The sequence below is a fragment of the Delphinapterus leucas genome, chromosome 1, assembly GCF_059928025.1.
Source record: "Delphinapterus leucas isolate spDelLeu-1000000601 "Yukka" chromosome 1, BTC_Dleu_Yukka2, whole genome shotgun sequence".
Lineage (NCBI taxonomy): Eukaryota > Metazoa > Chordata > Mammalia > Artiodactyla > Monodontidae > Delphinapterus > Delphinapterus leucas.
In genome coordinates this window covers 105,666,513-105,738,601 of record NC_143129.1, presented here as the reverse complement: position 1 = coordinate 105,738,601, position 72,089 = coordinate 105,666,513, and the positions used below count along the sequence as shown (strand labels likewise).

Sequence of the window (72,089 nt, the reverse complement as noted above, 5' to 3'; positions counted from 1 at the left end):
TTAAAATTCTTTATGCTCTAAGGAAATTTTTTTATTGTTTAAGTATATAATCCAAAAAGAGGTTCTTGAGACAATTACAAACAGATCCTTTGAAAGAAACATACTTTTGACTACATTAGGCAAAGAAACGAGGTCACATATTCAAGACTTAAAAAGATTAGCAACCTTCCCAATAGTGCCTAGTCCATACCCAGGAAGCAATTTTCTCATCTGGCAGAAGCTGACCTAACTATTTTGGACAGGTATAGCAGCTGGTCAAAATGCTGAATTGTTGGTGCCCAACAATTCTTTGGCTTCATTCTCTGCAAAAGGCTCTAGAATTGTGAAGGGAACAAGCTGAATGATATAAGACATTCTTATAAATAGATCCATAACTCTAAAATATATCCAAGGCTGAATATCTCAAATGGTCTATCTCCCATTAGTCAATTGCCTCAGCACCTCAGGTGTATGGCAGCCTCACATGTCTTTCAGCATCATCTATTATTTCATTTCTCACTGATGTTAAATTACCTTTTCAGAATTCAACTCATGAACATTCTAGTTTATTTTCAAGTGGAATGTGTTTTCTGGATGTCGTATTAAATGCGAATTGTACTTTAAACTTTCATAATTTGTTGTATTCAACAAGTCTAATAAGTGGTGAAATAGTATATGAAGACCTTGACCAATTCTGCTGCTTGGGTGTCCAAAAAAATCAAAATAATACAACCTCAAAGCCTTAGCTGAACTGTTGGCTCCCTCATAGGGAAGGGAGTGGATCCTCTTGCATCCTGCCATGAAACAGGCTGCCACATACACCCCGCTCCCAAGCTAAGGGGAGAATGCAGACATAAGGCTCCTCCAGTTACATTCCTTGTTAGTGTTGTTTTTTGTTAGATTGGTGTTTTTTGACGTTTAATTGACATATAGCATTATTTCGTTTCAGGTGTACAACATAATCATATTTGTGTACACTGCAAAATGACCACCACAGTAAGTCTAGTCACCATCTGTCACCCTACCTAGTTATTAACCCCATTAGTTATTATTGGTCTCTCTTCAGTTATCTGCTGATACATCCAGAGGCGACTAAAAGCAAGGAAACACATTCTCCTTTCTGGACAGGCTGCCTTTCTTATGTTAACAGAGACCTTTAATATTACTATGAACATTATCTCATTTAATCCTTACAGAAATTCAGAGAAGTAAATTCTATTATTGTTGCTATTCCACAGATGAAGAAACTAAAGTATGTAGGGATTAAATAACTTGTCCAAGCTTATGTAGCCCATAAATGGTAGAGCCAGGATTCAAACAAAAGCCCTGAGACTAAAGCTCACCCTTGTAACCCCTCTGCTCAGCTCTGCTGCCGTCTGACATAATTCAAAAAGAGCTGATGCAAGGATCCTACTGCAGGAAGGACTCTTAAGGCACAAGTCAGTAAATATCGAGGGCCACTTACAAACAAGGGCTTCCATTTGGCATGGGTTTGAATCCAACAATCTGTCCCTGGTGTGTGCTCTTACTGTTTCTCTCTCTCATCCATTAGCCCCTCCTAAGACATAGCCTTGGCTTTCCTCTAAGTCTTCCCTGGTATCTCTGCCAGGCACTTGTCAAGGCCCCTTCTCCTGATCCCAAGATCTATGAATACAGACATCTTTTCCTGTCTGGGCCCAGACACTTTTGACTTTGGGAGAGCCTTTGTTAGTGATGGCTGCTTCATGTACTTAACTGGAGACCCTCCTGGTTCAGCCCATTGAGTATTTCTTTTAACTGTGAAGCCTCATCTGAGATTCACTCTCCCTAAACTGAATTCCAATATAATCAGCTCTTCCTGGTTTCTGTTGTCTCTCTCCCCTTCCTGCACCCCACCCTCCTGCCCTCCCTGTCACCACCTAATCTTATTTCCTTTCTATTTTGTCTCTCCTTTCCTTCCTCCTAATCCTTTTCAAACTGCTGTTTTTTTAGGCCCTTAACCCGGGCTCAATTCCTCTCTACTCCTTTAAGCCTCTTTCTCCCTTCTTTCTGTCAACACACAGGTTCACTGAAAGTGCACTTTCCTTTCTGCCTCTGCCTCAGCAACCCCCCGACACCTGACCAGATAGGTATTCCATCTCTCTCCCCTGTCCCCCCATCAGGAGCAACCACATCTCCCTTTCAAGGTTTCCTGTCACTTAAAAAACACCCCTTGGCATGTTGAAAGACAGCCACCATCTGGCTCTGGTAAAGTCCATCAGCACACATCCTTAGAAATATTAAAATCATTTATATTTGATGACATTTGCTTCCCATTTCCAGAACTTTAATCCACACTCACTTTTTGGAAATCAATGCTGATTCATTTATTTGGGGCAATGATCTCTCAAGCTTGAACTTTTTTTTTTTGCGGTACGCGGGGCTCTCACTGTTTTGGCCTCTCCCGTTGCGGAGCACAGGCTCAGGACGCGCAGGCTCAGAGGCCATGGCTCACGGGCCCAGCCGCTCCGCGGCATGTGGGATCTTCCCGGACCGGGGCACGAACCCGTGTCCCCTGCATCTGCAGGCAGACTCTCAACCACTGTGCCACCAGGGAAGCCCAAGCTTGAACTTTTTATACAAATATTTTCGGTGTTACAATGTCTCATAAGCAATATATTCCATAGCGAGGGCTTGCTAGAGAATAGGACAAATTAAACTTCTATCTTGGTTTTTGAAAGTTTTGCATATTCATTGTTATCAAACTATGTTCTAAGCATAGTTACAGACACAGAGGGCAGGACACATCCCCAACGGCAGGATATAGACAAGAGAAAGTCCAGGCAGATGGCAAATGTGCATCAAGGGAGCGTCAGGAGTGAGCAACAGGTGTGCTGGCAAAGAAGGCAAATGCAGCATCAGGAGCCAGGTTGGCAGCAGGCAGAGTTGATGTTGGGGAAATCTGGCAACAGGTAAAAGGAGCCAACCACAAACACTAAAGTACAGGTCCATAAAATGACCCCCGTGGCAGGACAGGATCGTAGCGGTGGAGGATATAGGGTTCTAGGCAGAGGCAGACGGTAAACATAGGGGTACCAAAGATTTATCCCAGTTATTGGAATTGCGATTCAAGGTAGGATTTTATTCACAAGGAAGGTGATAGCTAGGGTGGAAAGTCAACAAGCCTGATGAACAACTGAATCACTGCCTTCCCCTCAATTCCACCTGCCCAAGGGCTGAAAATGGAATCCAACTTCCAGGTGGGAGCCAAGCAGCTCAGCTCTCCAGTTCAAGGCAAATGAGCCCATCAGACGATTACCTGGTAAAGCAGGGGGTGGACGGTTATGAAAGGGGTTATAGTGGCATCTTCTGGGACCACAGGATCACCTGAAAATCCTTAGCACTTAGAAGAGTTTGTCTGGCACAGACTCCAGCCTCCCAGTGGAGACCTGCCTACCTGCCCATGGGATGTGTCCCAGGGCCACCTGCTCTACAAATCCATAAATCCAAGGTATAGGACAACAACTTCTGTATAGGCATTGGAAGCAAACAAAATTTGCCCTGGCAGGATCATCTCACATGCATTTGACAGGTAAGTTAAATTTACGGAACCCTTTAGGCATGCAGGCCAGAGAAAGCAACAGACTTCCAGAATGCCTTGTGGTCAGTGTGGACACTCGATAAATGTTTGGAGACTGATTGATCTTGCCATTATCTTTAGGTTTCCAGAGAAGTAGAAACTTGATTCTAACCAGGTCCCTGGCCACTGTCATTTACCCAGTAGCAAAATATAGTAATCTTGACCTCAGTATATTCTTTGGTAATATTCAAGGGTTGAGTTTTACATAAAGGAATAATTCCCTGAGAGCAGGGAGACTGTCATAGAGTTGTAGACATTGTAATGTCTACAACTCAAAATGCCAAATATCTACTGTCTGGGAAGTTGTCCAGATTTTCAGTGCTGGCAAGTTGCTGAGTTACGCAGGTAAATGCTTTTATTTAAATACAAAGAATGGTGTGTATAAGTGTGTACCAGCTATTTGAATGTGAATTTTTTCAGAATTAAATGCACTTTTAATGACTCTTATTTGTATGTTTCTCTGTAAAGTCATTTCTGCCAAATAAATCATGCCCTAATTGAGCACGGCAGAAACTTGCACTTTCTGCCGTCATGATCAGTTTCGGAGACCCTTGTTTCCACTGCCACAGAGCAAATACTGATACCATACTGCCATTCAAGCGTACACAAGGTGACCAATAAATGCCTGAAATGCCTCTACTTTGTCCAAGCAGGAGACAGAAAGAAGTAATCCATTTCATTTAGATTTGTGAGTATCATTTTGGCATCAAAATGACAAATGATCCTTCTCCATGTGTGAAGCATGCTAGAGTTACTGGGCTATGTACCAGGGCTATAAAAACTTGGAAATGTCAACGGCATTTTCAAGCATCTGCTCTCTCTAGCCCCACATTTTTGGGCAATGGCAAAAATTCTTCAGGATGATGCATTCAAGCCCCAGTCTTCCAACATAAACTGTCAGGAGAAATTTTAAATTTACATCAAAGAAATTAGGCGAATCATCCTACTCTCCCCTGTTACTGCTCCATGGGGGTCTCTAGGATGAAATGAAACTGTGGCTACATTTCCAAATGGGTCATAAACCCAATACAATGCTCCTTGGAGACTCACAACTTATACTTCCCTTTTCCTGATACACTACTGCATCTCTAAAGCTACTCCATATACATGCAGTGTAGCAGTGCATGCCTTGGGGAAAAGGCAAAAATAAGGAAGACAATTCTGTCTATGGGTGGTTGAGAGCTTAGTGGACCTTATTAAACACACGTGCGTACACACACACACACACACACACACACACACACACAGACTCTCCAGCTCTGCATCACTGTTTCCTGAATTACTCTGTCCCATTATATGCTGATATAATGGCATACTAGTAAATAGCTAAATAACAGCTCTCCACCTCTGACAGTGAATTTACACCCTGTGAAGCCTTCTTTATTTTTGTGACTACTGAGCTTTCAGTGGGGCTTCCCTTCACAGCTTTCAAAGATAGTACTTTTTTTTGGTGCTGATACCCTGAATCTAACTAGACTTTTTACCGGAAGTTTTGGATTAAATACTTACGTTATCCAGAGGAGAATTTCCAGTTGGGGACAGAATAATTTTCTTTTGATAAGACCTACCCCTTGCCTCACGCCAGAAACAATGGTTAAGAACCCCAAATGGCACTCTGACAGCCTTTATCATGCTCTGGTTCAGCTTCCAGGGAATTACCAAGATACACATAGCCTTCTCTAGATATTTTTAGAAAACAGACAATAACTACAAAATAAACTACATTGGCTAAGTGTGGCACATCACCGAGATGATTGCTAATTTAGAAATATACTTCTAGAAACTCATTTTCTCCTACTGTTTCCAGGCAGAGGACCAGTAAGAAATTAATTGCCTGGGTTGGAGGAGGGGGAATATAAGTAAAATAAAATCAAACTTCTCTTCAAAAAATCACCACCTATGGATTTTTAAGAACATTTTCAGCTTTCCCAGTTAACTGAGTAGTCAGGCTCCTCTTCAGTCATCTGAGACTGCAGTCAAAGAATCAAAACAGGGCTTCCCTGGTGGCGCAGTGGTTGAGAGTCCGCCTGCTGATGCAGGGGACATGGGTTCGTGCCCCGGTCCGGGAAGATCCCACATGCCACGGAGTGGCTGGGCCTGTGAGCCATGGCCGCTGAGCCTGCGCGTCCGGAGCCTGTGCTCCGCAATGGGAGAGGCCACAACAGTGAGAGGTCCGCGTACCGCAAAAAAAAAAAAAAAAAAAAGACACAAAACACACTTTACCAGTCGTGACAGTGGCACCTCTCTGGCAGTTTCTGTGATGTATGCACACTTCTACTCATCATGAAGGTTTTGATTAATGTGCAGTTAATCTTCCTTCTTGCTAATAGACCAAAATATTTCTCATCAAGGAATAAATGATCAGACTACTGATACAAGTGGCTTTTGAGAAGTCCATTTATAATGCGGCACCTTCAGCAAAAATTCTCGTTTTCAAAAAAAGAAGAAAAACTAAAATTGATATCTTTAGACTTTTTCAACTCTCTTCCACTTCCTCTCTTGAGCAGGGGCTTTTGAGTGGCAAAAATGGAAAGAGGAAGGTGGGAAAGAAAGCAAAGTGGAATTTATGAGGGACTCCAAATGGGCGAGGCTCCATATTAGGTCCTGAATTAACACATATCTCATTTAATTCCCATAGCAACCTTTCAGAGCAGGAATCATAACTGATGAAAAAACTGAGCTTTATTTACTCATGTTGAGTAGCTGGAGGTCATGCAGCTAGCAAGTGGTGAGAGCTGGTTTCGAACTGTTACCCATTTGACCGTAAACTCCATGCTATCACCACTCCATACATGCTATTGTGCATTCACACTTTGATCATAAAGAGAAAGCGTGTAACTCTACCATTAAAAATGTTAATTTGAGACCCACTACTATAAAAATATACAATGTTTCCTGATTAGCCAAATTAAGGGTGCCGAGCATTTACACAGATATTAAAACAGAAAATAATGCCCAGGGCTTATCTTCCCATGAGAGCATTAGAGCTCCAAAGAAATAGAGGTCATCAGCCAGAAGATCAGAAGTGTTTTACTCACAGGACCAGTGCTGACACTAAAATAGATGCCTTGAAAACCTATTGCTTATGTCCACTTCAACCCACAATAAGGAGTAATCACTAATTCTTGGTCAGATAATACAGGCAGCAATAATTCTCGGTGTGAAGGTCAAAATTTGGGGCCAAGTCTATGAGGAGGGCATGAAACCCTGAGAGGTTGACAGATGTACTGCTGAAATGACACAAAACTGAGAATCAGGTGGTATGAATTCTGGTTCTAATCCTTATTTGTGTAAGATTCTAGACAAGTCACTTAACCTCTCTGGGCTTAGTTTCCTCATCTCTTAAATAAGGGTCTTATATCAACTATCTGTAAGGTTTCCTGCAGACTGTTTTATGCTTTGAAGTCTGTGTTCAACAAAGTGGAGCCAGGAAAGGGTTCAGAGTTGCGGCACAGAGAAGGCTGTGCTGAAGTTCAGACTTGCATCACAGCAAAGAGCAAAGAGAAAACATCAAAGCCCCATTGTTCCAGGCCAAGGAATCAAAGAAAATAGGAAGCCAAAACCCAGACAAAATCTAGCATAACAGTGATAAGATACCAGCAGTAAGAAGGATATAAGGAACAATCCGCTAAAGTTTTATCCCCAGCTTTCTTCTCCAAGAAACTTAAAAATTAATCCTTGGGACTTCTCTGGTGGCGCAGTGGTTAAGAATCTGCCTGCCAATGCAGGGGTCACTGGTTAGAGCCCTGGTGCTGGAAGATCCCACATGCCGCGCAGCAACGAATCCCGTGAGCCACAACTACCGAGACTGCGCTCTAGAGCCCGAGAGCCGCAACTACTGAAGCCCGCACGGCTAAAACGCAGGCTCTGCAACAAAGAGAAGCCATTGCAATGAGAAACGTGCGCACCTCAACGAAGAGTAGCCCTGCTCGCGGCAACTAGAGAAAGCTCGCGTGCAGCAACAGAGACTCAATGCAGCCAAAAATAAATATAAATCAATAAATAAATGTATGTAAAAAATTGTATAAAAAATGAATCCTTAATGAGGGCTAACAGGACAACAGATGGAAGTAACGGACATATCTGGTTAGAATGAGAAACATCCTCCAAGAAAGGTTTTTAATTAACTCTTTCATATTGACACACTACTTTTATTGTCTCTAAATACAATTATGATGGGGATTTCCAAGCATTTGGTATCAGTCTCAGCTCTGCAATCACCATATTCTTAAAGGAGCAGACTAAATAAATCAATAAACCACAGAGACATTTTAATAAACATCCTTCTAATAACGGAATTTGTGTCCTTAGGTTTTTCTTTGAGGGAGACTGGTTTAATTGACTTAGAGTAATAGCAGCTTGATTTATGAAGAATTTCTTTTAAATTAAATTAGTTTTAAAATTTAAATTTTAAATTAGTTTTGCTAAGAACCACTACCTCACTTACCCAGCTTTAAATAACATAGCCCAGCCAAGTGATACAGAATGTGGATTTATTTATTTCACAATTGCATAATTTGTTGAGGAAGATGAGTAGATAATTTGGGAATTTCTTTGGGTTTGCTAACTACCTTCAAATTCAAATGGGACAGTTCTTTGACTATGGGAAAAATATATGCATACATACATAGAATATGTATTAATATATTAATAATAAATATAGTAATATATTACTTTAAAATATAAATATATAATTATATTATATTATTACTAAATTATATATACTATAATATATTAACTATGTTAATATAATACATTATGTGTGTGTGTCTATCAGACCATGTGCTTTGACTTTGAGATCTAAAAGCAAAACAGGGAATTCTGGGTTAACGAATACAGTTCACAAATAAATATATACAAAAATGAACTTTGTAGCACTCATTTTGATAGGGAGTAACTGTTAATAACCTAAATATTAATTAAGGATAGATTGGTTAAATAAAATATTGTTCAGCCTTACAGAAAGTACTATATAGCTGTTCAAAAATATAGGCGTGGATTTATATGTTTGGACTTGCACAGACAACGAAAATACAAGATTAAGTGACTGAAATATTGCAGCACATACGTGTGTTCCCATGTCAGTATACATATAAAAAATTTAGAACAGGGCTTCCCTGGTGGCGCAGTGGTTGAGAGTCTGCCTGCCAATGCAGGGGACACGGGTTCGTGCCCCGGTCCGGGAAGATCCCACATGCCGCGGAGCGGCTGGGCCTGTGAGCCATGGCCACTGAGCCTGCACGTCCGGAGCCTGTGCTCCGCAACGGGAGAGACCGCAACAGTGAGAGGCCCGCGTACCGCAAAAAAAAAAAAAAAAAAATTTAGAACAGTATGTATCATGCTGTTAATAGTTCCCTCTGGGGATAGAGCTTTCATTTTCTATACGATATATTTTGTTATGTGCAAATTAGATACAACTTTATATTACTATTCTAATCAGAAAGATATTCAAAGGAAAAATAAGATGCAAGCAGGCTACCCATAGACGTATATGCTTCTTGACATCTAAGTTAAGCACTAGAGCAGAGTTTGGCAGTGTGCCATTTAAGTCTCATTTCAGAGGACTAACTATTTTTAACATTTTTATATAAGGTATCTAACACATGTATCACTCAGTAATCTCTCGATGATGATGATTGATGATGAGCATGATCTTGGCTTTTAAAAACCTATTTGAACACATTCCTTCAGAGGGGAGTTAAGATAGGGAACGGTGATTGATAAAATCTTATATGTGATTAAACTTCAGCAGTACCAAAAATATTTCAGGACCCATAACTCAAACCAACCGCAAATTTTTCAATCCGTTAACGAACACAAACAGATAAAGGGATAGAAGAGCTGTTAGAAATATATATGGCCATTCAAAATGAGACTGGACTTAATCAAACAACTACTTGACATAGTGTTTCAAGGTCAGTTGATACAGTTACCTAGTGGCATGTGAGCCAGTTCAACACATAAGCTATTGCTGGGTTTTTTGCATTTAACATATTCCACAAATGACCAAGAGGAGCAGTGCATTAAGAAGAGTCTGGCCTGGAAGTCGGAAGACCTGAACTCTAGACCCAGCTCCAGCTGTGTGATGCTGACCAATCAGCTTTCCCTCTCTGGTCTCAGTTTCCTTATCAGCATTACACTGCCTTTTGTGTACATTTTCTTCACTGAGTCCATTTCACATCACAATGAGTCTGAACTGCCTGCACTGCTGATTGCTGTATCTCCAGCATCTAGAATGGTGTTTGCTACATAGAAGATGCTTAACAAATATATGTTGAAAGGGCAAATTCTTTAGTGGTGCACTCTAAGGCTTTTTATGTGTGTTTTTTCGTTGAGCGTAACTCAGAGTAAAAGTGACGAGCAGTGAATAAAGCCCAGGCTCTGTTTCTTGGACTAGAGAAGTCCTTTGCCTAAAAACCAAAACCAAACAAACTAAACCAAAAACCATCATGGAGTCTTATGGAGTCTCATTCTGCATCAGAAAACTCACTGCAAGCCCTGCAAAGTGCCTGCTGAGAAGGTTATACAAACAAAGCAGAGCCCACCCAGAGCTCCAATAATTGGGCCCCCTCCTCTTTGCATTTCTTTTCTCCTTCTTTCACTGTCGCTGAAACCTGCCCTATAAATCAGACTTAATTATCTATAAAATTTGGTGTAGAAAAGGATTTACTCATTAAAAATGTTCATCAACTTGCTACCCACGTTCCAGACTAATAGAAGCGGAAAAGGAACACCATGGAAACACCAGACGGGCTGGGGAGATAAGCGAGCTTTGAAATACCTGAACCTCAATTAAATAGCAAGTGCCAGTCTCTGTATCTGCCTTTTCAAATATCATGTCGGGAATAAGTAAATGTCACCAAACCATCAGTCTATTTTCCCCTCTTTTCTTTTTAGGTTACTTGCTTCAACAGGTTTTTAAAAATGGGTTTTCTGAGTTAACTTCCTTTGCCCGTGTGTTACTCAAGATATTTTCCCTAGTGGTGCGTGTGTGTTTGCAAAATGTCATAATCCTCGCTACAGCCAAACACAAGGGCCCACGTTTAGTCACAGGGAGGAGCGGTTAATTAATGAGAGCCGAGGGAGGCAGTGAGGAAACATTGGAGAGAAACGTTGCCAGTGGAAGATCAGAGGGGAAATGTCTCAAGTCAGTCCAAGATAAATCAACAGTCCTTAGAGGTAGCCCTGGGATAGATGATGCTGGCTGCCAACTAAGTTAGATTTCGTGTGTGTGTGTGTGTGTGTGTGTGTGTGTGTGTGTGTGTGTTTGGGGGGGCGGGTATTTTTGTTTGTTAAGGTGGTGGAGGCAGGGTGTGTCGGGACTTGGAGAGAATGTTAAAGTAGCTTTAACAAGACACAGCAGCTCTCAAATTGCACATCGGTTTCCAAGAAACTCTCCATTTGTGAAAAGGCAGAGATCTAAAACTTTTTCTCCTTTTCCAGCACATGACAGGATTTTTGTCGTGACTTTCCTAAATCCTCACAGAGCCAAGAAAGAAAGTGCCCACAGGAGTGGGAGGGAAAAGACACATGGAGGGGCGACGAGGAAGCCTGCTTACAGCAGCCAGCCTTCCCTTCTGGCCTCTCACTTCCTTCCAGAGAGAACGTCTTTCCTTGACAGGGCCTGCCTCCTGTCATTTCTTCCCAATGCTCTGCCCAACCCTGGAAATCTGGATTTTCTTTTTAAAGAAACATGTCTAGAGAGAAAAATAGACCAGGAACAGCCAAAAGAAAATACAGCACAGCTTGTTGATATGGTCCTGTCAGATATGTCAAGTGTTAGCGGTGAGGCTCACTTTTTATGTCTAGGGGTTTGTTTCCTTTCATTTCACTTTATATATTCTTTGTATTTGTCCCTACTGGATGTCTTCTTTTGTTGTTTGTCCCTACGATCTCTTGCTGAGTCTTCCATTCTGTGATTTATCTAATCTCATGAACTTACCCAAACTGACCCAAATTAAGTTTGGGGAAGTTTTCACTCTCGATTTTGGAAAAGCAGATTTGCCCCAATTGCTATCTACTCACTAATAGGACGGGTCCACTTTCTCAATTCACATACAGCCTTCGAAGACTCGTGATCTTGACCATACAACTAGAAGAAGATTCCACAGCCACACCACCCAAAACGATGGTCTGATTGAGTAAGGAGGCTTGGTCTTGGCTCAGTGTTTGCCCCACAAGATTATGAAGTCAAAAAATAAATGATGTTACAGCAACGCCTTTTTCCCCTGGGTCATTGTTTTGTGAATGCACTGCCTATATGGCTCCCCAAGATGATGAGCAGCACGTGGGCGCGAATCTTGTTTTAGTCATTTCATATCATTAATGCCTAAGATGGTGCCTAGCATTTATAAAGATTTTAATACCTTGAAATAAATGAATGAATGAACAAATCACCTTTTTTGATGTAAGAACTGTAGAACCATCTTATTCAGATGCAAACACTAAAACTTTAACACCCATAGCATTTTGACCTTCGGGGTGCACCCCATTACTCAAAGTGCAAGACCCTATAAGTGATGGTCCTGGAATTTTCCATGAGCACTCTGTTCTCTCTTCCTTGTTCCTATTTTGTCGTTATCCTTGCTCCTGTCCCAAGTAGCCATAAGAAGGCACCTACTCAATTCACTGTGCTGTCAGTAAAGAGAATCTTTGGATTTCATTCATTCATGAATATCTGCTAAATCTGAAACTCTGTGCCACGCAAATCCTGCTCGCGCTCAATGTGAATGTACGCACTGGGAGTAGGGGTAGAACAAAAAGTTGCAAATGATAAAAAGGAAGAAGGTGAGATGATGAGAATCAAAGACAGTGAAAAAGTCTTGTTGTTCGTTCAATGACTGTTTATCATTTCCTTACTCTAGACCAAGTACTGTGCTATTCTCTTGCAATGCAATGGTAAGTAGAGCATAGTCCCTGTTCTCCAAGAGTTAAAAATCTAGTGGGTGCTGTTGTATGTGAGCCTGGTAGGCTTACTGATTCCACTGCCCTGAAAATCATACCATACGTGTGGTTATTAGGCCCCAAGCTTTCTCCTCGTGTGGAGGATAACTGATGATGGATGAAATCTCCCAGAACTTGAGCCATGAGCTTGACTGTTAGTTATGCATTGTTGAACTCTATGATAATTCTTCCATGCCAATAGGCTTGCTGTCAGTGCCCAAGTGAATCCTGAATATACTCCTTAGGCAGTGGCAGAATCTGATGAAATCCAACACAGGATCAGTTAAAAGCAGTTGGCAGTCATCATATTCTTTCCAAATTATGCAAATATGGTAGTTGGCCTTCATAGGCAGAGAAGACTGACACCTCCATCGAATGACTGAAGGACCCTCAAAGCCCATCCTGTCCTAAAAATATCGCCTTCAAATTATTAGGTAGAAAATAAGTTACAAGGATATATTGTAAAACATGAAAAATATTGCCAATATTTTATAAGAGCTATAAATGGAGTATAAGCTTTAAAAATTATGAATCATTCTATTGTACACCTGTAACTTATATAATACTGTACAGCAACTATACTTCAATTTAAAAAATTAAAAATACATATCCCCTTCAAACCAGCCACAAAATTCTTTTTTAAATTTTGTTCAAGTATAATTGATTTACAATGTTGTATAATTTCTGCTGTACAGCAAAGTGATCCAGTTATACATATATATGCATTCCTTTTCATATTCTTTTCCATTATGGTTTATCACAGGATATTGAATATATCTTCTTGTGCTATACAGTAGGACCTTGTTGTTTATCCATTCTATATACAATAGCCTGCATCTACTAATCTGAAACTCCCAATCCATCCCCCTCCCACCCATTCTCCCCCTTGCCAGCCACAAAATTCTTAATGCCCCTCTAGGAAAGGCAGTTTCACTGTATTAAGTCATCAGATGCCTGGAAAGAAAGCCCATTATCAGGAATTAGCTTACTTAATTAATCCATTACCGTCTCTCTTCCTAACTTCCTACCCTCATCCCCACCCATTCCCACTTCCATATCTGCCCAAGTAGCTCTAAGTCCAAAACTGGGGATTGGAGTCTGGTGGCCATGATTAATCCTTGGTGGGAGAAGGACAGCGGTTTATTTCAGAGTGCTTATACATGTCTCAGTGGGTCTCTTGCTTTGGTTATGGGTATCTGTAAAGAAAATGCAAAGAAAGGGAAAGAATTGCTGAAAACAAATTTTCCCCACATCACAATTGTATGAGCTTCCTGATCGGCAAGTGATAGCTCTTCTCCTACTCAAATCTCAACGCTGGTTCAGAGCTCTCTAAAATGTCTGCTACAGGCACAAAAGTCCCATTAAGATGCTTGACAATCTAACCCATGCAGTTTCTCTCTCAGTAGCAGCTACACTAAGTGACATCCAAACGCTGGTAATGAGGAGACATCTGCATACACCCTGGTTTTGAAACATAAAGCACTGGAGGAGTTATGAGCTGTCAATCATTTCAGCTGTTCTCAGCCCTGTGTTTATTCAGAAATAATTTTCGAGGCTGCAGGAAGTGTTGTTAATAACTGATGAGCAAGTTTGAACACTAAGAATGAAGAATGATTGATGTTCTTTGAGGTAAGCTGGGAAACTCTCCATCCACTAGAGGCAGCCACAGCTCAGGACGCTGATAAGGTTCTGACACGGAGAGTGCGTGATGAGTGGTGTGTAATGTCTGCTGAAACGAGAAGCCATGACAACGGTGTGAGGAGGGATCCTCTAAACCCAAATCCTAGGGCTCCACACAAGCAGGTTAATAGCTCTGATATCTTGACTTGATCTATGGCAGAAACCCCTGTCAGGATCACTTTTCCCATTCTATAAAAGCAAAGACACATTAATTGGTAATAAAATCCTCCTTGATTTACTGATTGGTTGGGAATTTTCCAAATTTGAAATGCTTAAGTCAGAGTATTTTCCAACTTGTCGTATGTTAACGGTATTAGTAGAGAAAAAGACAAGAACCTGTAGAAACATTAAAATGGTTAGAATCTAGGAAATGAGGATCCTATCTTGGGATTCATGCTGGGAAGAAAACAACCCTGAAATATGGTCCAGCCAGCTTTCTTGAGCCCTGCTCTCAGGATTCAGAATGCTGATTCAATACAAACCCATGCTTTCTGATGACTGCAGAAAATTCTTTTAATCATTGCCCATTGACTGGCTGGCTCACAAGCTATGGCAATGCACAATTATTTCTCTTCCCAAATTCACCACCCTTATGGGCAGCAGCTGCATGGATGTACACATTCAATAACACTTGGTTGGGACATCTGCTGTGCCAGCCATGGTATTGGCTCCAAAGATACAGTGGTGGACAAAACAGAAATGTTCTCTGTCTGCCTGGAGTTAACAGTCCAGCAGAAGTCAGAGACATTGAATGTAAATTACACATTTTGATCTGAAAGATCCATTGCACAGAAGAGAATAATGAAAGGAATCTAAAGGCGTCATGGAAGGTCTCTCTAGGGAAGCTATATTTAAGCTGAAATGTGAAGCTTGAATAGGAGAAGGCCAGGCAAAAGACAGGGCTGGGTGAGTGTTCCGAAAACATTCTAGGCAGAGGGTGCTGCATATGGTAAGACCCTGTGGCAGATTAAAGGGAATAGCACGTTGATGTGACCTGTTTCCTTAGACAACTGCGGTCATTCAAATTCAATGAAGACCATCTGTATTTTAAAATCTAAAGCATCTAATTTATTATAAATAGGGATTTATTATAAATCTTGCCCCTCTCACTTACTTTGGCTTCTCAGTACTTATTAACCAGAATCTTTGGGCTCCTTCCTCTGGCCTCATCCTCATTCCTTCAAAAATGTATATATCATTTTTAGTAACAGTGATAATGAGATGGGACAATCTGTTGGGGTATGAATATGTGACTTGGACTCACTGCTAAAGAAGACTAGAAGGGCTAGAAAGGTGGTAGAGGCAGGGCACGTGGGGACTTGGAGAGAACGTCAGAGCAACTTTAACAGGGCAGAGCTTCTAGCTCCCTCTCTCCCCTTCATGGGAAGGACAGCCAGCCTTCATATTTTAAGGTCTCTCTCTCTTTTTGCTATTAGAGGGGAATTAACAGCTTACTTTTGTATCAGAGGTCCCCTGAAAGTCCACTGTTGTGTAAAATGTCAACCAATCAAAATGCCCATCAAGAGGAAGAAGGTATTGAGATAAGGCTGTAGGTTGAGGAGAAAAGATGATTTGCCTTGTTGGCAACTTATTAAGACATCTTTGCCATTCTCCAACTCAGGAACCTATAACCAGGTTCCATGGTCTATAAAATTCAGTCCAAACCAGCTCAATATATACCTTCTGCTAAACTGAACCTTCAGCCTACTCCCTGACCATTTCCCTCCATGGCCAGATTCACTGCCAACACCAAATCCTACACCACCAATTCTACCTCTCCCATAGTTCAGCTCAAGTCTCTTTTCCCCTACGTTTTCTCCCATATCCACTTTTTCACTTCACCCGTATTTCAATCTCTCATTTTCCTGATGTGGCACAGTACTCACTATTCCTACTATATCTCTTGTGTATAAAACAATTAGAGAACAATGTATGTACTTTTTTCTCCTCAACTAATTTGTAGAATCCTTGATTATAGAGATGAAGTCTTACACTCCCTTGAATCTCTTCCAATGCCTAGTGCAAAGCTGGATCTATGGCAAGCTCTCAAAAATAAAAAAAAACTTAAAGAAAATAAAATCACTTGGCCTCCAGTCTATGTATAATGCCATGCTGGGTGCTATAAGGATTCGTTAAGGACGTATCAGCCTGGCCAACTCCTTCTCATCTTTCCAGCCTCCGTTTACATACACTACCTTTTTCTTGGTAGGTTCCCCAACTCTAAGTACAGATTAGATGCTCCTTCAGCATGTCGCTAAAGTAACCCATGCTCCCCATAGTACACCGCTTAACACGGTGAGCCACTTTATGCAAGAGCTCCTTTGCTAAGCTTCACTCTAGGCTGAATGCGCCATGAGGCTGGGGTTCACAACTGACTTATGCAGCATTTAGCCCCAGTGCTTACTTGTCCCATGGTAGATACTCAGTAAATATTTGTTGAATAAATAAATGCAAAATTTACTGACTTCAAGGCACAAATGATCTAGTTATGGAAACAGAAAATGTGCTTAAATACATATATGATGTGCTGTTTACTAATTATAGGTGTTCACGTACACTAATTCATCAGTTTACTCATTTGCCTCACTGTGGTTTGAATATACTTTTGGGATGGTAAGAGCTCCTCATAATGGCAGTTGATAAACTGTAAGCCTGAAAACAGTAATTCTTAACACAATGCACACATTTGTGGATTTGCCACATGTAATAGCGGATCAGAAAACAGCCAGGTACTCATCTCAGGCTCCCACACAAACACTCATCCTTCATTCTTCTTGTCTTCCTGATTCTTTATTTCTCGTTAAGGCCACCTCCCAAATGAAATATATTTACTCTTAAGTTAAAACACACGTGAGAGGGAATTCCCTGACAGTCCAGTGGTTAGGACTCCGCATTCTCACCGTGGAGGGCCCGTGTTCGATCCCTGGGTGGGGAACTAAAATCCCACAAGCCACACGGTGCACACATGAGAATAATTTTCCTCACTATGTTTCTGCAAGTCCAGAGAGTTTTGTAAAGACTGAATTAAGATTGGAGGAGGCTTTTATGAACTGCCGTAACCTTTCCTCTGCTTCAAAACCAGATTGCATCAGAATCTGCACTCCAAAAGCACAAATACTGAATGTAGTTTATAATTTTTGTAGTAACTTACATTCCTGAATAAACTCTTCCCAAACTCTTAATTTGACATTAAGACACTTCATTCTTTATCATTGGATTATCGTTGCTAGTCGATCATTATTGAATAAGACCTAACACTTCCTAGCTGTCTGTCAAAGCAGGTATTGTTTGAAATTTACTAATTCCCACCTAGGGGTTGCAAGAACAGATAACAGATTTCAGTACCATAGCATTTTATTCATTTATTCTTTCACTGAACAAATATTTAAGGAGCATCTACTGTGTACCAGGCAACGTACTAAGTGCCAGAGATTTAGCAGTGGGCAAAAAAAAGTATATTTTCTTCCTGAGGGCTCTACTCCAAAGTAGAATTCAGTTTCTCTTTGCTTAGAATCTTTGGCAGGCACAGTTGCCTAAGTTCCTCAGTGAACATGAGGCTTCGGGTACCAAGTGAAATGGCATCATCATGCTTAAATTCCTCTAACTTACTTTCTGTATCATTAATTTGGAATATCTTACATGTTACCTGGAGTGTTAGTTGTAATTTATACATCTGTTTTGTCTGCCTAAAGAGATTATAAACACCTGGAGGACAGGCACCTTGAGTAAGAACTCATTGTGTCACAGAGGCAGCGTGCCTTGCACATGAGGAAAATGCTACTTATCTTGCAGATTTTTTATTCTGGACTTCTGTTCAAGAACCACTCTGAAGACACCTGCTCCAGCTGTAGTACATCAGCAGGAGTTCCCACTGACTGAATGGATTATTTTTTAAGAACCATAAAAATAAAAATGGGGGAAACTTATTTCCACTTCATCCTATTAAATCCCACTCCTGGAATTTCAACACATTTCAACATTAAATGGAAACAAAAAAGCTATACATGTCACAGTACCAATGAAGATCACCTAAAAGAAAATAGAAAATGAGGAATATTCATAGTCCAATGGAAAAACTATAGAAACATGATAAAGGAAAGTTATAAGCCAGAGATTAGACCTCAGAAAATTCATTTTTTGGTTCAACAAGGTGCTGCTTGGTACCAGGCTGCAAGGAAGATCAAGATGAGATCTCTGCCCTTTTAGGACTAAGTTTAGTGAGTTGCTCTTAGGGCTATGCTACTCTAATTGGTGCACATGGGCAATGGCAGCAGTGGAACAGAACAAGTGCCCTTGACCCTCAACGCTCAAGACTTTTCTTGGCCAACCTATTGAGGAAAGAGTGTTTTTTACTGTCCATCACATTGTAGAGTATATTCCCACCAATAACTTGATTGGGAAATGAGTGTTCTTGGCTGTAAGGGAAGGATTGAATTAATTATTTATTGTTAACATTAGTATATCCAAGATGTCAGTTTTACTGGTTGTTCTCTCTTTTATTATGGGGAAATTGTTAAAATGTTATTCCAACATATGATTGTTTTAAATGGTAATATTTGAACTCTCCTCCTGGAAGCCCTAAGATTACGTGAATCTGCCCCCAGGGACCCTGTATGGTAGCTGGTGGCCTTAAGGAAATATCTAAGGGATTCTCCTGTTTCTTCATTCCCACTTCTACTTGAGAAGCTCCATTTCATGTTTTCTTTCTTTCTTTTTTTTTTTTTTTTAATTTTAAAGTTCACCAGGATGTGATTTATCGAAGGGAAGAGGGACAGAGGATCCTGTAGCTTTATACAGTATATAAATCAATGACTTAAAAATGAAAAAGCTGGGGCTTCCCTGGTGGTGCAGTGGTTGAGAGTCCGCCTGCCGATGCAGGGGACACGGGTTCGTGCCCCGGTCCGGGAAGATCCCACATGCCGCGGAGCGGCTGGGCCCGTGAGCCATGGCCGCTGAGCCTGCGCGTCCGGAGCCTGTGCTCCGCAACGGGAGAGGCCACAATAGTGAGAGGCCCGCGTACTGCAAAAAAGAAAAAGCTGCAATATACACACATGATTTGTATTTATTTCTGTTCAAGAAGCATGTTGAATTTCAGCAAGGTACAGTACAGGATGCAAGGGAAAGTTCTTTGTGGGGTTTTTTGGGGGGGCCTTTATGCAAGTTAGTATCATGAAGATTAATCCTCTAGTAGGTCAGAGTGCTAAGTGATAGCATGGAATAAACATTCTGGAAATGCAAAGCTACTTGTCAAAACGACTTAATATCGTTAAGTAGTTTTCTCCAAGAAGATCCAACGAAACTGGATATCACTGTCAAATACTGTTTCCTAGCACCGAAACCCAAGTCCACATTGAAATAAAATATATATACCAATTTTGACAGGGAGCCTAAATATATAGGGTGTTTATGTAAGATAAAGATGTGTTCATTTCCAAAGGTAGTTTAAAATTCGACCGAACTAAAATACCAAATTATTCGTTATTTAAATTCTCTCATGCATTTTTACATCCTCCTAGTGTATCCTCCTAGTGTAGCCCACTGTTAACTACTGCTACAGAGAAATTTAGATGCATAATTCCCATTAACAGTATGACAGAAACAGCAACTGTGTAACTAATTCCCCACATTGTGTGTGTCCCCTGCTCACATTACATTGAACATACTCCCTCATGAGTCTAAAAGGAAGTATACAACACACCACCCCTTTGAAAAGTGGAACGAATTCAGAAATTCCTGTGATTGTTTTGGGCACAAGAAACAGAGTCCAGTCTTGGACGTGGAGCCATTATCTCCATTTACGCACAGGACACTAATGCTGACACCTAATTAGCATTACAAAACTGATTAACTCTCATTAAGGTCAGCACAAAGCAGAGAAATACATCTTGATGCCATCTATTAGGTCATTTATTTAATAGATTAAAATACTTAAGGAAGAAAAGTCAGTCTGGCATTTTCTCCAGTCTATTCTCTTTGGCGGATGACTGAATTGCAGAGAAAATTCAAAGAGTGGATGCAACACTACATTAAATCTCCGTAATCAAAACAGAGAGCATAAAAACACTTGAGCATTGTCTAATGGATAATTTATCATCCAAACAGACGCATTCATTAAGGGAAAAATTACTTTCAAATATCAGTAAAATAAATTGGGTCTATTCTGATTTCTTATTTCTATAGCAAGAGTGTTCCAAGTTATGGAAACAAGTATATAAAAATGCTTCAGTGCACAAGCAGGACATTTTAGGCATTTAAGTTTATTGGGCAAAGCTGTCTGAACTGCTTGAAGATGGTAAATCAAGCAAATATGGAACATTCCAGCTGATAATGTCTTTCTAGGCCAATTATTTCCCTCCTATATTTCAGAGACAGAGACTGTTTTGTTACTTTGTGGCTATTATTATTATTAATGAAACAACTACTACTAATAAGAAATCATTTTCTGTTTTGCCTTAGCTATGTGGACTCCAATCGCTCATGACAATTTCCCCTTCTGTGGCAGAAAACACATCTCTCAAGCACAGAGCAGAAGACCAGCGCCCTCACACTCTCTCTCCTTACGTGAATTCTGGGTGCTGAGATCATAGTCAGATGGCAGAAGGAATCACTCTGTACAGCTGGTGGCCTGAGCCGCCTGCTCCATCGGTTTGCTGCATTGCTCTGAAATTAACTCTGAGAAGCAGCACTGTAGTTGCCCTAAGGCCACAATTTAGCCACTAAGTGGGATAAAGAACTTTCATAAATAAACAGGCTAAGCAGTAGCTCACTGAGCTGTGGCCTCAGGCACATGGAAAGCCCCACTTTTCCCTATGAGTGAACTGAGAACAGTTCCAGACTAACTGGCGCTGATGATAGTAATGATGGTGCTGGCTGTCGCTCATACAGCACCTGCTGTGTGCAAGCGTTAGTCCTAATCCTTACAACAATCCTGCCTGGGGTATTGTTACCATCTTACAGATGGGGAAACTGAGATTCAGCATCAGACACCAAAGTCTTTCTAGTACATATACTGCCTCTGTGCTTACTGATCCCTGCCTACAGAAAATGTTTAAATGCTGATAATAGTCTAATAAACGTTTGGGTCATTTTATTTCTGCCTATGAGAAAATAGAGGAAGCAGAAGAGAAAAGGGCACATCATGTGTTTGTGTCTAATCAGGCCCCAGTCGGAACACACCACCTGTTTGGAGCCAGTCTGCCGAGAGAGAGAGAGAGAGAGAGAGAGAGAGAGAGACAGGCATTGTAGTGACAAGGACTTTGGTGTCATTCTGAACTGAGGTTGTCTCTGGCTGTGTGATCTTTGGGAAGAAGGTTAACTTTTCTGATCATCATCTCTTCATTTTTGAAGTAATAGTAATAGCCAAAATTCATCGAGCACTTACTATGAATGAAATAGTTTTCTAAATCCCTTTTAATATATAAATTCATTTAATCCTCAGAACAATTGTATTAATAACTCCAAATGATAAACCTGAGTTTCAGAAAGCTGAAATGATTTGTCTGGGGTGATATGGCTAAGAAATGCCACGACGGATGTTCTAACTCATATATTCTGACCCCAGATCTTGGGGTTACAACTAAATTACAACTAAATCCTTTCCCCCCATGGCTCTTTTAATGATCAGAGATTATATACAGTATATGAACTACATCGTCATATGTAATATGGCTTATTGAGACTGTTTTAAAGAGTATTAAATGCTAATATATCACACATAAATAGTGACTACATTATTATAATTGTTTAGGGCCAACTGACTTTGTAAATGAGGCCAGGTATATTCAATAGAAATTTGCTGTGTTATTAAGAAACAAGTTCCCTAGAAGAAGTCTTCATTTAAAATATGTAAATGAGATAAAATGGTAAGTTTGAGGGAGAAGAGGCAGTGTCTGAGGCACCTCCTTAGCCTAGAAAGTAGTACTTGGCATTTAGAAAAGGCTCAACAAAGTGACTCAAATTGTATTGCAATAGGAAAAATAAATAAACATAACCATTGTGTTTGTATTTTAGTCATTCCTTTCTTCAGCTATACACTGAGCCCTGACCAAGACCCTGGGGCTACAAAGATGCATTTGGCATGGCTTCTGACCCTGGAAGTTACAATCTAGTATCTCTAAAATATATCATAACTTGAATAGCCTCCAACTTACGCTACGGTAATGAGCAATTTCAAAATCTTAGTGGCTTAACAAACACACAAAAAAGTTTCTTTCTCATACTCAGCTACATGTCCCTCATGGGTAGTCTTTGAAGATTCTATTCAACATAGTCTCTGGAACCCAGGCTAACAGAGGCTCCGTGGTTTGTAGCTGTACCATCTGGAATATGTGGCCTTCCATCACCAAAACAGAGCAAGAGGACACAGAAGGGCTTTGCACAGACAATTAATCACCTGAGCTTAGAAGTGGCATCCATCGTTTCCTCTCTCAGTCCCTGCCCCTAATCAGTCACACAGCCCACTTTCTTGCAAGAGGTGGAAAGGTGCAGTGTTTCCCTGTGCCCGAAGGAGAAAAGACCAAGCACTTACAGTCTCCAATATCTGGGGAAAGCAGAAGAAGCTCCATCGCGGTATCTGGAAGAACATTCTGTATCCCTGGCCTTTCTGATGGAGAGATTGCAGAGTGGGTGAACAGTGCTAGCTAGCAAGGCAAAGTGAGGAGAATCTGTTTTTCTTCTCCATCTTGCCACATCTACTTAAGGGAAAAAATCCAGACCATCTGAAATAATCACAGCACTAGTTCTTGGTCCAGATGAGCAGACTACGAGCCCCATATTTGGTTTGTTTTAGAGGGTTCGTTCTTTAAAATGAGTGGGTAATTTCCAGTCAGCAAGGTTTTTTGTTTAGGTTCCTTACACGTAAAGTCCATTTCTAAACTTGAAGATTTTATTCAATGAGAGAGCCAAATCACATTTTAGCAATGGCTACGTTGTATAACACAGAAAGCTTTGATTTCTCCCATCTTCGTTGAAAAAGTTGTCACAAAACACCAACAAATTCAAAACAGCTCTCAAAATTACTTTTGTTAAAGGCAGATTCCTGAACTATTCATCTGTGTTAAAATGCATTTTGCCTTGAATCATATGTCACGTTGCCAGCAAAGAGTCGTTTCCATGCCAACTCGTTTGCAACACAGGGGAAAAAAATCAAAGCTACTAACATCTGGAAGATGTCAGTACCGATGTAAGCCACTTGCAATGAAAACCATGGGATGGCAAGTGTCTGCCAAAGAGACCCTATATATGGCATAATGATTTACAATATAATTACCTAACAATGCTTACCATCCCTTCTTTGGCTGTTTTCTTGATCTAAATTATATTCCAGAAAAGATTTGCAGAAAAAAAAATAATATACTTCGTATGCAGTGTTTTCGTGTTTTCTTATAAAGCTAGCACATTTTCCTGACCTGAACCTTTTAACAAGCCACTTAATTTCAGGCATAGTCTTAAAAGTGGAACCAGAAACAATTGTTTCACTTTCTACACCTTTTCCTTTCCATCTCTGGTCCTGCCAAGTCCCTTTTCAAATAAAGACCATTAGGGAGATAAATGTGAACTGGTGTTTCAAACAATGAATTTCATGACAAGCAGTCCTATATACTTACCTCTCTTTCTACATACTTCTCTGTTTTACTGTATCTGTTTGTATGTGTGTGCCCTTGTGTGCATGCACTCACATGTATCTATCCATGTCTTTAAATAAAATAGATTATTTCTCAGGTAATAAAGACTGTCAGAATCCAGAGTGGCTTCTTGGAAATAGTATTCTACGGTCAAAGAACCTCAGGACACTACATTTTGAGATGATGCCTAACGCTGTCAGAACCGCTGAGGTCTTTTCACAGGTAACAGGATCTACTGACTATGCTTAACTAATAGAGGAAAAGCACAGGCGATTCACGTTCTGACTTAAAAATGGAACACACGTTTGTACTAAGCCTGAGCAAATTGTAAGCACACAGGGAGGGGGTCGTGTTCATAGACATAGTTTATGTTCCTTACTCAAGCAAGACCTCAGATTTTCCTCCAAGTCCTTCTTGCCTCCTGAATATTTCTGGGTGTCTGCTGAGTATGCCTCATCCATGTGCTCAGGAAAACTCCACTCAGCAATACTGCCAATGGTGTCTTTTGGTGCTCTGCCCGCCTTCACCCCAAGACACTGGGTCTGCCACCAGGCACTGCTGCCAACGGGTTAGGGCTTCAATGTGGAAAAGCTTCACCAGTGTCCATTACAAGATGGGAGCTAGTCTCCTTGCTAGCATTTTCCTCCTCTGGGACATTCTCAACAGTGTTATTTGTGGCCAGAATATTTGGTGAAACCATTGTTAAGGGTAGTTTTATTTTTTTTAATACCTTGGCTTTCCATGGGACTCCTACATGATTCCAGTGAGACCCGGGCCAGTACTAATTGATGTGATAAATTCCCAGTGGCGTTAGCTATATTGTATCCTCCTGTCCCTGCTGACATTCAGATTCTTTTACTGAGACAACCTAGGTTTGTCCAGCACCTCTCCATTTGGAATGAGTTCTTTCTCAAAAAGCTCATTGGTCCCTCTTACAAAGAGGTATCTGGCAGGTCCATGCTACCAGTTCACCAGACACACTACATGCTGGTATGATGCTAGGTAGGGGTCGACTACAAAGCGGTTGGAACATCTATTGCTTGTCAAAGGCCCAAGGACTTTTGAGTCATTTTCAGAGAGGACTCTTCCTCAGGAGCAGCCCTGGGATGGTTCCTTCAGGCCCTTCCCCCGGGCTCTCCCCATCACTAAGGTGGATTGTGGACACAGATCTGGATCTTCTCAATGTGAATATATTCATTTCTCTCTGAAAAGATGGACCAGTGGCCTCCTGAGTCATCCTGAATGCTTGACATATTGGCCTTCCTGATCCCTTGTTCACAGCTGAACTCTAGGCAGAGTTAGTTCTAGGGCCTTCCCAAACTTGCAGGTTCATCCCTGTTTTAGGCTTTAGGGCTCAGCCTGCTCTTATTGTTGAGTGAGGAGAGAGCCTTCATTCAGGTACCCAAGAGGCTCTACATCATGCCATATCCATCCTATAACCACATGTATTCCACATGTGAAACAAGTCCCCACCTTGCCGTTCTGGTCCACAAGTGAACTAGCAAGTGTGAACCGGTCTTAGAGACTGATGTCTACTCCCTTCTCCCACTGCAAGGCTCTCTGCGCACTGTCTGCTCCCACATGCCTCCTCTCCCATATGCTAGAAACTCCTGACAGGCCCTGCATGACTCCCTCTGGAACTTTTGCCCCCCCTGCTGCTCAGTTTGCACAGACCCATTGCCACCCCCTCGGGACGGTGCCTAGTTTCTAGTTCTCAGCCCCAATATCTAGTCTGTCCTCTGCCCACTGAGCTTAGAATACAGATTCCAACAGAGTCCCTCAGATTCCAACCTGGGGGCTGGAGAATCAATCTCAGCTGATGAAGTCCTGGGGTATCTCAGAGAAGCCAGACCTAGAGGAGAGATCACACAAACCACTGGGTCACACTCACGTGGCAAACAGATACTTTTTCATCCATCTTAATAATATTTGTGTCAATCTTGAAATTTCGTAAGTCTCACACAAAACCCCAATTTCCAGTTTTTCTGAGAAATGAGAAGCTCTCACAGTATTGGCTCAAATTTCCTCATGGTGACAATCAATAGGGGCTGTGCAGTGGCTGCCCCAAGGACACGCATCCCCCAGTACATGACAGTATTCAGTGTTCCCGGTGACACAAAGATGATTTAATATTACCCTGGCACTGATGATTTTCTAGTAGTAGAGAACAATTTCTCCATGTCCCTGTCACTATCGAAAGTAAGAAAATGAAAAAAAGATAGAGAAGTTCATATATTTGAAGAAATATACAAGACAGACTACTGTGGCTATGTGTGTATATAGGTACATGTGTAAGGGAAGAATAGTCTTACATGTTGAATAAGTAAAATGTATAATTGTCGATATTTCTAATACACTGTCCATGTGACCCATTTACAGTGTTCTTGATTCAGCCCCTCACCTGAAAGATTGATGGGGCACTTGCCACCAAGTCTGGCTCTAGAAATACTTCAAATAAATAGCTACTATACATTATGACTTAAGAACTGATGGAAGTTGGCCTTATTCAGCAAGAATCTCCTGAACAGCTGGGTCATGACTTACCCTCACTTCCTCAGCACCAATGACATAGATGCAATGGCCACTATTAGCATGTTTGAACTTATTCAACCAACATATACTAAGCTACTCTATGTGCTTGGCACAGAACTGTGCACTTTACGTAATTATATTTACTATCATTCACAGAGGACCTACTGTGTACAGCACCAATCCATTTCCAGATATTCTATTATTTTTAATCCTCCAAGGCAGTGATTATCTCCATCTTAGAGTCAGGAAGCTTATAGTTCAGGAAGCTACACAAGTGGCCTATAGACCCACCTTGAAAATGGTGTACCAAAGCTCAAACCCAGGCCGGTCTAAGTTTAAATGTCATTATCTTTCAGGAGAATGGTGTACTATTTGCTTAGATTGCTAAGTCTCTCTACATTGCTCAAAGATGAATATTTTACACCTTGTACAGAACAGATAGCTTAGTATGAATCTGAGCACCATTTCCCCTTACATAACCCAGAAGAGACTCCCCTATAGACAGGAGCAATTGACTCACCCACCAGGACCCAGCCTGGTTGTTAAAAAGACTTTATTCTTAATTTCTAAAATAAACTCAGCATGTGACAATACTGGAAAGAAGCTGGGATTTTTTTTAATAATCTGACATCAAACTGCATTCTCCACTGCAGGGTGGCACTTAGCCTTCCATGACGTTATGATTGGCACTTTAGACAAACTTTAACCTCTGCATGTGAATAAATAGCAGCAGAAACCCATATGTAGTCGCACAATGAAAAAAAGTAATAAAGCTGTTCATTACCCTTGACTCTTCTGCTCCCTTGCCCTTGTTTTCCCTCTGCACATGGTCAGAAATTGAATTGATATTGAATTTGCTTCACTTGTGTAATACTATTCATACATGCTTTTGTAATTCACTCACTTCATTCACATTTCACCTTTTGTCATTTCAATCACTTTAAATCTGCTTTGGCCTCTTTCACATTCCATCTACTAAGTTCCTGGGCATGAGGAGGAGATTTATTAACTTTAATTTCTGGGCTTCTGGTTCCAGTAGGAATAATCCCATCAGGAGATGGGTTTAGATATTGACAACACTAGACCTGAAGTAAGGCCTGGAGAGTAGATGGACGCCAGCATCCACAACAGGCACATGTCAGGAAGGGGAACCTGCAGGCCATAGAGATAGTATCACTAAGTGGCTAAATGTACAGGCAATCAGATGGGCAGAGTTCACATCCTGGAGTGCCATTTTCTGCCCTGGGAACTTTTTGCAGGTTCCTTAGCCTCTGCAAGCCTGTTTCCAGAGGCTGCACAATGCATATAACAATATTATCAACCACATAGGATTATTAGGATTAAATGAGAAAAATCTCCATCAAGCACTCAGCTCACAATACGTATGCAATAAATATGAATCATTATTATTATGGTGAAGCTATGAAGATGCAGAGCTAATAAATTTTCTTTTGGAATGGGCTGATGAAAACATTAAAAGGACCTAAAAAACACACTGCTTCAACAATGTAATGAACATAAAACAACAACAAAAATGTCTCATTTAAAGCAATTGTTTATTCAGCCTAATGTTAACAGTTGCATTTAGTGAACAAGCATGGTTGTCCCTCAGTATCATTTTCTAATGTTATAAACACTACGTATTGATAAATTCCTTTCAGTGAATTAATGGAGCAATCCTTTCTTAACTTTCTTAACTTAAACCTTTCTTAACTCTTTGGGGGGCTCTCCATATTTCTGCTCTATAAACTCTGGGATAATAATATTCCTTGGGCCTGCCACCTGCTATGAAAGGGGCATAATTTTTACTACCCTAGTTCTCAAACTTTAGAAACTTGCTGAATGAATCCCAATTTTATAGACTTATCCATAACGTACTCTCCCTTTCTCGTTGCAAGGAAAAGAGTGCTAATTTCTCTATCTTGAATGTAAAGACAACACTGAGTGACCAAAGACACCGATGGAACAAAGCAGATCAAAGCAAAGCAATGTCCTAGGAAAGACATGGATGACTTCCTGGGATCAAAAATGACATCAACATTGAAATGGGTGTGACGACCCAGGAAGTGCTTACAGTAGGAATAACAGACGAGGAGACATTGAGCCTAGACGCAAGTACATTCAGAATTCAGCCTGGTTTAGCTGGGTAGATTAAAAGAATCTGGACTGAAAACTTTAAAGTCATCTGGTTTCTCTAACAAAGATGGAAAGCAAAATAGACTTGATTATTTGGAGACAATCTAAGTCTTTTCCATCTTATGAAACCAGAGTCTGTTACTGTAAGCCTGAGTCTTTAAAGGCAGAAGTGATCTCCTCATTCGTTCAGGATCACCGATGACAATATCTGTGGATAAAGCTACATGAGCCAACTAGACCCAGGGATCCTTTGCCAGCCAGACCCGAGGATATTTCAGGAATCCAGTTAAATAGAGGCCACCCCCTTGGAGTCCTCATATTCTATTTAACAGAATCTTCTTTCTTTATACCCTGTTATAGATGTTTCTTTGGTAGCAAAGGCTTCTAAGGAGTCATGATACTGATCATTTTTGTTTGTTCTCATTGAAGCTATTCCAGCACGTTTATCAACCATAAACTGCCCCTCTCTGGCCCTTTTCCCGGTCAGTTATAGCTTTGGAAGTGTAGTGACCAGAACATGTTTTTCCTCAAGGGTAACATTATACTTTCTATTTTCATTCTAATACACTTCTTGGTGATGCCAAGAACACTCTGGCCTTTTTTTCTGCAGCTACATACAGAGTCTTCAAGACCTGAGGCTCCATGGTCCCTTAGAAGCAATTCAATCCAGCCACTATTTATTGAACTCTTAGAGAGGACACAAAAGAAGGAAAAGGCTCAGTTTTATCCTCAAGTAGCTACAATCTTCCTGAAGACATAAATTGATGAATACCTTAAATAATAAACAATGCAATATATTGCTAATTATCACAGATTAGATTACAAATATAGAAATTCAAAAAAATCTCAGTACTATTATTTTAAAGCAAATATATTGCTAGGTTATAGGAATGATAATGTATAATTATTCAATAAATGGGATATAATAAAATAAATTAGGTGATTATCTCTTCTAATAGTTGGGGTACAGTGGTAAAATATTTGACCAGGATCTTATCGTTATTACACATTCTGAAGGGACATTCAGACAAAGACAGACTGATTAATATTAGCTAGAACTTTTGCATGCCTAGCCCTGGAGAGTTAAGGCTATCTCACATGTGAGCCAGAAGAATTTCTTTTACATCGTTAGCCTAAGGCCCAAGCCAGAGATGACAAATACTGAGCATGTGTATTCCTCTGCCTCCTAAAATAAATACTAGATCACAGCCTTTTTCGCAGTGAATTTTTCTCAGTTCAGTCCTCCTAGTGGCCATCACCACCAATCAGAAATTAGCATTGAAAACTGATACCGGTTTGTCAGCCTTACCTCAGGTCCCAGCATGTGTTAACTCATATCACAGCCTGGATACAGGGTAAAGCCTCCATCATGTCCTAATAAATTCTTAGGATGCCTTCCATCTTTATGACTCTAACGAGCTCAAATCAGTAATAATTACAGACACTTAATTATGGAAAATCTTCATTTCCAAATAGAAGTGGAAGACATGAGTATAGTCTCAGTCCAATGTGCCAGCTGAGACAAGAAATACATGATGTACTCTGATGATGGGAAAGCTGTTTACTCAAGTAATGATGTATTAAAGGGCACTGTATTAGGGTTCTCTAGAGAAAAGGAAAAAAATAGGATGCATATAGAGCGAGAGAGAGAGATTTATTTTATGAAGTTGACGCCTGTGATTTTGGAGGCCAGCAAGTCCAATAACTGCAGGGTGGGCTGGCAGTCTGCAGACCCAGGGAAAAGTCAGTGCTGTAGTTCAAGTCCTAAGGTCACCTGCTGGCAGAATTCCTTCTCGCTCAAGGGAAGTCAGTCATTGTTCTATTAAGGTTTTTAACTGTCAGATGAGCACCACCCACATTATGGAGGGGAATCTGCTTTACTCAAAGTCCACTGATTTAAATGTTAATCTTGTCAAAAACCACCCTCACAGAACACATCTAGAATATCTGACCAAATATCTGGGAACCATGGCCCAGTCAATTTGACACATAAAATTAACCATCACAGCCACTTATGCTTATTTCTAATTTATAATCTGCAAAATCTGAAATCACTCAGTAGTAAAGCACCTGCACAGCCACAGTGGGTGATTTGGTGATATGTCCTCCCCTCTGGCATTTTTTATTTACCAAAGTTTTCTTTCTGTTAGGTGAGGGAGATCCATACCAAAGAGTGCACAAAATTTAAACTTACAAATGTAACGTCAATATTATCTGAAATTTTACAGGCTATTCTCTGTATCCAAAGACATCCTTTAGTAAATGTCATTTTAAAAATCCCATCATCAAAGTGGTGGTCTCATGTGGTCTTACTGTCAAATGTGGATTCAAAAAAAAAAAAAAAACTCCAAACAGTATGGATGTCAATTTTTTGGCATATCGACTTTTTTGTAAAGTTTTTTCTTTCAAGTATTAACATATAAAAATATTTTTTAGGATAGGATCCAGATCATAAAAAGGACTCCTCCAAATCAATAAGACAAAGAAAACCCAACCGGAAAAAAATGTTAAGATATAAAGAAGGCAACTTTACATAAAATGGCTAATAAACTTACCATGAGACAATTGATCAGTGTTCAGGGAAATTCAAATTAAAACCACAATGAGTAATCATTTCACATTGGAAATACTGTCAGAATTTTTAAATTCTCATAGCATTGAATGTTGGAAAGAATATAGAATAGCAGGAACCCCTGTTTAGAGTAAAACCACATTAGGGAACAATTTAACTATCTTGACCAAGATTGAAGCTACACTTGTCTTCTGACCAAACAATTCTACCTCTAAAAAACTCTCACACATATGCACAAAGAGACATGCTAAAATATTTCTAGCAACACTCTTTATTTGTAGTAGCCAAAATATTCCTTGGAGTAGGAGAATAAATTGTGATATTTCCATACAGTGGGATACTACACAACCCGTTAAATGGACTAGATCCACGTATCAATACACTTTAACCTCAAAAATATTATGTTAAATTTAAAAGGTCCTTGCAGAATATATATATATATATATAAAGATTTTTAACACACACAACTCTATGCATTGTATGCATTACAAGTAGGGAAATAATAAACATTTAATTTACTGGGGAAAGAAGGGAAAAATGAAATTAGGTTAGGGCTTAAAGGGTCTTCAACTAAAATAGGGATTTTTTTTTTTATTTTAAAAAGAGAAGTGAAGTAAATGTGGTAAAATGTTAACATATGCTGAGTCTGGGTAGTGGGTACACATGATTATTCAAATATTCTCCATATCTTTCTAATATTTAAAACATTTTATTTTTATTTTATTTTCCAAATAATTTTTAAGGTATAAAATTTTTCCTCAGCATTCATGTGTTTGTCTATTTTGAATTGCCAAGGCAAATTTTAGCAAATAGAGGTAAATACAGAAAATAATACTTTCTTTGGGAATTTTGCAAATCAAGCCATAAGTCCAGACAGATAAGGCCATTTCTGTCCTTCTCATAGCTGAACAGCAGTAATTTTCTCCTCTTCAGAGCTCTCTTCCCTCCAGAACCAAGGACCTCTTTTTGTGTTTGTTTTAGTTGTTGCAAATTTCTGCCTCTAAATTCATTGTTTTTTTACTGAACCAACAGTGATTATATTTTCTTTACATCCCTATCACAGCTTCCTGCATTACTTCAAGTCCATCAGTATTGGGTGGATACCAAGGCTCAAGGTTTGACTAGATGACCAGTAAGAAAACTTGGATTCCAGCCTTAGAGTTTACCACTTTGTGGATTATTTACTTAGTTATTCATATTCTTGGGTTATGTTTAGGTGCCTCAGTTTTGACAAGCATAATATGGAAATGATGCCATTTCTAACAGGGTTGCTGGGGCATTAAAACTATTTAAAAAAGGAAATTTGTTGTAAAAGCACCAAACAAGCCAATCTCCATCTTATCATTATTTCCTGACTTTGTTCAGTCCATCCCATTGATTCAGTCATTCATTCATTCAATAAACAAGTATTCATTCTGCACCTACAACGTGAAGAAAACTGTTAAGAACTCAGGAACTCTCAAACATGCCAAGTCATTCTTTTTCACACAGTATATAAGCTAAGGGAAAAAACATAAATCCTTCAGTAGAAATGAAAGGTGTTTCATTCAAGAGGACATTTCAAACAACAAAGTAGACCCTAAAACCACATGAAGTTATAGGTGAGCAAAAAATTTTACAGCTAATAGTAAGTGTTGTGCAAAGAACAAAACATGTCAAGAACAATGTTGTCTGATAACATAGTGCCTCATACTGCATTCTTTGACATGGTCATACTTTGTGATTTAATAAACCAATGGAATTCCCCTCCCAAATTTTACATGATGGCCAATTTTTACTTTCCAAATAAAATCACTAAACTAACAGACAACTAAATCCTACCATAGTCTATTACCAAATTTAATTAGAAGGAGTACATAATTTATGTCTTAGGCCATTTGGACTGCTGTAACAAAATACCACAGACTGGGTTGCTAGAAACAACAGAACTTTATTTCTCAAAGCTCTGGAGGCTGGAAGTCTGAGATCAGCATGCCAACATGGTCAGATGAGGATCCTATTCCAGGCTGCAGACTTCTCTTTGCATCCTCACTTGGTGGAAGGAGACTAGGGTGTTTTGTGGGGGGTCTTTTATAAGGGCACTAATCCCAATCATGAGGGCTCCACCCTCATAACCTAACTGCCTCCCAAAGGCCCCACCTACCAAAACATGACCTTTGGGATTAAGATTTCAACATATGAATTTGGGGGGGATGCAAACATTCAGGCAATGGCAATTATAAAATTAAAAACAATCCTTTCAATGGATGAATTGTTTTCTCATTTTGGGAAAGCCTACTATGTTGTCATGGGAATGATGAAGTTTCACTTATATAATAAATATGCCTATCATGTTTCAGGAACTACTTTAGGCATTTGGAGTACATCTGTGAACAAAATAAAGGTTATTACCCTCATTCTATATTATGAAACATAAAGTTCATGATAATTAATTTAGCCTGAAATCAAAATTTTCTTTTCACATTGAACCACAACATTTTCTACTAAAAATAAATACAGACCTCAAATGAGACAAACCTGCTCTATATTTGTAAAACACAAAGCGTCTACTTAAAAGGAAAATGAATTATTCCAACTTAAACAGTAAATTTAAAGCTGAAGACAGCAAACAACATTCAATTGATTGAACATAAAAACTGAAGTTTATTTTTATGATTAAAATCTTGATTGTTTTCACATCCTTTTATCGTTAATATGCATATTTCTGGCTGAGCAGTTTTAATGACTCAATTGTTATTAGTATTTCTATTGAACCTGGGATAGGTCACTTTCTGATGGTCTATCAAAATATATTTTTTCATAATTATTACTATTACTTCATCCTTTGGTCAACTTGGAAACATTTTTTTAGTCATGTCAGTTTTCTAGGTTAATATTATCTGATTATTTTCATATAGATTTCAGTTTTACAAGTAATCTTGAGTCAACTTATACCTTGTCTAAAAATAATTGGATCAGACTTACAAACTGTTAAAATACATCTATCAGAATTTCCTTAGTTTCCCTAAAATTTATGTATTTTCCATTAACTATTGTGTGGTATGAGTTAAGAATACATCTAGATGTTTAGCAACCTTTGAGTTCTCGCCTTACAATTGTCATCAAGAAAGCTTTTCAGAGAGGACAGACAGCAGAAGCAAGAAGAACTACAATCCTGCCGCCTGTGGAACGAAAACCACATTCACAGAAAGGTAGACAAGATGAAAAGGCAGAGGGCTATGTACCAGATGAAGGAACAAGATAAAACCCCAGAAAAACAACTAAATGAAATGGAGATAGGCAATCTTCCAGAAAGAGAATTCAGAATAATGATAGTGAAGATGATCCAGATCCTCAGAAGATGAATAGAGGCAAAGATTGAGAAGATGCAAGAAATGTTTAACAAAGATCTACAAGAATTAAAGAACAAACAAACAGAGATGAACAATACAATAACTGAAATGACAAATACACTAGAAGGAATCAATAGCAGAATAACTGAGGCAGAAGAATGGATAAGTGACCTGGAAGACAGAATGGTGAAATTCACTGCCATGGAACAGAATAAAGAAAAAAGAATGAAAAGAAATTAACACAGCCTAAGAGACCTCTGGGACAACATTAAATGCACCAACATTCGCTTTATAGGGGTCCCAGAAGGAGAAGAGAGAAATGACTCAAGAAAATATTTGAAGAGATTATACCTGAAAATTTCCCTAACATGGGAAAGGAAATAGCCACCCAAGTCCAGGAAGCACAGAGAGGCCCATACAGTATAAACCCAAGGAGAACCACACTGAGACACATAGTAATCAAATTGGCAAAAATTAAAGGCAAAGAAAAATTGCTGAAAACAGCAAGGAAAAAACAACAAATAACATACAAGGGAACTCCCATAAGGTTAACAGCTGATTTCTCAGCAGAAACTCTACAGGCCAGAAGAGAGTGGCATGACATACTTAAAGTGATGAAAGGGAAGAACCTACAACCAAGATTACTCTACCTGGCAATGATCTCATTCAGGTTCAATGGAGAAATCAAAAGCTTTACAGACAAGCAAAAGCTAAGAGAATTCAGCACCACCAAACCAGCTCTACAACAACGGCTAAATGAACTTCTCTAAGTGGGAAACACAATAGAAGAAAAGGACCTACAAAAACAAATCCAAAACAATTAGAAAATGGTCATAGGAACATACATATTGATAATTACCTAAAATGTGAAAGGATTAAATGCTCCAACCAAAAGGCACAGGCTTGCTGAATGGATACAAAAACAAGACCCATATATATGCTGCCTACAAGAGACCCACTTCAGACCTAGGGACACATACAGACTGAAAGTAAGGGGATGGAAAAAGATATTCCATGCAAACGGAAATCAAAAGAAAGCTGGAGGGCTTCCCTGGTGGTGCAGTGGCTGAGAGTCCGCCTGCCGATGCAGGAGACACAGGTTCATGCTCCGGACCGGGAAGATCCCACATGGGGTGGAGTGGCTGGGCCCATGAGCCATGGTCACTGAGCCTGCACATCCAGAGCCTGTGCCCTGCAATGGGAGAGGCCACAACAGTGAGAGGCCCGCGTACCGCAAAAAAAAAAAAAAAAAAAAAAAAAAAGAAAGAAAGCTGGAATAGCAATACTCATATCAGATAAAATAGACTTTAAAATAAAGAATGTTAAAAGAGACAAGGACAGACACTACATAACGATCAAGGAATCAATCCAAGAAGAAGATATAACAATTATAAATATATATGCACCCAACATAGGAGCACCTCAATACATAAGGCTAACAGCTCTAAAAGAGGAAATCGACAGTAACACAATAATAGTGGGGGACTTTAACACCTCACTTACACCAGTGGACAGATCATCCAAACAGAAAGTTAATAAAGAAATACAAGCTTTAAATGACACAAAAGACCAGATAGATTTAATTGATATTTGTAGGACATTCCATCCAAAAACAGAAGATTATACTTTCTTCTCAAGTATGCATGGAACATTCTCAAGGATAGATCATATCTTGGGTCACAAATCAAGCCTCAGTAAATTTAAGAAAATTGAAATCATATCAATCATCTTTTCTGACCACAATGCTATGAGATTAGAAATCAATTACAGGGGAAAAAAAACATAAAAAGCACAAACACATGGAGGTTAGACAATATGTTACTAAATAACCAAGAGATCACTGAAGAAATCAAAAAATACCTAGAGACAAATGACAAAGAAAACACGATGATCCAAGACCTATGGGATGCAGCAGAAGCAGTTCTAAGAGGGAAGTTTATAGCTACACAAGCCTACCTCAAGAAACAAGAAAAATCTCAAATGAACAATCTAACATTACACCTAAAGGAATTAGAGAAAGAACAAACCAAACCCAAAGTTAGCAGAAGGAAAGAAATCATAAAGACCAGAGGAGAAATAAATGAGATAGAAATAAAGAAAACAATAGCAAAGATCAATAAAACTAAAAGTTGGTTCTTTGAGAAGATAAACAAAATTGATAAGCCATTAGCCAGACTGATCAAGAAAAAGAGAGAGAGGACTCAAATCAATAAAATTAGGAATGAAAAAGGAGAAGTTACAACAGACACTGCAGAAATACATAGCATCTTAAGAGACTACTACAAGCAACTTGTATGCCAATAAAATGGACAATCTGGAAGAAATGGACAAATTCTTAGAAAGGTATAACCTTCCAAAACTGAACCAGGAAGAAATAGAAAATATGAACAGGCAAATCACAAGTAATGAAATTGAAACTGTGATTGATTAAAAATCTTCCAACAAACAAAAATCCAGGACCAGGTGACTTCACAGGCGAATTCTTTCAAACATTTACAGAAGAGCTAACACCCATCCTTCTCAAACTCTTCCAAAAAATTGCAGAGGAAGAAAAACTCCAAAACTCATTATATGAGGCCGCCATCACCCTGAAACCAAAACCAGACAAAGATACTACAAAACAAGAAAATTCCAGACCAATATCCCTCATGAATATAAATGCAAAAATTCTCAACAAAATACTAGCAAACAGAATCCAACAGCACATTAAAAGGATCATACAACATGATCAAGTGGGATTTATCCCAGGGATGCAAGGATCCTTCAATATATGCAAATCAATCCATGTGATAAACCATATTAACAAACTGAAGAATAAAACCCATATGATCATCTCAATAGATGCAGAAAAAGCTTTTGACAAAATTCAACACAAAAACTCTTCAGAAAGTGGGCATAGAGGGAACCTACCTCAACATAATGAAGGCCATATATGGCAAACCCACAGCAAACATCATTCTCAATGGTGAAAAACTGAAAGCATTTCCTCTAAGATCAGGAACAAGACAAGGATGTCCACTCTTGGCACTATTATTCAACATAGTTTTGGAAGTCCTAGCCATGGCAATCAGAGAAGAAAAAGAAATAAAAGGAATACCAATTGGAAAAGAAGATGTAAAACTGTCACTGTTTGCAGATGACATGATACTATACATAGAGAATCCTAAAGATGCCACCAGAAAAGTACTAGAGCTAAGCAATGAATCTGATAAAGTTGCAGGATACAAAATTAATGCACAGATATCTCTTGCATTCCTTTACACTAATGATGAAAAATCTGAAAGAGAAATTAAGAAAACACTCATTTACCACTGTAACAAAAAGAATAAAATACCTAGGAATAAACTTACCTAGGGAGACAAAAGACCTGTATGCAGAAAACTATAAGACACTGATAAAGAAATTAAAGATGATACCAACAGATGGAGAGATATACCATGTTCTTGGATTGGAAGAATCAGTATTGTGAAAATGACTATGCTACCCAAAGCAATCTACAGATTCAATGCAATCCCTATCAAATTACCAATGGCATTTTTTACAGAACTAGAACAAAATATCTTAAAATTTTTATGAGGACACAAAAGACCCCGAATAGCCAAAACAGTCTTGAGGGAAAAAAACAGAGCTGGAGGAATCAGACTCCCTGACTTCAGACTATACTACAAAGCTACAGTAATCAAGACAATATGGTACGGGCACAAAAACAGAAATATAGATCAATGCAACAGGATAGAAAGCCCAGAGATAAACCCACACACCTATGGTCAACTAATCTATGATGAAGGAGGCAAGGATATACAATGGAGAAAAGACAGTCTCTTCAATAAGTCATGCTGGGAAAACTGGAAAGCTACATGTAAAAGAAAGAAATTAGAACACTCCCTAACACCATACACAAAAATAAACTCAAAATGGATTAGAGACCTAAATGTAAGACTGGGCACTATAAAACTCTTAGAGGAAAACAGAGAGAGAACACTCTGTGACATAAATCACAGCAAGATTGTTTTCGATCCATCTCCTAGAGTAATGGAAATAAAAACAAACATAAACAAATGAGACCTAATGAAACTTAAAAGCTTTTGCACAGCAAAGGAATCCATAAACAAGACAAAAAGACAACCCTCAGAATGGGAGAAAATATTTGCAAATGAATCAATGGACAAAGGATTAATCTCCAAAATATATAAAAAGCTAGTGCAGCTCAATATTAAAAAAAGAAACAACCCAATCCAAAAATGGGTAGAAGACCTAAACAGACATTTCTCCAAAGAAGATATACAAATGGCCAAGAGGCACATGAAAAGATACTCAACATCACTAATTGTTAGAGAAAGGCAAATCAAAACTATCATGAGGTATTACCTCACACCGGTTAGAATGGGTATCATCAGAAAATCTACAAACAACAAATGCTGGAGAGGGTGTGGAGAAAAGGGAACCCTCTTTCACTGTTGGTGGGAATGTAAATTAATACAGCCACTATGGAGAATAGTATGAAGGTTCCTTAAAAAACTAAAAATAGAATTACCATATGACCCAGCAATCCCACTACTGGGCATATACCCAAAGAAAACCATAACTCAAAAGACACATGCACCCCAATGTTCATTGCAGCACTATTTACAATAGCCAGGTCATAGAAGCAACCTAAATGCCCATTGACAGACGAATGAATAAAGAAGATGTGGTACATATATACAATGGAATATTACTCAGCCATAAAAAGGAGTGAAATTGGGTCATTTGTAGAGATGTGGATGCATCTAGAGACGGTCATACAGAGTGAAGTAAGTCAGAAAGAGAAAAACAAATATCATATATTAACGCATATATTTGGAACCTAGAAAATGGTACCGATGAACTGGTTTGCAGGGCAGAAATAGAGACACAGATGTAGAGTACAAAAGTATGGACACCAAGGGGGGAAAGTGGCGGGGGTTGGGGGGGGTGTGATGAATTGGGCGATTGGGATTGACATGTATACATTCATGTGTATAAAATGGATGATTAATAAGAACCTGCTGTATAAAAAAATAAATAAAATTAAGTTAAAAAAATAAAGCTTTTCTCTATCTGTGCTTTATTTAAAGGAGATATCTCCATTTCTCTAGTGCAATTTTTAATACTTTTACTTTAGGCTTAAACCGAGATACATAAATGCCTAAGACAGCCAGAAAGGTGAGAGAAATGAACTGCTCATGAACTTAGTCTATAAGATAGTAGGAAATTATAGGGGCTACAGCAGAACTGGAATACATATTCCTTCTAAAGATATTTAAATATGTACGATTTTTCTGTGTGTGACCAAATCAAACACATCTGCAGATATCGCCTGCAGGTCTGCAGTTTGCTGACTGCTTGCCTAGATTACTATCATATTCTTGACGTACATTAGCTTGACATAAATCCTCAGGTTCTAATTACTGTTACAGAAACTGAGTACTATTAAATAACCCGTAAAGGTATATTTTATTGTTCTACTACTATGCTAGCTACTATGATTAATCAAAAGAAATATAAGGTGTGGCTTCCTCCCCTATGGAATAAGAGAAAGGAGCAATTATTTGGCACCTGCTATGTGCAAAGCATTATGTAAATAAAAAAGAAATAGTATTTCTTTTAATTGTCACAACTTAATAACAATTAGCTGTTATTTGTTTTATTCATTCATTCAACAAATATTTATTAAGTGCATCCACATACTTAGTACTTTGCTAAAGAGTAAAATTTTAAAGATGAAGGAAATGAAAGGCCGAAAGGTTAGGGAATTTGCTCAAAGCCCAGGATTCAACCTCAAGCCTTTCTGAGCCCATGGTCTTTTCCCCAAAGGAAAGTACAGAGGAAGAGTATGAGCTTGGAGTGAATCTGACATGATTTTGAATTCTACCCTAGCACTTCAGAGCAACATCTCTTTCTTTCTGTGTTGCACTTCTTACTGTCTCTCTCAGAGTATTGTGGCTTTTGGATGGATAGAGAAAACTTTCCAAGCTGAATCCTACCTGAAATTGTTTTCTCATTGTGCAAAAGTCATTGATTCTGTGATACTTCCTGTGTAACCATATCAAAGAACTCCTTGCCTTATGGAGACTAAGGTTTTGCTATTTAACTATTTCTAGCATACATGGATTAAGCTGTTAAATCTGTAACCTTACCATTCCTCTCCTATTTGCATATATATGTATAGATAGATATACATATATCTGTTGTTATCAGTAATGAGCTGGCCATTGTTCAACATGAATAAATAGTTTTGGTTTTGAGGTTATTATTTCATGACTAATATAATAGAGTCAGCTGTTTTTAATTGAGATGTTGGTATATTTTGGAGTACACTAACTATTAACCATCAATCAAACTGTTCATTTCTACCTTGTACTGGCAGGAGCTTAACTAAAGACCAGGCGTTCTTTTAAGGACAGAGGCTAGAACTCCTTTCACTTATTTTAATCCCTCACAGCACAGGGAGAGGAGTTGATGAATGAGCAAGTGCGGGTGTAGATAAAAAGGCTAGTCCTTCTCCACATGGTCTCTAAATTTGAACAAGTCATTTTTTAAGGGAAGCCCATATCTCAGGGATTCGTTTTCTCTCCTGTTTGACAAATATCAAATGTCTCAGGACATGATGCCGTGCCCTGGCATTCAGTCAAGGTTTGATGGATGGGGAGAGGTGAGTATATGTTTGGAATAGGAACACTTGTAATTGAATGTTATGTTACTGTTAGTCAAGTTCTGTGGCTTAAGCATTAAAGCAACTAAATAAAAATCTTAATACCAAAGTGTCACTTTAGGAAATTATCTAAAAACTTTTTCTGGGAGAAAGGAGGATACATTGCTATTTCACCCACCAGGGGAATTTGGTAACACTTGCACTTCAATTTTTATCAGTCATTATTTTCTTGATCATACTTATATTTCTTAATGTAGCATCCAGTTTATATCCTCAAGGGTGCATTTAATCTGGTTTATATTGAGCTAATTGGCAATTTTACTCGTGTTGACCTTATTTCTCATCTGCAACTGCTATTTGCAACTATCTCTTTGAACGCTAAGCTCTTTGGATAGTGACCCCGATTTTGTCTATTAGCCTTTCACGTAGAGAAGAATCGACATTACTGCATTGGGAAAAGTATAACTGCCCTCTGCCCATAGTCATTCCTGTGGGCCTCATACAATGCACTTGATTCATTTTTTGTTCTGGCTTTGCCTCTCCAGAGTGAACCAATAAAAGCTGATTTGCCCTGAGCTAATTGAGCACTAACACTGCTGGAACCTTCACATCTTCAATTTCATTTAGCTTTGGCCCCATAGTAGGCTTTAAGTCTTTTCTTCCTATATGTGTACTACAGCCATACTGATGTACATAGCTTCTTCCAAAACTCACTAAGCAATTTCCCAAGATAATAACTAACGTTATTAAGTTCTTGTCATTTCATCTTCACAACAACCCCAAGAAGTAGGTATTCTTCTTCTTCTTATACCATGTTCTTAACCACTGCTGTGCTTGCAGGGCCGCTGTCTCAAGCCAGCATGCCTTCACATACTTTTCTTCTGTTCTTCAGTCGGTACTGCACTTATTCCTCCTCCACAGCCTTGCAAGCTTCTACTTAACCTTTAAGACCCATTTCAGATGCTTTGTGAACTCTTTGAATCCACCGCAAAGATTCGATCATTACTTTTTTTGTGCTGGAACTATACTACCAACCACAAAATTTTAGTATTGCTCATCTCACACTTCACTGTTTTCTTTACATATCTGCTTCCCTTGCCAAACGATAATGACTTTGAGAGCAGGAACTTGGATTGTTTACCTTTAAATCCTTGTCTTATATGCCCAATAACTGGCATATCTCAGGGTTACTTTCTATCCACTGCATTGCTTCTCGAATATGAATCATAATTTCCTATTTCTTTGTATGTCTAGTCATTTCTTTATTGAATACTGGACATTGTTGCTAATACATTGCAGAGACTCTCTTCTGTCATCTTCTTAGGATGAGTATAAATTCTTGTGTCACCAGACAGTTCAGTTGCTGGCTGGTCCCTGTGTACTGGAGTGATTGGGTTTTATGTTTTGTTATCGAGATCTATGCAAAGTTTAATGTGTTTCCCAAATGTATCAATATCAAAACTCTGTCTTCTATGCAGATCTGTTGGATTTAATCTTTAGGCTTTGTTAGGGAGGGTTTAGGGTGGGCCTTACTTTAGGTTGTGGCCCTTAGCCCTAAGGTCTGTCCTTTCCTGTGTCTCAGCATCATGTGAAAGTGTTATCAAGGTGTTGTTAAGATGATTTTTCCACTCTGGTGGGCCAGAATTTCAATGTTCCCTGGCACTGTTCTTCCCACAGATGCCCGTCATCTAGTGTCCCTGCTCTACTCTCTAAATGAATCTTAAGTTGTTAAGTAGTTTCACCCTACACATCTATAGCCCAATCCTCAGCCACAAATTCATAGGGGACACCACACAGAGAATTCTGGAGCCTCCTCTGCATAGTTCCCTAACTTTGATGCCTCATTCTGCATAATCCAGCCACTTAAGTTGACTCAAACTTTGATCTCAAACTCTTTAGCTCAGTGACTTGCCACCACAATTTTTTCAGATACCAGCTCTCTGCACCATTATCAGAAAATTGTCTGGACAATGGTGAGTTTCATCTCTTATTTCCTTTGTCCTCCAGGATTACAGTGTTGTGCCTGCTGTTATCCAATGCCTGGAAATAGTTGCCTCATATGTTCTTTCAGTTTTATAGTTGATGACGGCAGAAGAAGTAGTCTGGGATCTGTTATAACAACACAGTTATAACTGTGCACAGTAGAGGCAGAAATCTACTCTCTTCTTTATATCCCCAGCACTTCCCACAGTTGACCCTTGAAACACGTGGAGGTTAGTGGTGTCCACCCTCCACATATTTGAAAATCTTCGTATAACTTTATGGTTTTCCTTCTGTTATCTGTGGTTCCACCTCCAGGATACAACCAACTGTGGATTGTATAGTACTATATTACGTATATTGAAAAAAATCCACATATAAGTGGGCCTACACCGTTCAAACCCCTGTTGTTCAAGGGTCAACTCTATCCAGCAAATAGTTAGTCTCTAACACCAATAAATCTTTATTTAACAAAATATTGACAGACTGATACTTTTCAATGAGTTATACTAATCCAGTTAAGTAATATTTTTATTATCCTATGAGATCTCCAAAATAGATTTTATTCTGATATAAAATTAATTTACTAAAATTAATAGGGGATGAGGAGAGAATTTTCTCTGGGGGTTTTCAGTTGCTTCCATTTATTTATAACTAACACAACTTTCTAGTCCTTTGATGATAAATAGATAAATACTCAGGCAAATTATAGTGAAAATCTAGGTTAACAGGAGTGCCTCAGAGAATGGAATTTTCTATTAATGTAATTTTCCCACCTTGTGAGGGTTAACAGAAAATCCTTCTGTTTTGTTACTTATTATTGAAAATGTCTATGAAATAAAGCAATTCACTTTCCTTTAGACGATGCAGCCTTTTAACATACAGCAAATTTGAGACAGATCTTCCTTCAGTGCCTTTGAATGCCAATCCATGCTGTCCAGTCTAGACCTGGAACAAGTTCACAGAAGGAAGAAAATATCTAGGCAGCTCCCCTAAATTATGACTTCACCAAATTCTGATCATACACAACATAGGCCCTTTCGGAAAATGAATAACACTCTCCTACCAGGTTCAAGTGTGATTCCAGAGACAAATGAATATCCTCTCACAACATCTTTTATAAACAAGATACAGTCTCCAACCCCAGATTTTGTAGAACAAATTGAATGAACACACAGTTCCTTTCCCTGTTTCTAGCTAAGATCAGAGGAAAAGCAATATCCCAGTTCTCTGAGATTCTTGAACTGTCTCGTGATGCAAAGCTGCAACTGGAGGAATCCTGGACCAGCTCCTGAGAAGTGTCCCCATGGTGCTGCACTTTGTCTCTTTTCATTTACAGCCCTCACAAGCAAGGGAGCCAACCAATCACTTTGCTGGCTGAAGGACAAACCTTGTTCCCTTTCCTTTTTTATTTATTTATTTTAAAATTTATCTTACTTGAGATTTATTTGACTCCTTGAATTTGTGAATTGTATCTTTCAACACTTCTGAAAAATCTATCATTATTCTCTTCAGATATGGCCTCTGTTACATTTTATTTTTCTCACATTCTATTCTCCATGATTCTTTATCTTTCTTTTATGTTTTCCATCTGTTTATATTTCCTGGATGCAGTCTGGATATTTCTTCTGATCTACATTCCAACTTATTAATTCTCTCTTTAGCTAATACAAGCTGCTATCAAATGCATCCACTGGGTGTTTGTATTCACTGCAGTGTTACTCAAAGTGTAATTTTCAGAGAAGCAGCACTGGTATCATCTGGGAGCTTGTTAGATATGACAGTTCTTGGGCCAGACTTCAAACCAACTAAGTCAGAATCTATGAGAGTAGGGTCCAGGAAACTGTTTTGACATGTAACCCAGTGAATTTTTATACATGTTAAACTATAATATGCAGCCATTTATAATATTTTTTTAATTTTATAAATTCTATTTGATTGATTTTAAAATGTGGTTGGTAATTCCTTGTTTTCTGTTTCCTGGAACATTTCTTTAAATTTGTCTTTTATTTCTTTTTATTTTTTAATAAATTTATTTTTATTTATTTATTTTTGGCTGCATTGGGTCTTCATTGCTGCGTGCAGGCTTTCTCTAGTTGTGACGAGTGGGGGCTACTCTTCATTGTGGTGCACCACGCGGGCACAGCAGTTGTGGTGCACAGGCTTAGTTGCTCCGTGGCATGTGTGATGTTCCCGGACCAGGGCTCGAACCTCTGTCCCCTGCATTGGCCCTTGACCACTGCACCACCATAGAAGTCCCTGTCTTTTACTTCCTTAAACATAATAACCATATTAGTTTTCTATTCTAATACTTGAAGTCTCTGAGGACCTGTTTCTGCATTATGCTTTTTCCATGGGTTTCATGCACAGTGCCATATTTCCTCCTGAACTTAATGTTTTTTTGTAAAATGCTCATTTTTCTTTCAAAATTGTTTCTGGGATGAAGGTGCACTCCCCCGGAGATAATCGGCATTTTTGGTGTGACATTTGTAAGGGTACGTTAGACTTACAGAGTGTTTAGATTTACAGAACCACTTGTGTGGGCTACCAATACATTTGAGAGCTAGCTAGTGGTTAAAACTTCTCAGAAGCAATTTTTTTTTTTCTCCTGATCTGATTAGTTGGATGACATGTTTCCATTCAGTCCCCAGGGGCTGGAGGAAGGTGGAATTACTTCTGATTACCGTGAAGATCTAGCTCTTAGAGTCCCTTTATGTAGTTATGCTCTTTAATTAGACTCCCCACCTTGTATGAGCCTAAGGCTTATTCTGCTATTGCCCAAGCTCAGGCGCCCACATAGTTCAAAGCTCAAAGTCACCACTTTCAGCAAATGACCTCAAAGCAGCAACAGTGTTTAATTTTATTTATATTTTAGTCTGATAATTTATACCATTTTATCAGTACTTCCATGTATTTAAGGTCACATATGTATGATACACACACACACACACACACAATGGTATGCCGGAGCTGACTTCTGCTCTCAAGATTGAATTCTTAACATCTCTTAAAATCTCTTCCCAGGTATGCATTCAGTGACATCACGTTGGTACTCTGAATGTGGCTATGATGGGACTGTTCACACCATGAAATTTGAGAAATACAATAAATTAGGGTGCTTTTTTTCTAGAAAGCCAGCTGTTAAATATTAAACAGCCCATAGCAATATACATATACAGTCCAACGTTTTTCTTGTGTTTTTCAGGAGGATCTGTCTATCTAACAAATGGAACTGTCTTTGCTCTCTCCTCCCCACTACTGCAGACCTTGCTTTCACGGGAGACCCACTGTGTATACCCAAGATATATGCTGGGCTTCTTTTGCTTCTCCTAGCACCTCATTAATAAACATTCCAAATAATTCAACTCCAGATCAAGACTCTCCTTTTTTGGTTTCCAATTATTTAAACTTTAGTCTTCAAAAATATCCTGTAAGGTTGTTATTATTGTTATTTCTCTGTTTTGTAGATGAGGAAACTGAGGCCTGGAAAGATTATGTAACCTGATAAAGTTTACACACCTAGAAAGGGCTAGAAGTGAGTTTCAAACTCAGGCCTAACTCTAAAGCCATCCTCCCTCAACTGACTCTGTCTTTTCTGTTCCCTAAAACCAACTAGTCTTTCACAATTCACTCCTTCCTCCCTAAGTAATCTTTTCTTCCTCCATAGTCTTTTTTGTTTTTTTTTTTTTTCTTTTGCGATACGCGGGCCAATCACTGCTGTGGCCTCTCCCGTTGCGGAGCACAGGCTCCAGACGCGCAGGCCCAGCGGCCATGGCTCATGGGCCCAGCCGCTCCGCGGCATGTGGGATCTTCCCGGACCGGGGCACGAACCCACGTCCCCTGCATCGGCAGGTGGACTCCCAACCACGGCGCCACCAGGGAAGCCCCCTCCATAGTCTTTTATAACATCTATCTTTCTTCCTTCTGTTTCAAAATGATAATTTTCCAAAGTGTTTTCATGAAAAATAAAGTGAGGGGATGTTCTGGAGTCAATTTATTCTTGGAAATGATGACTATTATAGCCTCCTTTTTATAGATCCATATGTACAATAACATATCAAGAACTCTAAAGAGTACTTCAAAAAAAAAAAAAACCTCAACATCCTTTTTATTTTATTTTATTTTATTTGCCACAATGCATTTCTGGAAACTGAGTTATAAAGAAGCTTTGGAATAATGTTGTGATTTGGATGCCGTATTCTTAATGAAGGACTTACAATCAAATAAATTATAAATATGAACAATAATCTTCCTATAAAGCAAAAGTACCGAAATAAGATTTCATAGAATTTTAAAACACTAAAATGGTACAAATAGACTGCATATTTGATTATTGAATAGGCACCATTGTACTATAAAGAGAATTCACATCTCATGAAATATGCAATCCTGCTGTCTCATAAATTTGATCTGAAACTAGTATTCTGCCATAATAAATACGACTAAACTTTCAAAGTGTTGTTGACTTCTAGGATATTCGAAGGACTTCGGACATTGGTGGAAACTCCTAAGGGGGACAAGTGTATTAACATGGCAAGTCATAGATAATGAATATTGCCTTTACTTAATTTATATTTTAACTATTGGTATTGCAACTCTATAATTTTCTTTTTACTATAAATGTATAGCATATCAAATCTGTCCTGGTGTTTTGTGGGCTTGATATACAAGCTATCATTTATCATACTGATGCTATTGCAAAATATATTCTGACTTTCAAACAATCAACTAAGAGATAAGCATTGGAACTTGACACTCTGGGGCTGCCTACCCCAAGATAAAGTAGAACAAGCTGATTGGTCCAAATGCATACTGAAATCAGATTCTATATATAAGTATGTATATATTCCTATAGGAGCTTATTTGCTTGAAAGTTACTTTCTTCTTATAAAAGTTGATAGGTGACTTTTGTTAACTGAACCTATTGCTCAATTAAGATTTTACTATAGTTTGAAATATTGCCAATGCAGCTAACATTTTGAGAAACTGGGCTAAGATTATCCATCTTTCATCTTCTTAGACTCTTTTAGGACATTACTTCCCTACTCATGTTTCAATTATTTGACCTTGCTATGTGACAAATTAACCTAGGCATCTGAGGATTGTTTGTCTGAGAAAGGCTTTATTGCTCCTTCACTTTTGTAGGGTAATTTTGCAGGGTACAGAATCTTAGGTTGGCGGTGTCTTTTCTCCACACTTTAAATATTTCACTCCACACTCTTTGCTTGTGTGGTTTCTGAGGATAAGTTAGATGTAATTCTTACCTTTTCTCCTCTACAGGTAAGGTTTTTGTCCCCCATCTGTCTTCTTTAAGGACTTTTTCTTTACCTTTGATTTTTCTGTCATTGGAAAATGTTTTGCCCAGGTGTAGTATTTCTGGTAATTTTTCTGCTTGGTGTTCTCTGAGCTTCCTGGATCTGTGGTTTGTTGTCTGACATTAATCTAGGGTACTTCTCAGCTATTATTGTTTCAAATGTTTCTTCTGGCTTTTTTTTTCTTCTCCTTTTGGAATTCCCATTATGCCTATGTTACATCTTTTGTAGTTGTCCCAGAGTTCTTGGATATTATGTTCTGATTTTTTTCAGTCTTTTTTTTTCATCTTTGCTTTTCAGTTTTGGAAGTTTTTACTGAGATAGCTTCAAGCTCAAAGAGTCTTTCCTCAGTCATGTCCAGTCTACTAGTAAACCTATCAAAAGCACTATTCACATCTGTTACATTATTTTTTATCTGTAGCATTCATTTTTGGCTTTCTATCTTAAACTATCTCTCTGCTTGCATATTTTTCAGTTCTCCTCCTCCTTCCACTTCTCAAGTGAGACAGGATGGCTAAAAAAGGCTGGAGTTGTGTATTTTCCTTTTCCTATGTCAGTTAGGCACTTATAAAACCCCAGCAGGTTAGGCTCTGGTTAAATAATTTTTCTTTTTTTTTTTCTTGAAAAAATAAGAGAAAAACTGTATTTCAAACAGGTTCAGTGGTATGTATGCTATAGCAAAGTCTGGTTGTAATAGCAGTTTCATTTCAAACCTGAATTGATGTACAAATGTGACACTGTTTAATGATCAATTACTGATAAAATGTGGATTAAATCCATCAATGTGCCAATTCTGACATTTATTATAGACCCTATTTTTTATTTTAGTAGTAGAGGCTAATTTTCATCAGAAGAAAATGAAAACAACCTTATGGCTTCTACTAAGGTAATGAGCTGTATCCCCAGTATTGCTTTGAAATTTTACCCCTAGGTTGTTAAGAGAAATTCTGACTTCATCCAAATGTATTATTTAACTGATAATCTTCAGTCATCATCTACTAGTGGCTTGATTGTTACTCCTCTTCTTATCTGACCCTAACCAATTAAACGCCAGTGTTTCTCAACTCTCTGGCTAAGGGCTATTTTTTCTCCCACTTCTGTGCACACAGGATTGGTGAGAACAATTTTACCCAAATCAGCCTTGACTGCCCCAACTCTTCCTCCTGTTGAAAGGGATCCTGTGTTCACCATAAGCACTTCATTCTTAGGTAGCTTTTGACCCTTTGCTGCTTTTTTGTCTCCTTCCATGTGTACACCAAGAAGTCGTCTAAGTAGGAAATAGGAAATTTCCAATTCTGTGAAGATCTCTGGTAAAGCTCCAACTACACCAAGCACCTGCCCCACCATTCTGTCAGCCCAGCACAAAGTGGGGTGAATTTTTCTTCCAACTCCAATAAGACCCCCTGGAGCAGCATACTGAAGATCATGTTTTTCCTCAAAAGTAATACAATTTTGGAAAAGATTGGTTTACACGAGTTTTCCTTTGCTATCTTTGTAAACAATACCAGGTCTGACTTCTATCTCCTGGCCCACCTTTAATACTCCTTTTAAAATACTACTACTAGCCACACCACCTTTAAGGTCATCAAACTCACAGCCAGGTTTGGTGACATCAAAGGACCTAATAACAGTAAGCTGGGGTTCTGAAGTAAAGTCTCTTAGAGGTACTGGAATTTTCTTAATGATATACTCACAGACAGCTTCAGTATTATATTTCAGATGAGCAGAAATTGGAATAATAGGAGCTCCTCTTGCTACTGTACCTTGTACAAATGCAAGGATCTGTTCATACTGTTCTGTAGCCTTTCTTTTACCAAATCAATTTCATTCTGCAGAATCAAAATATGTTTCAGCTTCATAATTTCTATAGCAGCCAGGTGTTCAGAAGTCTGAGGTTGAGGACAGGATTCATTACCAGCTATTAACCGAAGAGCTGCATCCATCACTGCTGCACCATTCAGCACAGTAGCCATCAAAATATCATGGCCAGGACAGTCAACAAAGGAAACATGTCTGACTAGTCTGAAGTTCCCTTTGGTCCATGGAATGTCTATAGGAAACTCATCAGGTATACTACTTCCACAAGATCTGTAACATTCTGGCTAAGACAGTTTGCCTCATTAAGTTTGTAAATCTTGGCATTAGCCTATCCAAGCTTGATCATAATATTTCTTTCTAGTTCGTTTTTGAACCTGACAGTGTGAACTCCAGAAATAGCTTTCACAAAGGTAGATTTTCCATGGGCAATGTGACCAAGTGTACCTATATTAATTGTGGCTTGTCTGCTGATAACTTCATGCGAGAGTGGAGTCAACCTGGTAACATCCAGTGTGGTGAGATCTTGGCGAGAAAGATGTTGCTGCCCCAGAGTCACACCAACCTCGCCCCCCGCCCTCTAAGGACAGGTCTTGTTATGAAGAACAGAATGCTCTGACATATCTCAAGATGGTTCCTTTACCCCTCCTCCTGCCAGAAGCACAAGGAGATTTTTCTTCGATATTCACTGTGAGAACTTCTAAAGGTAAAACTCACAAAAGGTCAAGCTTGTAAAGGTAAAACTCACAAAAGTGCGGGGACCCCCTTATGACTGAATCTTCCTGGAGTTTTTAACTCTCAGAGGTTGTCCACACTGAGCCTTCAGCAATTCATTGATTACATTTTAGGTTTCCCTACCCTGATGGTACTAGTTCCCGTGAGGTTGCTGCTTGTGAGTTTCTGTGTTGGTAAGTTCTGATTCTATGTGCTTGCCTTTCAGTCTCTCAATTGTAGGGGGACAGCAGTTTGCCCTGTGACTTCACTTCTCTTATGGATCTAAGAAGAGTTGATTTTTCATTATGTTTAGCTTTTACTTGTTGTTAGGATGAAATGGTAACTTCCAATCTTCTTGTATGCCAGACTGGAAATCGTCTTTTGGGATCTGGGGGTTATTGACAGTCTAGGCTTGTGTTGACTTGAATACTCTTCAAATCTCTTTTTAGTTTATGACCATCTTTGCAAAGGAAAAACATTCTGTTGGTTCTTTTATTGAAGCTTTCAGCTGTACTCACGACAATTTTTTTCAAAATTTGGTTAAACTTAAATCGTCTTTGGAATTTAGGAGTATTTCTTTTATCTCTACCAGTCTATTTGCCTGATGAATTTTCTACATTGGAACAGATAAACTGATGAAACTCTGGATAATTTCTCCTGTTATGATTCCAGAGTTACCTTTCTAGTTCTTTGTCTTTTTCATCTTTTTCATTTGTTCTTTTCCTGTGCTCTCTGAGGATACTGTCTTTGCTCTTATTGTTGAGGTCAGACAGACATCTGGTCTCTCTGAACTTTTCCCATTGGGTTTTATTCATAGACTTCTTTCTCTTCCTTTTCTTATCTAATAGCAAACAATATCTCATATTCCCTGATATCTTGGATTTTTTCATCTAATTTAACTTGCCAATTGGTTGCCTCTATTATATGAAAAAGGTTAATGAAGAATTTAGCTAGGGAATATCACCTACTGGCCCAGTCAGTCTTTACATATTAGATTCAAACTGTGGAGCCCAATTTTTCTCGGCTTACATACTCACAATTTGGTGCACAAAATTCAACCCAGATAGAGTATAACTCATTCAGAAGTTATACCATTAAAAACATCTGGTGAAAATATAGTCACAAAGAAGAATGATTTATCATTAGTTGCCATCTGGAGTCTTCTCTTGAGGGAACTAAAACTTTCATCATAGTAGGATGTTTTGCTATCAATTGGCCATCCTTAAATTTCAAAATTAAATATATACAAATAAAGCAGCTCTTATGGTTCTAATAGCTGTTTTTCCGTTCTTTGCTTATTTGAGTTCTCCTGTTCTATGATATTGTGTTAGGATTTTTCAGTATTATGAGTTGGCACCTTTTAGATATTTGGGTACCCACTGATGTTTTTTAATTTTTTAGATTTTATTTATCATTGATGTGCTGATAATGTCAAATATAAATTGATCTCCCCACTTTTCCAGAAATAAAAACCATCACATCTTTTTGTACTCAGATATCATGAAATGATATAATTCTGTGGCACTGACCATATTTTACTCCTGACCTTTAAATTCTGAGTAAATTTCCTTCTCCTTTAAGTATAATTTTAGATATGAATCATAAATGTTTACCCATATTAACTAGAAAACAATGTGATTAATAACCAGTCTTCAAGTATTTTAAATATTTAACAAACTGATACCAGTGGTTTTATTCTTTATTTAATTCTTAAAATTATGTCCCCTGGAAGTTCCTAGTTGAAGTCAACGTGGTGCTTAGATACACTATCTAAATTATACTCATGGTAATGATAACTCTTATGGAGTGCCCATTATGTGACAGTAACTCTACATATTTTTAATCCTTTAAAGAAACTGCTTTAAGGTGGCTAAAGCTTATAGAAATTAATTAATTTGCTCAAATTGTGCTCATATATGGAAAATTCATGGTAATAACCTGTACTTTTGCAACTCTAAAGCCTGCGTCCTTTTCTCTCTACAGCATTACCTCTCCATAGTACAGGTGAGCCATCTCTTCAGTTATTATGATGTCTGATTAGTATCTCAACTCTCTACCTCATTTTTCCTGTATAGATTATTAATATGTGGCAGAACCAATGGATTTGGCAGAGTAAATATATTTATTTACTCTCTAAGTGACTGACATAGATCACTGGATGGTCATTAACACCATGGCTGTTAATATACATTGTAAAAGATGGCTGAAATGAATGAATCAGCCCTGGGATGAAGGCACAGCATGTGGTGTTTCCCAGCTTTCCATGGTGATGAAACTTAGAGCACTAAGTTTGGGGTCACAAGCTTGAATTGAGACTCTGCTCCACTACTTGCTGGATGTGTAATATTGCACAACCCACTTAACCTCTCTGAACTTCTATACTGATCTCAGTGTTTTCAAGAAGATTAAATGAGATATAATGTGTGTAAAATGGTATTACCTTCTGAAGAGCACTCTATAAATATAATTATTTTATTAGAGCAGCAGTCACTGGTAAATTCTAATGCTACTGAGATTACTTGGAAAAGGGAGAAAATGTGTTGCATGTTACTGTTCTATTATTTAAATCTTTTCACACTTGGACTCCTACATTGCTTTACAGTCTGGATCATGCTTAACTTTCTGTTTGCAGCTTAACATCCTGCAAATGATTTATCACTTGCTTTACCATCTGTGCCTGCTACAAAATCTAGGTTAAATTATAGGATTTTTGTGTGTTTAGTGTCCTATGAAGATTTGAGTAAATATTTGGGGGATCTTCTAATGCGTGTTTAAGTCTTCCTTCTTCCCTCTATAATATTCCTCAATATTTTGGTATGAGTGAAAGGGAGTATATGAATTAATCAATAATAATTAATAAGCTTTTGACTGTGGCATATGCTGAATACAATCAAGCTCCCGGAGGGCAACACATACAGCATGTTACAAGTCTGTCACAATATGTATGATCTATGTATGTAAATACTAGGTCATAATCAATCTTCATTTGAAGAAATCACATATTTATAAAACAAAACAAGTCAGCATTTAACATTACTTCTGTCATCAGCAATGTTGTCTGAAGCTATCCTACTCTGTACTCTGCTGTGCCATTAGAATAATCTATTATGGCATTTACAGAGAAAAACACTCCATACAGGAATTTCTGAGTAAGATGGAAATAAAATAGGATGTTGCTTTTTTACTTTTTTGTGGTATGCGGGCCTCTCACTGTCGTGGCCTCGCCCGTTGCGGAGCACAGGCTCCGGACGCGCAGGCTCAGCGGCCATGGCTCACGGGCCCAGCCGCTCCGCGGCATGTGGGATCTTCCTGGTCCGCGGCACGAACCCGTGTCCCCTGCATCGGCAGGCGGACTCTCAACCACTGCACCACCAGGGAAGCCCTGATGTTGCTTTTTTAATGACATATTTTTCCTTTATTCCAAGTAAAATACACAATGAACAATAATTAAGAGGACAATTTGATGATCCATATGACAAATTTTAGTGGGTACATTTCCCGTGGAAAGTATACATAGTTGACATACCAAAAAAACAAACAAACAAACAAAAAACTTTCCGTGTGTTTTAGTTAGGGAGCTTTGATAGTATTCATTATAGTAAATTATTTCAGATATAATGTTAAAACAAAGATGTAGCACACAAAGCAAAATTGAACAAAGGTCCAAATGGGATATTATTAAAATGTCAAAATGAGTAAGCAGATGGGGTTTGTATGGCTCAGTGGATTAGTCACCAGGCCCCATTACCGTGGGGACTCTAGTGAAATCCAGTCTCAGTAGAATGATCAGAAAGTAAAAATAAAGGGTATATGCAGAAGCAAATAAATCATTTTATTTGTGTTCCCAACTAAAACACAGAGGTTTTTTTAATATTTACTTTTCTTTCTTTAACCACAAGACTACATGAAGATTACAATACAGCTACATTTATTTTTATCAGAGCTTTTTTCCTCTAAGATTGTAGAAATGCAAATAGAAGAAGAGATTGGAAGCTATACAGATTTGTCATGCTCTTCACGTAACAGAGCACGTGCCCTGCAGAGGCCGGATGAAAGCATGCACTTTCTCTAGTGAAGCTTCAGCACAATACGCCAGCGATTGTGTGGGGAGCTGCCACTCAAAGCACTGACTCTGTAACAATCTCATAAAGAAGAAATTAAGATTTTTTTTTTTTACTGTCTTTCATCCTGATCACCCCGCTAAAGCAATTACTACTACCTACTCTTTGCAGACACAAATTGAAACGTAGCCATTTACACTTCCTCCAAATTTTGACAAATCACTTTGACTTTTATTATGGCTCTACAGTTTAACACTCATCAAACCTCACAATCTGTACTGGTAAGTTAAGATTTAGAACACGAACACACATCCTGCAGGAAAAATTAGAATTGGTAGAAAGTCCTTTCCCTAGATCAAATAAAAGCATTACTCGGATATCTTATGATAAAAAGAAAGTAATTGCATGTTATACACTAGAGCTTGTGAAGTGTGCTTTCTGGATGACTTTTTGGTAAGAGCTCAGAACTGTTTGGGTGGCACTCCACTACATAAAATAAACACTTGCTGAATGCAGATTCCCCCATATAAGTAGCTCTTGAGACAGCAGCTGCAGTGTAATCGTGAATCCATTATTACTCTAGAGATGGAAGTCAAAGCAAGCTAAAAGAGTAAGATGATACAACCCAATCTATTCAGAATACTATGTTGATTTGGGGGGATTCCATAGATAAGCACAGGCTACTATTAAAATATAGTCTGCTCTTTGAGAATTCACTGAGTCCATTGGTGCTAAATACGTGTGTGTATATACAGGGTTTTCCAAGGAATCGTAACCAATAGAATTTTATGTACATATGTAATTCTAAATATATATGGCAAGATATATAATTAAGATACTGCAATAAAGGACAAAATTGAAAGTAGAATAGGAATCTCATATTGCTGCACTGGTGCCAATTACATTACCACATTGTTTCCTCACTGTAAGACTGATAAGAATCTACAAGCGCCCAGAGCCCAAGAGACTTGAACATGCCTGGTGAAAATTGGAAATCAATAGGAGTCTATAATCGCAAGCAAACGGAATCATTTCCATTGGGGTGAAAGACGGCAGGCAACACAGAGCTTGTGCACAGCTGTTGCACACAGGGCCAAATGGTGCCCTTTCTCTTCTGCCTGCCTTGGTGTTCCTAGGTGGACACACCTGTTTGTTTGTTTGTTTAACATTGCTCTTGTTTATAAAAGAAAAGGAAATTGTTCTTTAATTTTAGGCATCAAAGGAATAGCAAATGCTTGCATTGAACTCATGCTAATTAAATAATGATTTTTTTCTGAATTTACTAGGAATGGGGGATAATTCATCTGAATTTGCCTCCTCTGCCTATCTGTACTCCTGGTACCAAGCGAGCAAATGTTTCCAGATTTTCCGTCAACTCACCACAAATTCATCTCAATTCTGGCTCGAGGTAAACTCCATTTCCAAAGCTAAGAGGTAATTTAGTCTCCAGGGTCATTTGGTTCTGCCCCTCATTTAAGCAAAGTCTACAAATTCTAAATGAAAATGAACATTACTATCCCCTAGGGGCCAAGCTAAACCAAACATTTAATTTCATTGCAAATGCCTATTTTCTCCGAGTTGAAATTACAAAGGTCTTTTTGTTGCTGTTGTTCTTGATTTTTAGTCTATTACATGATGCACCCAATTCAAAGCTGTCCTTGAGCTCTCTGGCTGAGACAGAAACACACAGTTCAGTGATACGAACGTGGAGTCCTTATGAAAGACACGAATGCATCCACCTGCAGAAAGGCAGGTAGTACACTCAGTGACAGCCTCCTTGAGACAAAAACGGAAAGAGTTGTTGCTCTTCAGACAACAGCGCCATCAAAAGACTTTCAAAATGTAAACCGAAGTTAGCTTCACAGTATTCACGGCTATCCTGTCCACTTTTCGAGCAAAGGCGATTGTACTGAATTTGATGGGTGCCTAGGTCAGTTCTCAACAAACAATGCTGACCCAAATGTCAGTTTATTTCTAACAGTTTGAAAATATAAAATATGCTAGGATGCTACCTTGTTAGTGAAAAGTGTGGAAATGTTGTAAATGTTGCCCCTGTGGGATGACCAATACGTACCTGGATTTAAGGACATTTTTAAGGTTGGGGTGGATCCATCTTGAAGGTTCTATAAATCCGCATTAATAGTTTCCAGAGAAATTGGGACTTAACTTGTTGAATGAGATATAGATTACTAGTTACCAACGTTCTACAGCGCACAAAATTCAGATTTAAGAGAAAACGGCTTCTCCTACAAATTGACTTTTTCTACCCCTTCTACACTGCTTATGTTTGTGTAATTACTAAAGTAATTTAGTTTGTTAAAAGGAAATACGGACCCCAAATAGAGATAAACAACAAAGAAAAATACCCAGTACGATGTTTTACACAGATAATACAGTAAATAAATATCTTTGAAATTCATATAGGATTTTCTATAGAGTTTAATATATGCCCTATTCAGCATCTTGGGTTCATGCAGCATGATTTTTTCCTTCAGAGAAAGCGGCCTCTTCCTGCCATGAGTTCAGATATATTTTCTTAAGTGTGCAAATTCCATAAGCACAGGCTAGTCTGGGGCAGAAGCAGAATGGACATCAATTTATGGACTCTGATTTGGGAAGAACCCAAGAATTTCTCTCTTGAGGCTTTCAGAACTGACTTGAGTTCCTCCTCTGGGCTTATTGTATTCTCCCACAGAAATTCTTGTCTCAGTTCATTCCAGTAGAGCTGTCTTCCTCAACACAACTCTGATCTTGTTTGTCTTTTACTCACACTTGCCAGCGGTTCTTCCATTGCAAGGCTTATATGGGGTGGGGTGGAGGGAGTCTGACCATTTTAGGCATTTTAGAATGCCCCTTACAGGCTTCATCACACCTTCTTAATTTTATTCCTCCTACATCTCTGCAACATCATAGTAAACAGTCATCTTACACTTGTATCTATCTGAGTCATTCGCCACCTTCCACCACTTATCTTAGCAAATTTCTACCCTATAAATCAGGCACCTCACAGGGCTGGCATGTAGTAGATGCACAATAAACCATGTGATTGAAGAAGAGATCAGGTGGATGAGATGAGAGCCATCTCCATGGTACCACTTCAGACTTTTGCCCAGAGAGCATCTCCATGGAACTTGGAATCTTATAAAATCCCTTTCCCTCTGGCTCCTGAGAACACTTCCTGTAAAATGCGTGACAAAATACACCCATTTTACAACTATGAAATTTATAATTTAAAAAAAGTTCAGATTCCTTCTCCTTTTCAGAGAAAATGAGTGCATTTTATTATATGAAGCAACACCTAATGTATTTTCATGTACTATTGTTTAAATTTCCATCTTTACCAGATAGATTCTCAAACATCCTTAACTTTGGATGATCAGTATGTTTGTGCAAGAGATTTCTGGGAAGAATCTGTTTTTACCCTAGGAAAAGGCAGGATATCAACATGTGAATTGCATAAAATTCAACATATAAGAACATATTTTTTTGTCTAGTTCTATTTCTGCTCTTTATTGAAGACAAACATAGAAACACACACACACACACACACACACACCATAAAAAAAGTTTTGAGAGGAACAAATTTTCTTTGACAAGGCATTAGTTAACATTTTGGCCTTTTGAAGTTTCCTTAATACTAGGATTCCCTGTGCTAATTGTTCAATTTACATATTATTATACACATACACTGTTTATTCAGTACTAAACTGATTCCAAAAGTACTACATTAAAATAAAGTTGTTATTTGGTGACTGGCTTTGTTCATAAAGTTCTGTGTTTGGCATCTTCACATTTTCCAAAATATATGTGTATATAAGAAAAGTCATTATTCTAAGTTTCTCTTTAGCGTAGCTTCCTTTTAATATTTTACATACATTGCATCTTTGTTTTATGTAATAAGTAATTTTTAAAATAGAATTCAAAAAAATTTTAATAATAACATAGGATGTCCTAATGGAAAGGCAAGTGTATAGGGTAAGATGCTATCTCTTCTTTCAGTTCATTAGTTTTTGGCAGAGCCCAACCAATGTCAAATTCACCTAGGATGTCCAATAGCTGTGGGCATCTCCACAGGGTCAAGAAAGCAAACCCATGATGGATTAACTTTTTTTTAATTTTAACGTTGCAAGAGGTGTTTATTTTACAGGTACTGCTACAAAATTAGGAATCATCATAAAACATACCAAATGGAAAATTATTTGCTTGATGTTTATAATCAAACATGACTTTGTGAACTTGCTTGTAAAAGTCTGTACCTTCAAATCTGTAAAGCAAAGGTTTACCACAATGAGACATAAACTGTATCTATCCACAATATTTGTATGTATTTCCTATACATACAAATTCTTCCAACAGGCAGCAATGCTTGCAAATAGGCTTTAAACTTCCATAAAGCTGCACAATATTTCACTTTCTGTTAAAATTTTATACTCACTTAGGAGACTTAACCATAAAAATGCTTATATGTATAGCCCAACTCTGAACACTGCTGGTTTGGTTATGAGTATTAAATTTTTGACCAAAGAGTTTGGTGGGTTTGAGTTGAAATATTGACCTAAATGCTGTATTAATGATCATTCATAAAACACACTCAGCATGCTAACATTATAAAATAGGGTTCCATTCAAAATATACATTGGCAGTTGTATTTGTATTTTAGGCAGAATAAAAAGCATGTGTAACTTTTTTAAATGCATATAGTTTAAGCAAATTATTCTGTGAAAGTATGCTTAATTTAAAAAAATGTCTTAAACTCTTTGTGAAAAGTAACAAAGAAAAGGTAACTAAATTTTGCCATTCGAGAAATGTTGTTTGTTAATATTGCCTTCCAAAATATAAGGGTACTTTTCTTCAGCTGAAATAGAGCTATGACACCAGAGTTGTGGCGTTCACAAATTTTGATTCTAAATATGATGGCTACATTTATTTTATATACAAAACGTTGCTGCATTGAACAATGCAGGACTTTCTACTTCAGTGGCAGTGAGTGTTCTTTGTTCTGTACATAACGCAGAAATGAAAATGATGTAGTAGTCACTCACAACGAATCGGACACTCCAGAGCTGTTTGGCGATTCGTGATTCGTGCCTTCGGTTAAGAATTCTGGGACTGTCATTCAATTACCATCCTTTTGTGGCTCAGTTCCATGATCTTCAACTTCTTGCTGCTTCATCAGCCCCTTGCTGCTCTTTCAGGCACTCTAACCTGCTCTGCGTCACACACTTGGGCCTCTGCCTCTGCTTCTCGCCTTTTACCAGGTGCTGCCTCCTCTCCTTTGCTCCGGTACCAGCATGTCTTCATCTCGCTGATGGTGTGAAAAGGAAGGAGGCCCTGCTGGGCCTAGAAGGAAGCTGCCGGGCCAGGGGCTGAGGACTGACTGGCCCAAGGAGGTGGGGCCTCCGCAGAGGCTGCACCGCTCTTCTCCCCACTTCAGCCATGCCTCCGCCACCCCTACCCAAGTGCCTTGCTGAGGACCATGACCATCCCCTTCTCTGCGTTTTTTTCACTCCCCACAACACCTGCTTTCTCCAGGGGGTGGGGCTGGGCAGCCCAGGGGACTAAGGGCAGGCCTTAAAGCACCTGGGAGAAAGGCAGGAGTTGAACAACCTGGACAGTGGCCTTCAAGCTGTGCCTGAGTAGAGGACAGGGTATGTGCTTAAATAACATGGATGACCAGGCCAGAGCTGCAGCTGGGGCTCTTTTCCTGGGAATTGGGTAAGACTGTTTGCTACATGTCCCCATTGAGGAAAAGGATGGGCATGGGGGGTTCCAAGAGACCCTGTGTGTGTGCATGCGTGCATGCAACTTTCTTGGTCTATGTCTTTGGAGCACCGATTGTAAAGTACCGGTCCTCCAGCAGCAGCCTCCCCCATCCTCAGACCCCTGCCAGCTGGCTGCTTCCCTCCTCAGCCTGCCCTGGTAGTCTCTGAGCCTCGGAGGACCCAGCCCGTGAGAGAACAGGGCTCCCAGGGCCTCTCAGCCCCTGTCTCTCCTCCAGATGCCCTCCTCCTGCACCCCATTCCTGCCCTGCCTCTGAGCTGAGCTCCTCAGCCCTCAGGGTCCCCTTAAGTTCCCTCAGAAAGTGTTCTCAAGAAGCCCCACTCCCTTGCCCTGGCCCTGTCTATAAGACTCCAGGGCTAGTGCACCCCAATCTTCACAGACACTGAACTTAGAGGTTCTACGTCGGTGCCCCCAACGGTGCCCCCCCAGCCTGCAGTCACCCCATTATAGGCCCTCACTGTATGCCTCACCTGCTCACTGCTGAGGTTGCCTTTGTACCCTCCTCCCCCCCCCGCCCCCCGCCCTCTGTTCCCAACCAAATGGTGGCAAGAACTTGAATCTTTCGCTTCCACGGTTGTGCTCTCCCCATCTTCCCACCATACTAGCTACTATGGGGGCTCCATTCTGTAGAGAAAGCTCTGGATCACAGGGAATGCAGGGTGGCCTGTCTAGGTTCCTCTCTCTGTGTAGAAACGGTATAGACCATTAGAAAAAATTCACTTATAATAGACCGAATTTTCCAGCAATACAGAGGCTTGAATTTGAACTTAAATGGCTTTTTAAAAAACTTAATGCTACTCAACCATAAAAAAGGATGAAATTTTGCCATTTGCAGCAACATCGATGGACTTGGAGGGCATTATGCTAAGAGAAATAAGTCAGACAGAGAAAGGCAAATACGTATGAGATTATTTATTCATGGAATCTAAAAAAATACAACAAACTAGGGAAAAGAACAGAAAAGAAGCAGACTCACAGATCTAGAGAACAAACCAGTGGTTATCAGTGAGGAGAAGGAAGGGGGGAGGGGAAATAGAGGGGTAGAGGATTAAGATGTACAAACGATTATGTATGAAATAAGCTACAATATATATTGTACAACAGGGAGAATATAGCCAATATTTTATAATAACTGTAAATGGAGTATAACCTTGAAAAATTGTGAATCACTATATTGTACACCTGTCACTATATTGTGTACAGTATCACTATATTGTACACGATGTATATAATATTATACATCGACTATACTTCAATAATAAAAAGAGAGAGAGGAGCATTAAAATATGAAAAAAACTTAACATAATATTTCTCTCTCTCATGAATTTGAGGATGGAGATTCAAGCTCTCTACATATGGGAACCAGGAAGGATTTCTCTCACATGAATTGATAAGTTCCAGGAGGGAAGGACCGTGTTTGTCTTGTGCAGTTTCCTCAGTGGTATAAAGTACACAGTCAATTAATGGTGATTAAACAAATGAGTGACTGGATCAACACATTAGTACAAATGTCATTATTAAATCAGCCAGTTACCCAGCAGAAGGTGCAGAGTAAGAACAAATAAGCTTTGAGGCCAGAAAATAAAATTTCCTGAACCTTGGAGGACAGGAGATAAATGCGCAACATATTGCAACCCTAGGCTACAAACGTGCTCTGTTACACAGAGGGCTGATGGACAGGCAGACACTGCTTTGAACTTGGTGTTGGATACGGAGATGCCAGTGTTGGGAGGCACTGGGTAGGACCGTCAAAGACCAATTTCTTCAGACTGTTAGCAAAGTAATGCAAGGAAGGGTTGGAAGCATATTGCTATGAAAGGAAACCTTTGAACTTCAGCCTTAAAAAAAAAAAGAACTTGGAAAACTTTTGCAGGTACGCAAGTGTCTATCTCTACCACTGCCAACATTTCCTTCTCAGCCCGTTTTTTCCATCTTCCATTTTCCTATTCTTCTTTGGAGCAAATGTGAGCTCAAAAGCTCTCCACCATGTGCCTGGAATCTTGCTGGGCAGCTGGTGGCCGATAAAGCTTATGGGAAAAGCCTAGAGAGAAGGCGAAGAGAAAATGTTTTTCAGTCTTTCCTACCACCCAGGCCTGACTGGACCAGCTACAAAACCTATTTACTCAGCACTATCAGCATTCTTTTTTTTTTTTTTTTTTTATTGGACTATAGTCGATTCACAATGTTGTATTAGTTCCCGGTGTACAGCAAAGGGAATCAGCTATACATATACGTATATCCACTCTTTTTTAGATTCTTTTCCCATATAGGCCATTACAGAGTATTGAGTAAAGTTCCCTGTGCTATACAGTAGGTCCTTATTAGTTATCTATTTTACATATAGTAGCGTGACCTGCCAACTGAGACAATGACCTTTCCAGTATGTATGCTAGAAGGTCATCGGCAGGCCCTGAAATAATCTCTTAAAGCCCCTAGTACAGTGTTGCTTTTCCTCCTTTCCATGTACCCAGACACTCCTCCATTCTTATGCCCACCCTTTTCCTAGGGAGATTCACCAATAGCTTCTCTTTCATGAGAGAGCCACAAATGATCAAATAATTCACAAGACAAGCTCCAGCTTGCAACGAGGTATAGTTAAAAGGTGTCACATATTTACCAACTGGCTCACCTCTAGATCAGCATATAGGACTAGAAAAGGCTTTCCCTGTGCTAGAAGAATCGGCGCCTGCTGAGAAAACTGTGTCAGCCTGACAGCGCCTGGCTTAATTACTTCAAACTTAAAATAATTAATAAGTTCCTCATTTTCCAACAGGAAAGCACTTAATGCTGTTCAATCAAATAATTCAAAGCCTACATAGCTCGCTGCTATGTAAGAGGGCGTTGGGTTTTGGGGTTCTTCGTGCTTTCTTCTTCCTGTAACGTTGGGTAAGTCATGCGCTACACATTTGAAATGATGTTTTCTTGCCGAGCGTCCCACAGGAATGTGAGTTCCGATCGTTACATTTCTTCTGGCAAACCCGGTCTTCCTCAGATTCACCAGGGAGAGCCTTGCTTTCCCCTCTTCCTCCTTCTTACTGATCCTTCTGTGTCATGGGGTTCACTGCAAATGGTCTGAGTAGACTTTCAGCCCCCAAACCTAAATATTTGCTTAAAATAAATGTAGAAAGAGAGTGTAGGAAGGTGATTGAAAGAAAGAATAAAAATGATGCGGGGAAAGGAAACCTGAAAAAAGGAACCGTGGTAATGCAACGGCAATGAAGGGTGGGTAAAATGGGCCCCAATTTCACTTTCCTCTAGTGGGCTTTTGGGGTGTCTGCAGAGGTGCTGCAGAAGGTGCTACTGAGGCACAAAGCAGCAGATCTTATTTTTTTTAATGTTTAAAGGAAGCTTTTTCAGGGTGAAAGTGAAATTTCTCTCAAGGAGAGAAATTTTGTTCCAAAACGCATAATGCAGAGCAATAGAGCAAGCTGTGGTTTCTCGAAGGTTGTATTTTTGTAATCTGCCCTAAAAAGAAAGCATTTATTCCATCCTGAGTGGGTCATCTTTAATAGAGAAGTTATTGTTCGGAGCTCCATAAGGCTATTAAAAATGGTGGGGGGAGGGGACAGGAATAAAAGGCTAAATGTCAGCAAGGCCTGCGCTCAGCACCAGCCGAGAGGCAGCTGTGAGCTCCAGCCCACTGTTGTCCAGCGTTGGTGCACGTGGGACAATCCCCTGGGCACTTGCTGCAGTGCTCAGAGTTCCATCCCCCCTCTGAGCTTTGGATTCAGTGGGTCTGCGGTGGGACTTGGCACCTGTCTCTGTAATAACGACTCCAGGTGTGTCCCATGTGTATGTTCAACCGCCCACACTTTGAGAAACCAGCTCTCAGCAACTCGGGCGTCCTGCATACCCGAGAGGGGCCGGACCACCTCTGGTGCCACTGCTCAGGGGAAGCAAATGAGATTAACAGACACTTCTTAGTGTCAAGTGTTCTTAAGCAAGATGCCAAAGTTTCTTTGCCTCTTCCAACAAGATAAGCTATCTGTCAGCAGTGAGTCAGAGGCAGTGACCTCACAGATCCTTACTTAAACTTGATTTCTTTCAAAATCCTGCTAGCTCCTTTGGGAAAACAAAACAATAAATAAATTGAAGGAAAACTCTCCCTTTCGTTCCAAATTGTATGTTTTTAAAGTTGTGATTAGCTGTTGTCACTGGTCCACAGATCTTCCCCAGGGAAGGGGATTCTTACTGCCCCTTCCTTTGTTGGCAGTATTGCCCAGTTGTCCTCACAGGGGCCTGAATAGACTGTGAGAGGACCCCCTTTGTGTCCACGCACATCACCTCACAAGCTACACCAGCAGTGGGTCCTGAGGCCATCCACTCAGATGAGGACTCCTGCTTTCAGCACAGGGATAAATGCACTGAGGGCAATATCAGAATATCTGGCATTGTTCAGCCAGCCAGTGAGGGAGGCGGAGCTCTGACTCTTTCAGTCTCTTGACACCCTTTTCATTATGATCAAAACATCAAAGCACATACTCTTGCCCAAAGAGGGGAGAAATCTCTACTTCTGACAGATCTATGTATTAATAATGATAACGAGTGTGCACCAAACTCTCCAGAGAAGCAAAAGTTATCCCTTGCGATAGTCCCATATTTCATCACCAAGGCTTTGGCAACAAGCAGCTCAAGGTTGTAGCCCAACTCAGTCCTTCACTGTCTGATTTGGGCCCTGTGACTGACTTCTCTGAAGGTCAGTTTCTTTATCAATAGATTATGCATAGTAATAGTTTCTAGCTTGTAGTGTGGTTATGCGGATTAAATGAGATAGTTTGGTAGAGTGCCTGGTACAGGTAAAGGAACAAAAAAATTCTCACTCCCCTCTAATTCCACAAGGCAGGATCTATGCCTCAACTGTTTATCATCATAATTCCAGTACAGATCCTGGCATAGGGTCAATGTTCTATAAATAGTTTTGGAATGCAGGAAATAAGAAAGGAAGATAGAAAGGAAAAGAGGGAGGAAGGTCAGACTTCGGAAGATTAAAATCTAGTTCCAAGGCAAAGAATGAGAAGTGTTCAGAAAACGTATGTTGGCCCAGAGTATGCTGTAATAACAAATAAATTATATAACCTTATTTCTTGCTCACAAAGTTCCCTTGCAGGTCCAAGCAGTGAGTCAAGGATCTGTTCAGATGCCATTTGGTGGCACTGGCCTCTCAGCATGTGTCTCCCAGGATGACCGTGGAAGAGAAGAGAGAGCCAGGGAGCCAAGCCCCAGCCTGTGACTGACGAGCATCACTCTGTTCGGGTCCTGGGGCTGGAACCAATTACATGAGCCACCCAGCTGCAAGGGGGTGGGAATAGAATGTGCATGAGTTGCGGGAGGGGAGGAGAACCGAACATGGGGCAGCACGGTGATGCCCACCACAGCGTGGGTCCTGGCACTTTCTAAAGAAAGGCAGTTGGCAAAGGACATGTAGGAAAATATATCCTGAAAAGAATCAACAAAAATAAACGTTAAATGATCTTGGGGTTTTTTTGTGTGTGTTTTTCCTTCTTAATATCATGAGATTTTCACTTGGTAGCTGGTACGTGCAGGTACATAGGCAAGATCCTTAGTGAAACCCTTAGTTCCCTCTCTCTTTCTCTCTTGCTCTCACTCCCTCTCACCCTTGCTTTCTTGCTCCCAACAAACACAATGTCTTCTCTTACTGTAGGTTCGATAAGAATTCTCTCTACCCACGTTAACCTAGGTCCAAGGAGAAGAAAAATAGTTACAAGTGTTTGTTGATCTCTAACACATACTGAGAGGCAACAGCATATCAGGGATGGATAACCTTGACATGTTAATTGTTCTGAAAAAGCCTTCATTCTCATTCCACTGGATAAACATGGAAGCTTTGACCTTGAACTACCAATTGACTTGGACCAGGTCAGTACATCTAGGACAATTAAATTATGACAGAGTTATCTCTTTTGATGACCTAAACTCAATGAGGAAAGCTGCACAATTATTGTACTGAAATTTAACAGTAGGCAAACTTGGCCAGATTAACCCAGACGTAATCTGCTCACAGCCCATCTTAAGACTGTTACACATAACTACAGTTTGCAGGGTTCTTGGGCTAGAATTAGTCTCTGCTTTTGGTCCTGAATTGCTAAGCAGACAATGCGAACTTTTCATGCCTTAGAATTAAGTTACTGTAGTTGAACTCCATGAAACATGTTTCAGCTTGTTTCACTGTGGTGAATAAAGAACTTCCAAAATCTCAGTGACTTACAACAACAAACATGTTACATGTTGGCAGCTGCAGGTCAGCTGTTGTGGTTTTGTTCAGTCTTCTCATTCCAGGACTCAGATTAGGGTTAGGGTTATGTTTCAAGTTAGGAGAAGCTCTTTGTTGAGACGTGTCATTCTCACAGCAAAGAGAAAAGGGCAAGGGTGAAGACGGAAAAATACGACGCTTCTTAAACCTTCCTCTCAGGTGTAGCATGCATGGTGTCCACTCAAGCACCATTGGCTAGTCAGTCGCACAGCCAAGGGATAGAGAAGTATATTCCCCTCCCATGGGACATGCTATGAGGTACATACCTCCCCACCTGGGGAGGTCGAATCCCCTTACGGGAAGGGGAGTGAATATTTGAGAACAATACAATCTACCATGGTAAGTAACCAATACTGAAGCTTTCTCATCTTAATATCTCTAGGGTTTAGCACAGGTGTCCAATGAATATTTATTAAATCACATTGCATATTCATTGTATTGAATGACTATATCATTTCCGTGTAAGTCAGTCATCTGAAAGAAAATTTTATCATTATATCTATCACCTCTAGTATCATCAACTGATATTTTTTAATTAGCATGTATACCTAGTACTTATCTGAGCATTCTACAGGTGCAAACAATAGATTTTATCGATTATCTTTAGTAGTTTAACAATCTGAAAGAGAAAATTCAAAGAAAATAATTCTGAAACAGACATTAGCATACATACTCATTTGTTAACGTGCAAACTCACAATTTCCTTTTTTGAAAATACTATTGATAATGCCAATCAAACCCTGAGAAAAGGAGAACTTGGTTTTCTGAGAATTGTTTCTGAGATTTAAAGGTTTCTTTTTTCTACTAGAAACATTCTGGGGGCAAACACCAGAAACAATAGGGAAAATATGGATGATTCCCTTTCCATAATGAACTCAGGAGTTAGAAGTTGTCTCAAATATGTCGATTTTGAAGGGAGTCACTGAAATAGTTACAAGGTTGAAGTACAAAATGAAGATTGTATGTTCAGCCTGAATTCACTCAAAATATAATAAAAGTTTGGAATACACTTGGAGAAGGGTTGGTTATGCTGCTTTTGGATAAAAGTTCAGGCAAAATGAAATTCTGAGCCTCTGCCAGCCCCCTGTTAGGGATCTGGGTACAGAAGCTATGCTACAGCACACTTCGCTATCACAGAAATCACTCATTTTAATTTGCATCCATTTTAGGAGTTGGTCACAGGCAAATTCACACATCCAGAGCCTGGCTTTTCCTCAAAGATACCAGTATGGTACACATTACATTACAAGAATCAAAACTAATATCTTTATCCCGTAAAACAATGCAATCGCCTCCTAATTGTAACTGGAAATTGTACCAAAGTTATCATTTGTGCTCAGTGAGTTTGTGAATTAATTCATTACGCTGTTAAAATCCCAGCGTCTCTTATCGCCTGCTGCTTAGAAGACTTGGTTTCATTAGTAGCGCTGCCCCGTCAGCTGCCAACCGCATGCGCTGGAGACAGCTAAGAAGTGAACCTTTGGGCTGAGAAATTCCACCTAGGGGAGGAGACGCAGCTTTGACTTGCAAACATGGCCCAGGAACCCAGCAGAACTATCTAGAGAACCACCTGAACCGTCGATCCATAAAACCATCGTGAAAGTCAACGTCTCCTCCAGCACAGATCAGAGTCGGGCTTAGAGAAAATGCTGTCGGTAATCATAGCCCTGTTCTCTGAGTGTGGACAAGACTCAGGGATCAGCTGTACCTTACTTGGAGAAAGCCTTGTGCAAACAGTAACCTGAAAACCGTATTCAGAAAAGCCAAGCGAGCCTTTTGTTTAGAAATCCTTTCTTAAAAATATGTGACTTCATGCATTTAAAGTTTGATGTTACCGCTGAGGAAATAAGCCAGCATTGCTGATTAAAAGAATATTTATTTTCTGCAATGCCACCATAAGCCGCATCCATTTGCCTGGCTGCCAAGCAATAATTAATTTCCTAGTGTACACTGCCTGTCTCACAACTTCCATGGAGCCACCCTAGTTTTTCTCATTAAAATGAATCCTGAAGGCACTTTGTTATTGTTTAGTCTCAGAAAAATATTGACAGGGGTTTTCATTCTCCCTCCATCAACGTCATTGTTTTATAAATGTTAAGTGTAAAAGAATTTTTTTGCACACCTTTGAAGTATTCCTTATCAATAATTCATTCAAAATGACAAAGGAGCAAAAAAGCTGGGTGGTCGGAACCATAGCCATGTTAGGAAAATCACATCTGCTTTTAAATCATCGTGTGACTGAGATAAAGCTTCACTGAAGGTACAGTTACATCCACAAGTCCGTGGGTTTCTCTTTGTGTTTAATTCAGCTGTGCTTTTAAACTAAGCTTTAGGGGGCTGGCTTACCAGCGTTCTAGATGATAGCACCAGGCATGGGCACTCTCCTACCCATTTTTGTTTATTAAGATGCCTTGGAAAAGAGCAGAGTACTTGTGTAGTAGTCTACCTTTGCCTCTTGTCATAGATAATTATCTCTTAACATTGGGGTTTTGTTTACCTTGTTTTTATACTATGCCCACTGGGAAGGGATAATTCCTACTCTATGATATTCAGTGCAAAGCCGAGTCTATTGCCAGTGTTACATAAATATTAAATAATAAGGGTCATAACATTCCTGCCATGAAGAACAACTATTTAAGAAAAGAATGAAACTGACATCTATTACCAATTGGCCAACGAGATCCTCTACAGAACTCAGATATAAAAAGTCAGGCCCTCCATTTTATTTTTAGTGTCCCAGGAAAAGGCCATGCTATTTAATTATTCCAACCAGAGGTTAAAGAAATAGCCATTAGCTCTTTTGTTAAAACATTCTTCTCCTCTCTTCATTGATTTGAAGGTTAATAATGCCAGTGCTTTTCTATGTCACGGCACTGAGTTTTAAAATTACTGAACCTTACTCCTGAAGTCTGAAGTGCCTAAAATGTGACAGAGTGCACAGAACAAACCAGGACATATTTTCTTGGGGTTATTAGATATCTTAGAGCTAAGGTTATTTTAGAAACTACAAAAGAGAAATTAAAATGTTAGTCAAGGATTCCTGCTTATAAACTTACATCTGGAAAGTTCTCTCTTGTCAGTCTCCAAAATCCATTCAAGCTTCCTCTGAGGATCACATGAACACACTTCACCACGTCTGTTCTTTAGTCAAAAGCAACAAAATCTTATTTAATCTAAAATAAATCTTTAATATCACTCTAACCTATCATCCACAACAAAACATAACTGTGCAAAATTAGTTATTGAATAAAAAATATCAATCATATCTCATAATTCCCTCTCTTACCCGCCAAAAAAATCTTTCAGTTTATTCCTTTTGACTCTGTACCAGCATTTAAAACTTTCTAGCTCATTTTATTTAACTCAGTGAGGAAACAAACTTTTGGAGAACTTTTAGAAAGTGGTGGCTAAAGATAACTAAAGCCAAGTTGACGTTTCACACATAAAGGCATGAATGAAAGCCCACCTCCTCAACTTATTTACTTCTGGGGTCTCAGCAAGAGAAAACAGTCCTTGAGGTGTACTGAACACTAGGATTAAGAAAAGCAAGCTTTCATTCGATTTCAATGTATACGGAAACATAAGAAACTCAGGCAATGGTTTCACAAACTGAGAAACATGAAGAGATTAAAACTGTAGAGTAGATTAATTCAAGAATAAGAGACATAACTGTTAATAGATCATCAGTGGTCCACCGAGTACACTAAACCAAACACACCTCATTATTTTTTTGATGAGATCTTCGTCTGGTATAGAAAGACATATATATTGATCAAATTCTCTCACAGTAGTCTCATAGATAATAATATCAATAATAATAGCTATCATTTGTTGAATAATCACTATATGCCAAGTACTATTCTAGGGGAGAGATTTTACATGTATGTTTTAAACATATATGTAACATATATGTAAAATCTCAATTTTATGAGATTAGTATTATTATCCTCACTTTTCAGGGGGGTAAACAAAGTTTCAAAAATGTTGTATAACTTGTCCATAGCCAAAAAAATGGGCCAGGATTTGAACCTGTGTCTGTCTGACTCAAAACCTGTGTGCTTAAACATTACTAGGTAATAGGATGGTCAGAAATTTTAATAGTTGATTAAACAACCACATCCATGGACTATGGATAGATGTTGCTAGTCGGTATTCTAGCAACATCTATCCATATAGAAGAAGGCTTTGTCCACAAATTTTCACATTTGTCCTACTTGGTTCATTTTTTTTTAATCATCAGCTTAAGATCTACTTTTCAAATTTACATATGACACAAATAGAGGAATAGATAGTTAATATATTGATTACCAAATCCATATTGAAAAGAGCTCAACACACAGAAATAATAAACCCAAAGTAGATACAGTTATTAGAGAGAAGTGTAAAGAAAAAGACCTATCTTAATCTTGGTCACAGTAAGAAAAAATATATCCTACAGATTTTAAAAGACCACAGAGAGCATGATAATGCTGCCCACAAATTAGAGGTAAAGTGCATTATCCAGATAGAGGTAATCGTCAGGTAATATCTACAGTATGAAATTTTTTCCAAGAAAAACATGACACAGCTTGTGAAGGTGTGGAGCGGGGACGTCTTGCAGTTTTCAGCCAGATTAGAGACAATATCATATTCAGTTATGGAACCTTTCTGTAATTGCACAGGCCTAGGCTTCTTCCTACTGAAAACCCTCACCCCATCCCGCTCTGATATAGTAGATCTCTTCAGAGGCTTCAGCTGACACTGCATTTTGAAAATGTTTCCCCAGTGATTCTGGTACATTTCTATAAACTTGCATCTTATACTCCTCCATCCATGCCTATAGCATCCTCAACCTTTTCAAAATATCCTAATTAAAAGCCATTTACCTGCATATATTAAAGCTGCAAAATAAAAATAGACATTAAAATCATGTAGTAGGAGAAAGAAGCCAATATATCTTTTGTATATAGTGGCCAGGACTAAGGAACCCATTAGCTTAAATATCCTGGTAACAAATCAAAAAGTGGGAAACCAGGGTTTAAAGTAAACGTTGTAATAAAGTGATTAAAAGCTAAGATTTTAGAGTAAAACTGACCTTGTTTAAATTT

At 39.1% G+C, this 72,089-nt stretch overlaps 1 pseudogene; it reads right to left on the bottom strand.

Moving 5' to 3' along the window:
* Positions 1–49,020: 49,020 nt before the first annotated feature.
* Positions 49,021–60,251, bottom strand: LOC111164059 (eukaryotic translation initiation factor 2 subunit 3, Y-linked pseudogene; annotated as a pseudogene).
* Between the last annotated feature and the right edge of the window lie 11,838 nt (positions 60,252–72,089).